This window comes from Primulina huaijiensis, chromosome 8, assembly GCF_012295235.1.
Source record: "Primulina huaijiensis isolate GDHJ02 chromosome 8, ASM1229523v2, whole genome shotgun sequence".
Classification (NCBI taxonomy): domain Eukaryota; kingdom Viridiplantae; phylum Streptophyta; class Magnoliopsida; order Lamiales; family Gesneriaceae; genus Primulina; species Primulina huaijiensis.
The window spans coordinates 3,995,188-4,065,854 of record NC_133313.1 but is presented as its reverse complement, the minus strand read 5'-3'; the positions used below and the strand labels follow the sequence as shown (position 1 = coordinate 4,065,854).

The following is a 70,667-nucleotide window of genomic DNA, read 5'->3' as shown; positions in this document are numbered from 1 at the left end:
TATATATATATATTACATATTTAGCTACATTTATATTTTTAAATATTTTTGACACGTGAACCCAACTTTAATTTTTCATTGAAAATTTGGGACCGACTTGGTTAAAACATATATATATATATTCACAAGTTTGGGGATATATCGGAGTAATTATATTTCTTAAAAAAATTATAGAAAATTAGAAATTTATTTACATGAAGTTTTATGCTCGATTTTTAAAAAACATGTGAGTTTAACTAATATTGGGATGATATTTGTTTTCGTTTTCCATCCCTAGTGTGTGTGTGTGTATACACGAAAGCTTAACTATATATATATATATTTTTTAAAATCAAAAGTAATTTGTAAATTTTACATCCAAATGCAATCCACAAGATATTATAAATGGATTAAATTGTATAAAAGCAAGTATGTGATACACAAAAATTTGTAACTCAGAAGGCAAAAGTTAAACTAAAGGGAAATTATATATTACGTATAATAATTTTAAATTATAGTGGGAACAACCGATGCATATATGATATTGTAGAAATTTGCTACTAAGAAAATGAAATTCACTCTTATTCCCGCGCTAATGTCTCCCGTATACAATTGTAGGATTTATATACAAATAGGAAGAAAGGAAAACGTATTATTCTAAGTGACACTTTTACACTATATAGAATAGACTATTACTAAACCAACTAACACTCCTCCTCAAGATTGGTGTAGATTTAAAACACCAATCTTGGAGAGCAAATAAGTGTCCTGATCCTTGCCCAAGCTCTTGGTAAAAATATCAGCAAGCTGATGACCGGTAGGGATATAAGACGTCTTGAGCAACTTATCTTGAATCTTTTCCCGTATCAAATGGCAATCAATTTCGATATGTTTTGTGCGCTCATGATAAAGTGGATTGGCTGCAATGTGCGTAGCTGCCATGTTATCACAATATAAGGTAGCTGGTTCTGTAATGAGCACTCCCATATCTCGGAGCAAACCCGTAATCCATACAATCTCACAGGACGTGAGTGCCATGGCTCTGTACTTGGCTTCAGCAGATGAACGGGAGACGGTACTTTGTTTCTTTGTTTTCCAAGACACCAACGAGTCTCCTAGCTTTACACAATACCCTGTAAGAGTTCTCCTAGACATTGGACAGGCTGCCCAATCTGAGTCACAATATGCGGTTAAGGAAAAATCACTATGAGCTGATAACAAAATACCCAAACCAGGTGTAGATTTTAGATATCACACAACTCGAACAGCAGCATTCATATGTGACTTCTTAGGAGAATGTAAAAATTGACTGAGATTCTGCACCACATAGCAGAGGTCGGGCCTAGTGATAGTGAGATATATCAACTTTCCCACAAGCCTTTTGTAGGCATTGGAATCTGGCAGCTTGCAGTCAGCAACATCGAGGGAAGCTTCTTGTTGAACAACTGAGTCAAATTCATGACTTGTAAGCCTAAGATTTTGCTCCATGGGTGTAGCACATGGCTTTGCACCACTTAATCTCATTTCAGAGATTAATTCCAGCGTGTGTTTTCTTTGGCATAACAATATCCCTGCACGAGATCGGGCAATTTCAATGCCTAAAAAATAACGCAACGGCCCCAAGTCCTTGAGATGTATTCTGGAATGGAGAAAGGTCTTCAACTCCTTGATGGCAAGGTCATTATCACCAGTTATGATGATATCATCCACATACACTAGTAGCAAAACTAGACAGCCGGTAGTTTGTTTAATGAACAAAGAATGATCATGTTGCGATTGAATATAACCTGCATCTTTCAAAATACTGGAAAACTTGTGGTTCCATTGTCTTGACGCCTGTTTTAGCCCATATAATGACTTCCTCAATAAACAAACTTTGGACTCCCCCTTTCTGCTATAGCCCAATGGCATCTCCATATAGATTTCTTCATCTAAATCTTCTTGAAGAAAAGCATTCGTGACGTCCATTTGATGCAAATTCCAGCCTCTAATGGCTGCCAAGCTTAACATACATCGGACAGTCACGATCTTGGCTGTGGGCGAAAATGTGTCGTGATAATCAATTCCTTGTTGTTGTGTGTAACCCTTTGCTACAAGTCTTGCCTTGAATCTGTCCACGGTTCCATCAGGATTGCGTTTGATTTTGTATACCCACTTACACCCTATCGACTTCTTATTGGGTGGAAGATCAACAATGTCCCATGTACAATTAGATTCAAGGGCAACAAGTTCCAAATCCATAGCCTTTCTCCACCTATGATCAGTTACTGCTTCATGGCAGTATTGGGGCTCTTTTTCAGAAGAGATAGAAGTCAAAAAACTCTGATAAGTTGGGCTAAATCTCGAATATGTAAGAGAATCTGAAATAAGATACTTTGATTTACCTAAATGACTATGTGGCAACGTTGGACAGGTGTAATCTTTTGTCCAAATCGGTGGAGTTGTGTGCCTAAATGATCTTCGAACAGGCAAAGGTCCTGGCTCGGGTACATGAGGTTGACACGGTGAGATAAGATCGTGTTCGACAACAGGATTAGAAGGAAAAACTTGGGATTGCTGTTTAGTTTCAGAAAATGGAAACATTTCCTCATGGAACATCACATCTCTAGAGTAAAGTATTCTGTTAATACCAAGATTGACTAACTTATATCCCTTTTGTGTATTTGAATATCCCAAAAACACACATGCCGATGCTCTAGAGGACTATTTATGTTCAGTGGTCAAATTGGTAGCATAACATAAGCAACCAAAAACACGGAGGTGATTGAACGGGGGAACTTTGTGAAACAATACCTCATGAGGTGTTTTGTTTCCTAAAAGAGGAGTATGAGTGCGATTAATCAAATAAACAGCTGTCAAAACACAGTCACCCCAAAATCTTAGTGGAACAGATGATTGAAATCTTAAGGCTCGAGCTATGTTCAAGATGTGTCTATGCTTCCGTTCCACAACACCATTTTGTTGTGGTGTATAGGGACAAGAACTTTGGTGTATGATGCCCAGAGATTGAAACAAAGTTGTGCACTCCAGCTTAAAGAAATCAGATGCATTATTAGTGCGAATAACTTTGACTGACATGCTGAATTGGTTTTGGATGAGCAAGAAAAAATTTCTTAGGATTCTTAGTACATCAAGTTTGGAATGCATCAAAAATGCCCAAGTCCCTTTAGAAAAATCATCAACTATAGTGAGAAAATATCTTTCTCCATTGTATGTTTCTGTTTTGAAAGGCCTCCAAATGTCCATGTGTAACAACTCAAAGGGACACGAGGTTTTAAAAGTGCTTGCACGTGGAAAGCGAAGCCGGGTTTGTTTTGATTGTGGACATATTGAGCAATGAGGCATGGAATCACATGCAGATATGAAAGGTAAAAGTTTCATTCGATCAACCGATATATGACCTAAACGTTGATGCCAAAGTGAGTTACTTACAGATGAACAAACCAGTGTACTATCAAGTGTCAATGTATTACACTGTGGATTAAAACTAGAAGTATGAAAATGAGATGATAGACAAAACCCGGAGTGTGAGCTGTTTGTGTTTTCCAAGTGATAAAGGCCATTCCGCTCTCTACCAATCCCCATTATCTGTCCAGTCTTGAGGTCCTGAAACAAACAAAAGTTATGGTAAAATGTAACATAGCATTGATGTTCTTTGGTGAGTCTAGAGACAGAGAGTAGGTTGAATCTAAAATCAGGAATTTGTAACACTTTGCTCAGCATGATTGAATCTGTAAAGGCTATGAAACCTGTTTTACTGATAGGAATTTTACTACCATTTGGCAAACCCACTGTCCCAGATGAGTTAGCTATGGATTCAGAATTCATCAACGTCAAAGAATCTCCTACCATATGTTCATTGGCACCGGTGTCTATTATCCAAGGAACCTTTGTGAAATTAGATAGCAAAGATGATCCTTTCTGCCTTGTACCTGCCATATTCACCATAGGTTCAGTAGGAGCTTCAACTTTACATTTTTCCAGTAGCTTCAAAATCTCAGCATATTGAGCTTGGCTGAAAATTGGAGTATCATGCGCTGCCTCTGATGTCCCACCAGATGGTTCACGTTCAACCGCATTAACATCAAATTGTTGCTTTCTATTCTTCATGAAGGACTTTTGAGGAATACCCCTACCCTGAGGCTTAAACATTTTATGTCAGGAGGATATCCATTAAGTCGAAAACAAGTAGCTCGCGTGTGACCATTCCAATTGCAGTAGTCACATTTAAGGACCTCTTTCTGCTGTTGATCTCTGCGACCTTGACTAGAGAAAAACACTGCAGGAGCTGGGGCTTCTATAGAAATCATGGCTCGATGAGATTCTTCTTGTGATATTATTGAGAATGCTTGTCCCACAGTTGGCAGAGGAGTCATCATGAGAATTTGGCTGCGAATTTGAATATAGCTCTCATTCAATCCCATCAAAAACTGAAGTAGTCGCTGTTGTTGGTCATGCTCAAGATATTTTCGAGCTGTTGCACATTCACAAGAAGGCAGAGTTACCAAGGATGAATATTCATCTCATAATTGTTTCAGCTTATAAAAATAGGCTGAAATTGTGCTGTCTCCTTGTGTAAGCCTCCCAATTTCTCTATGCAACGCAAAAATCCGTGATCCATTAACCTTGTCGAATTGCTCTTTTAGGTCAGACCAAACCACATACGCTTCAGTGGCGTACACAATGCCTCGAAATATATCCTTCGAAACTGTGTTGATGATCCATGATAGAACTAGAGCATTACACCTCTCCCATTGTTGTATTGTAGGAGAACCAGTGTTAGGGCATTTGCAAGTCCCGTCGATAAATCCAATCTTATTCTTTGCGCGCAACGCAATCAACATCGCACGACTCCATACGCCACAATTTTCAGTACCAATTAACTGATCATTGACGAGATTCGTACCTGGAGTGTCCGAGGGATGTAGAAATAATGGATCATTGAAATTGGGATTCACAGCCATTCCAGATTGAAAATCTTCAGCTCTATTTGATCGTGAAGCCAGTGACGAACAATATTTCTGAACTCAATCTCAAGTGAACTCAGACGTGCGCTGATGATTCATCGATTCCTGAAGCTCTGATACCATGTAGAAATTTGCTACTAAGAAAATGAAATTCACTCTTATTCCCGCGCTAATGTCTCCCGTATACAATTGTAGGATTTATATACAAATAGGAAGAAAGGAAAACGTATTATTTTAAGTGACACTTTTACACTATATAGAATAGACTATTACTAAGCCAACTAACAGATATATATATTTTTAAATTATATCCATGCATAAATATACACAATTTCTTCCTGTAATTAATTATTACATATATACTTAAATATAAAATACAAACTCAAATCATAATAATGTAAGGAGTATAATTGATTAATATTTAAATTAAAGGGCAGGGGAAAGAGTATGCACACATGATGCGCATTTGTAAATACGCACGCATGGTAACGAGTTACGAAACCCTAAAACTAGGAACAAGAAAATATAGAGTTCGTAACCCTAAAACTAGGAACCAGAAAATATGGAGTTGGTATACGGAAATACAAGTGGCGTGAGACATGATTATGTATGGCACACCAATACACACACACACATATTAACACTTCTCCTTACATGATTATTGACAGATCAACTAGTTTGTTGAATATTTTATTTGATAAGATGATTGCTTGAAACTTCATGGAGAGTCAGATGATGTATCGTTAAAACATTGACAATAAAACCCAGTGAGAAAAAATTGAGCAAAAAAAAAGGAGTACAACAATAGATACTTTTCCTTGAAAGTTCTCTTGACGATGGATGCGGCTAATAAAAATCTTACTAGGAAAAAACCAAAGGGGACAAAAACCCAGTGAAAAAAAAATAGTATGACATCTCTTACTTCTTGCTAACAACCTCATTAAAATTTATTATGAAAACCGTTTGGAAAATTTCATAAACAAGTTATAAAGACTATAGTCAGAACTGCTCCCCTATTACAAGCATTACTCGAAATCTTCAATTTGTTGCCCAATCTTGAGTGCTACTTTCTCAAAATTTAGTATCGATAATGCTCTTATGAAAATATCAGTCACATTTTTTTCAATTAATACTTAAATATGGTACTTCAGAATCAAAGATCTTTTGAGAATTATCAAACAACCATTAATAAATATAATATATCCATATAAAAATATTTTCTTTATTGTCTACTATGACCAATTAATATATATTCTTTCTAGAAATATCGAATTCATAGTTCAAAATAAAATTTCATATTTTCCAAGTCTTTCATCTTACATTTGTATTTTAATTCTTGGCAGTTTTAGTAAACTTTTCAGGAGTATCTACTAATATGAATGAATCACATGTGTATGGATTATCTTTATCCTCGTAATAACTTTTGTCATTTTATTGAAAAGATAATCTGGGAGGGAGAATCTAATTTCATTTTATACTGCAAATCATTCATGGATTTTTTTTGGTATATCAATGTTTAGTCAACACATCCATGATAAGTTAAAACATTTTCTCATAATCGACTTCGGGTCTTTTTGAGAAATTTTGGGTTGAGATTAACCCATATTGTTCATATGTCAATATCCAATATCTACAAACTGTAGTTTTATATATACATTATTTTTCATAATGACAAAAGATTCATCGAGATCAAAATAATTATCAATAATCATATTACTTTGATCTCATAGTTTTAAGGAAACAAATAATTTATTGAAATATCATTTCTTACATATTTTGTTATTCTTCATGAATAACATTATTTTGATTTATCAAACCCTTTTATTGTATCATCTAAAATTGTTTTTTCTGGAGTTTTTATATTTTCACGGTACAAAGTATTTTGAATTTATGGTGGACCACACTTCTAATGTATTTTAGATTTACTTGCAAGTAAAATATGATTTGGTCTTGTATGACATCAATTCATTTCAGATGTTTCGGACACTTAACCTCTTCTAGGGTTTTACTATTATTTATATCACGATTTCTTTAGGACTGGAACAATTATAAGAGTTAAATCATATATTTTATCTATTAATACATTATATCAGAGAAAGTATTTGAAAACTAAAATTTGAACTTCTAGTTCACTTTATATTTCATAAGAACTGCTAGAAAAAGACAATACATTCTCTTTGATATACATTTAGCTTCCACGTTCATCCTCTCAATGTTGGAAAACATTGCTTCACAAAATAACAATTGATATTACGTCAAAAAAATATAATTGTTATTGATTCAAGATATTTCCAATCTCTCCTAGAGATTCAATATTGTGCTTTTTTGTTTTTACAAAATCAGCAATTTTAATAATAAACTAGCATAAATTCCAACATATTTTCAATCTCTCCTAGAGATTCAATATAGTGTATTTTTCGCAAAATCAGTCATTTTAATATTAAACTTTGGCTCAAGCCAGTGTCAACAATAATTAATTGACATAATTCTACAATATTTGCTGCAGGCAACAAATCGCATCCCCAATATGACGCATTATTTTCAGAACCAATGGTTTAATAATTGATTGGAAGCATCTGATAATTAATCAACCAAACCATTTTTACTAATTGTATATACTGGAAATTATTATTCTTTTAAATATCTTCGCAAACATCAAGTTGCGAGTCTTGGATCGACATTTATATTTACCTTTTCATTTAAAAAAAAAATATAGGTATTCAATCCCAATTCGAATAACTGATAGTGATACCAAATTCAACAATTAAATATATAATAATTCTTAAAATCTTATAATCTTATCGTTAATTGATTCAAGAATCTTCTTATTAATCTATTCAAGAACTTCTAGTTCCTTGATCAATATATTCATGCACTATCAGTAATTTGTTATATTAAATACGACTGAGATGATCAAATCAACCAATCATGACAAACTATAGAAGTATTTGTTTCAATGAACTTTTTGCTGGTATAAAAACTTCTAGTTTGTAATACTAAAACAATTAACTCTATAACATCCTTAAACTTTTGTATACGATATTTTTAAGCTTCAGGTTTACAATATTAGCAAATTTCAATATCAATAAACTCTTGGTTGATCGTGACATTTATTTTATCATATTGACATTGATACATACCATTTTTGAAAAATTAGTTTTGTGTACCATCCAATTTTATTTTGATATCTGCTGGACCAGTTGTCTCGAAATTATGTTTATCTATGAAACACAAAAACGACATTCATTCTTAACAATAAATTTGTTTTTTTTTAATTCAGGAAAATGCATATTAACTCTTCTGGAGTACTAGGACTCTTATAAAACGATTTATTTGTAATAACATAATATATTGAATGAATATTTTCATTGGATTCAAAAATCAAAATATTGTCAAACACATCATTTTTCATCGGCAATAAGTGATCTGTTGGTTCCTTAATACACGTATGTTAAGTTACAATGAAAATATAATTTGGGTGGTAATCAATTTCCTCCGAAAATCATGTATCATGCTTGATAGAAATCATTTAACATACTTCAGATACGATATATTGATTCGAGAGATCAATGCATATCTGGTACAATATTCAATTAAATATCTAATATTTTTATCGTACTACAGGTACAAATATTTGTTTATCACACTTGAAATATATAATTTTCACATATCAATGCCAATATTTTAAAATCTTTATTCAACTTCAAGTGAATTAAACATTCTTTCTTCTTTGAAAAATTGATCTACACATGACACGATGTATCAAATGTGTTCATCCAGTTCAAGGAATGAATCATGTCAATTAGGCGACTTCAATGTTATTCCCTCATTATTTACTCATGTTTTTGAAAGAACTGAAATTGAAAAATTAGACATACATGTCTTTCAATATCTTCTACTTGAAATATAAGTTTTAGCGAATGAATAAATTAGGATAAGTAATGATATTTACTAGAAACAAAAAATTCGGGTTAGAATTCTCTACCCCAATCTCGCATTTGGACAAAGAAAATAAGACTAAAAAACGTCAAAAAATTTGAAATCAATACAAGAGAGAACTTTTTGTTCTTAAGATGAATTTGCCTCGCACTTGGTGCTCACGAGATACGACAACCTTCTCCTATGATACAACGACATTCAATTTGTGATATTAACAACTACAAATCACAAAGTTCCATAACCTAAAAACGATGTAAACTATCTTTCCTTTTGTATGATCTTGTATGTTTATATATGTTTTATGAAAGAACATGCTGATTCAATCATATGAGTGTCTTTTGGTCCATAAAACTGATTTGAACCATCAAAGGACACTAATTGGATGAAAATATATCAAGAAAACTCGAGATTTACCTCACAATGATTTTTGTTATATTTATATAAATAATTAGGTTAAAATATCAAATTATATTTTTTTAATTTATTCACAAGAGTTAGGAAAAATATATTTTGATAGTTTTATCATAAACTTACAGAAAAATCTTATTATATTAAAATTTTAGCACTCAAGCAAATTTTATGTCATTAAATTTTTGTAACGTGATTTATATTTGTAAAACATGATATTACTTCAAAATTATAAAATAATAAGCATATTACATTTTTATGTAGTTATGCAATCTGCAAGTTTTTCTGACACAAAATATGACATTCTCGAACTAAAAGAAGATAACTATAAAATATTGAAAAGAAAGAATTCTTCTTCAACTGATGTGGACGCATATTGATTATGCTATACGGAAAGACAAACTATCAGCTATTACTGAAAACAACATTTCATATGATGTTGATCTTTATGAAAAATAGAAACAATCTAATCGAACCTGTGTAATGTTCATAAAGACCAAAATCTCTGCTGGTATGCGTTGTTTCGTGGGTCAGCATAATAATGTTAAAGAATTGTTGAAGGCTATTGATGAACAATTTCAGTCTTCAAATAAAGTACTTGACAGCACTCCGATTATGAAATTCTCTTCATTAAGGTTCACCAGTGTGAGAGGTATACGAGAGAATATCATGAAAATGCGGGACATAGCGGCTCGATTCAAGACACTTGAATTGGAAATGTCTTAAACTTTTCTTGTCTACTACATTTTATGCACTCTTCCAAAACAATATGTACCCTTCCAATTTTCTGAAAATACACATAAGGATAAGTGATCAATAAACGAATTAGTGATCATGTGTGTTCAAGAGGAAGAAATGTTGTTAATGGAAATAAGTGATAATTTTTTTTGACTACATAAAGAAAGTATGAGAAGCAAGCCAAAGTAAATAGAAAAAGGAAAGGACTAATTTTACCTCAACTTTACATCAAGAAAAAAATCCAAGTGTTTCTTCTGCTAAAAGACGGGACAAATGAAGAAGTTTTGCACTAAATTTAATGATTGACTTGAAAAAAAAGATATTCATATCTCATTTGTCTGTTATAAATCTATTTTGATTGATATGATTTATAACACATGGTAGATTGATTCTGGTTAGACAATTGATGTTACAAATACCTTGCAGGATATATAAAGCCTAAGGAAATCTCTAGGAAATGAGCGGAACATCTATTCAAAAAACAATATATTTTCGCATGTTGAGACTATTGGGTCTTGCTGCCTTACGTTGGATAGTGATTTTATTTTAAAGCTGGAAAAGACATTTTATATTTTTAGTTTTTCTAGGAATTTAATTTAAGTTTTAAATCTTGTACTCTTTATTCATTTCTTTCAGTTTTTGGATAAATAAATAAATTTTTTTATAAATCAAATATTGTTGGAAATGGTAAAATAATTGATGATCTTTTCTCTATTTTCTTACAAAATAATAACACCACCGTGCATATTCAAGGATGTATAAAAATATGTGTTATAAATGAAGATTTCTCTATATTGTGGTACCGGAGATTGAGATACATCTCCATAGAGAGGATTAAAAGATTAGTGAATGATAAAGTAGTTAATTATTACTGTAGATTTTACTAATTTTAAGGCTTATGTGGACTGCATTAAGGGAAAGCATACTAATAATTCAAAAAAAAAGGTGCCTATCCAACATAAGACATCCATGTTTAGTGAAAGGAGTTGACATAGTCATTCAACCTATAAATGATCTTGGTCTCGATGATGCTTTAATCTTGGAAATTCGGGAACTTATTAGAGCTTCCGGTTTGTTTATTTGTTTGTTTTTTTTTTTTTATCTCTTATGAATATGCGGAGAACGACTAATAAAACTGCAATCAATTATCTCGAAAAGTGTGTTATTTTTTACTAACATAGAATAATATCATAATGGGTTTTTCTATTTGGGTTGCTTATATTGTAACTAATAACTTGTCTGTTTTAAGACTTATCTGTTTTCTTCTTAAAAAAAATGTACACTTCGGCCGGTGTCATGGCATTTTCAAGGTTTGATGAAAATTATTGTTTTTCTTAATTTTATATAAATTATTAAAATGATTCTATTATTGTAGATTTTCTAAGATTTAACTGTAAGGAAATTTGTTCCGTTTCTATATAATTTAAATGCGCATCTTACCCACAGTAAAAATAATTATTATAAAAATCATGAATTTAAAAATAGCTAAAGTTTATCATAATTAAATAATTATCACAACGAATTATTAAAAATATTATACAAAATTATAAATTTATTATTAAAAAATTTACAAAATTTATCTGTAAAATGATTTAATTTTAATATTATCTATATACTTTTTATATAAAAAAATTAATAATCCAAAATATTTTGATTTGTATGTACATATGGCATACCGAGTTATACTAATCTATTAAGTTATGGAGTGATACTCACGGGAAATTTCGGGTCCGATTCCAACGAGCGTCACTAGTTCAGACGTGGGCTTTAAGATTACCCTGAGCCTGAAATCAAGAATAAGACCGTTAGAAGGGGGCCAGGAGGGTGTCCTGGTGTAGCCCCTCCGACGCTCAAGTCAGAGACTGAGGATATATGGGGGGAGCAACTAAGGGTGCTGCTGAAAATAATATAGTGAATGCTAAATCATACGCTTAAACCTGGTATTTATAGGAGAATACCTGGACTGCTTTTAGGCCCTTCACCTGTGGGCTCTAGAGATGGGCCGGGAGTTTGGGCCTGATCTTGATGGGTTCATCGCTGGGGTATCACCAGTCTCCCCCTCCCGAGTCGAACTGAATCGTAGGTTCAAAGTTCGATTAATTTTGCTGTTCTCGGGTTATCGGGTGCGAGTTGTGCATTTTCTTCCCACCATCTGTCAGTCTCCAAAAATTTGGAAACAAATCAAGTCGCGATTTTGCAGCTCTCTCCCGCCTACGCTCAACGCGCTTGCTTCATCACCATGCCCACACCTCGCCCGAGCGCGCACCTCCTTTGCTCGGCCGCCCACGCATCCTACGCCCTCGCCTGCCAGCCGACAGTATCGAAGCCTAGCCTGCTTGCCCACGCCGAGCCCTCACCGTGCGCACCTGCTCTCCCGCTCGAGACCTTGCTTGCTCGCCCGCGCCATGTGCCGCGCTCTACCCTCGCCATGTGCTGCGCTCGCCCTTCGCCCGAGTGCTCGCCCCACGCCGCGTGCTCGCCCACGCTGTGACACGCTCGCCCCTCGCCCTGTGCCGCGCTCGCCCCTCGCTTGCTCGCTCACGCCGTGCCGCGCTCGCCCGTGCCGTGCCTCGCCCGAGCGCTCCCCCACGCCGTGCCACGCTCGCACGTGCCGTGCCGTGCCGCGCTCGTCCCACGCCGTGCCACGCTCGCCCAAGCGCCCCGAGCGCCACGCTCGCCCCTCGCCGTGAGCCGCGCTTGCCCCTTGCTTGCTCGCCCGTCGCTTGCTCGCCCACGCCATGCAACGCTAGCCCCTCGCCTGTGCCGCGCTCGCGCCCGAGTGCTGGCATCGCCCATCCTCGTCCAGTACGTTGAGAATTTTGATATATTCCCTTGCGAAGGGTTGTGTGATTTCTGAATAGCTTTTGGGGGCGTTGCCCCCAAACCCCCACGACCTGATCGGTCAGGTCGATCCCCGTAATTTTCGCAGCGGCAAACATTATTCGTTAACGACAAACTAAATAAAATTTTCTAACACAGTATGTCCTCGTCGCCCCCATCTTCCACGTCCTCTACTAAGCTTTCGAAGGGAAATAGTTTCCACTTCCCCGTGCCCTTGACTACTCTGCTAAAATAGTTCTTAGCAGGAAAAATAAAATTTCAATATCCTCACCATCTAACTCCTCTGCTAGGCTATGCCTTAGCAGGAAAATAAAACTCTCACATCATCATCTCGTAACTCCTCTGCTAAGCAGGGGCTTAGCAGGAAAATAAAGATTCTCTATCATCACCCATTAACTCCTCTGCTAGGCGACGCCTTAGCAGGAAAATAATGATTCTCCACCATCACCCTCTAACTCCTCTGCTAGGCGACGCCTTAGTAGAAAAATAAAGATTCTCCTCCCAAACTCTGCTCCTCTGATAGGCGATGCCTTAGCAGGAAAATTTAACTTTTCTCCACCCCAACTCTGCTCCTCTGCTAGGCGATGCCTTAGCATGAAAATTTATTTCTCCTCCCCCACTCTGTTCCTCTGCTAGGCGATGCCTTAGCAGGAAAATAAAATTCTTCTCATCCACTCTGCTCCTCTGCTAGGCGATGTCTTACCAGGAAAAATTTAACTTTTCTCCACCCCAACTCTGATCCTCTGCTAGGCGATGCCTTAGCAGGAAAATAAAATTTTTCCTTCTCCACTCTGCTCCTCTGCTAGGCGAGGCCTTAGCAAGAAAAGTTTAATTTTTCTCCTGCACTCTGCTCCTCTACTAGGCGATGTCTTAGTAGGAAAAGTTAATTTTTCTCCTGCACTCTGCTCCTCTACTAGGCGATGCCTTAGTAGGAAAAGTTAATTTTTCTCCTGCTCTATGCTCCTCTACTAGGCGATGCCTTGGCAGGATAACGAAATCTTTCTCATCCCCCACTCTGGTCCTTTGCTAGGCGATGCCTTAGCAGGAAAAATTTAACTTTTCTCCACCCCAACTCCGATCTTCTGCTAGGCGATGCCTTAGCAGGAAAATAAAATTTTTCCTTCTCCACTCTGCTCCTCTGCTAGGCGAGGCCTTAGCATGAAAAGGTTAATTCTTCTCCTGCACTCTGCTCCTCTACGCGGCGATGCCTTAGTAGGAAAAGTTATTTTTTCTCCTATCCTCTGCTCCTCTACTAAGCGGAGCCTAAGCAGGATACTGAGAATTCTTCTCTATCCTCACCCTCTAACTCCTCTGCTCGGCGATGCCTTAGCAGGAAAATAAAATTTTTCCTCCTCCACTCTGCACCTCTGCTAGGCGAGGCCTTAGCAAGAAAAGTTTAATTTTTCTCCTGCACTCTGCTCCTCTACTAGGCGCAGCCTAAGCAGGAAAATAAAATCTTTCTCCTCTCCCACTCTCCTCCTCTACTAGGCGATGCCTTAGTAGGAAAAGTTAATTCATATCATCCCCATAATACAAGAACATCCACGAACTTAATATAAGAACTTGGCTTTATTAAATTTCAACTGATAACGTAAGACAAATTCAGAAACGAAATACACCAAAAATAAAGTCAAGATTAATATTCTCTAAGGTTGTAAGCGTTTGCGGGCCTCTTTAGAGCCTTACCCAGCGCATTCTCCAACTTTTCTCTCTGCTCCTCTTGTACCTCCACAGGACAAAGTTACCCACTTAGAAGCTTTTCTGAATGACTCTACAACTGTAAGACTAAGCTTAAGCTTCCATGCAAATGCTTGCGACCTCTCCTTTCTTCTTCCTTCACGATTCTTTCATAATACCAACGCGCGACTTTCTGGTCCCCGCACAAGACTCCAACCCCCTTCCCCATAGGAAACTTCAGCTTCTGATGATATGTGGACGCTACTGCTCTGAAATCCTTTAGGGCTGGTCGTCCCAGAATTCCATTGTAAGCGGATGGGGTGTCCACCAAGGTAAATGTTGTCATCTTTGTTATACGCCAAGGTTCGTGTCCCAAAGATAGAGGGAAGAACATCTGACCCAAAGGCAGGATGGCGTGTTCTGCAAACCCATACAGCGGGGTGGAGACCGGCTCAAACTCAAATCCTTCCACCTTCATTTGATCCAACGTGCTTTTGAACAAGACGTTCACGGAACTTCCATTATCAATAAATATCCTCGCCACATCATAATTGGCAATGGTGGCCGTTACCACCAAGGCATCGTTATGTGGAGTCACAATGCCTCGGAGGTCTTCCGGCCCAAAGCTGATGACGGGGTCTTGTGGTAAGTCTGCACCCCTAGATATCTCAAAGTTTTCCAACCTTCTCCCATGTGCTTTTCGAGCTCGCCCAGAGTCTCCATCAGTAGCACCCCCCGAGATCATATGAATCATTCATCTCGTAGGGTGGCTATCCTCATTCGTTCTCTTCCTCGGTTCGACGGGTTCCTGAGGGACATCTTGACATCGACCTTCCCCTCTCTGCTCCCCGATCCTCTGATTTATCCATGGAGGGCCTTGACCACGCCTAGGGGATGAGCGAGACCTCTGTCGACTCCTGGATGAGGATCCTTCTCGTCTATCCCGCGAAGGCAATCTAGCACTACACTCAACCCTTTGCGACTTCTCCCACCTCCCCTCGGACTCCCTCACTTCCATCACCTTGTCCCGACTCCCATCCAGAGGAACATGGGATGAGAATTGTCCTCTGCCCCTAGCCTTATCATCCTCTCTCTCGCCCGCGCCTCTCTTCCTACTTCCTCTTTCCGCTCCCTCAACTCTACTTCTCCCAGATCGCTGCTCCATCCTCTTATGCCGCTGGGCATCTTCGAGATTTACATATTTTTCCGTCCGAGATAATAGATCATCATAACTTGATGGAGATTTCTTCACTAACGATTTAAAGAACTCTCCTCCTCTAAGTCCCTGGGTAAAGACACTTATCATGATGTCAGGAGTGGCCGCTGGTATCTCCAACGCTGCGTTGTTGAAACGCTGGACAAACTCTCGCGAAGTTTCAGCTTCTTGTTGTTTCATCACGAACAGGCTCAAATAATTTTTCTGGTGCCTTTTGCTGCTAGCGACTCGGTGCAAGAAGGCAGCTGAGAAGTCCTCAAAAGAACGTATGGAGTTGGGCTGCAAGGTGTTAAACCACTGCTGGGCTGACCTCACCAACGTGCCCAAAAACACCCTGCACTTCACTCCATCTGTATATTGATGCAACAGAGCCACGTTCTCAAATCTCCCCCAATGTTCTTCTGGGTCGGTATGTCCATCGTACTCTCCCACATTCGACTGTCGAAAATTTGGAGGAAGCCCTTCTTCTAAAATGGCTAGTGAAAAAGGAATTCATCTCTTGGGTGCCGGCGCTCTGCTTCCCAACTGCTGCCTCAACATCTGTATTTCCTTCCATATTTCTCCCATCTCACTAATCTCCCCACTTTGGTGGGGCTGTGTCTCCTCCACCCTACTCTGGTGAACTTCAACATTTTCCTCACGCTCCTGACGGGCGGCCTGTTCCTCTACAAACACAGACTCTTGATTTCTTTTCATGGCCTCATCCACTGTCCGGATGATAAATTGGCCCCACTGTTCCAGATTCAAGTTCCCCACATTCTCATTGGGACGGGTTTGCTCGACCCTTGCCTCGTGAAGGGGCTGCTCGGTTCTTGTCTCTTGACGAGGTTGTTCATGTCTCGTCTCAAGACGCGGTTGTTCATGTCTTTCTCAACATGAGATTGTTCGGGTCTCCTTTGAGGACGCGATGATTCTGAGGTAGCTCTTCTACTTCCTTTCCTGCCTACCATCTCTACGTCTCAACTCAAGTCTTCCCACAGACGGCGCCAAGTGATACTCACGAGAAATTTCGGGTCCGATTCCAACGAGCGTTACTAATTCAGACGTGGGCTTTAAGATTACCCTGAGCCTGAAATCAAGAATAAGACCGTTAGAAGGGGGCCAGGAGGGTGTCCTGACGTAGCCCCTCCGACGCTCAAGTCAGAGACCGATGATATATGGGGGGAGCAGCTAAGGGTGCTGCTGAAAATAATATAGTGAATGCTAAATCATACGCTCAAACCTGGTATTTATAGGAGAATACCTGGACTGCTCATGGGCCCTTCACCTGTGGGCTCTAGAGATGGGCCAGGAGTTTGGGCCTGATCTTGATGGGTTCATCCTTGGGGTATCATGGAGGATCAAATTAATTATTTTGAAAAATACATTGCAACTCCATATAAAAAAATTATAACATTATATATATATATATATATATATATATATNTATATATATATATGGGTTGTATTGTATAATTACTTTTAAGAACTAGTATTATCTAAATAATAATAATAATAATCGGTTGTTGTATCTTCCGGTTTAAGTAGGTGTTGGCTGAGACCCCCCAGGAACATTAGTTCACGATACAGGCGCATTTTAGCAAGACTTACCTGTCAGAAGTTCAAACACGTGGGTCGACTGCTAAAAGGCGCCATACAGATCTTATATTCAAACGACCCCCCCCCCCTTCTCGGATTTCGTGAGACTTTTCCTTTTTGACAATAATAACACACTATAATATATTATTAACAAACAAATAATATAATTATTTATGTCAAAAATATTATAACTTTTTCACTAAATTACACCACCATCCAAGCACAAAAGTCCCAATATATTATATTTCATATAAAAACTGTTTTAATTTTATATAAAATCATATTTGCATCAAAATTTAATACATGTATACTTTATTTAATATACAAAATAACAGGTAATAATAATATTTGCGTCGAATTTCCTTTCCGTGCTGAAACTAAAAATTACCTGACGCGAACCTGCTTATGTATATTTATATGTATATGTATGTAATGTATATATATATAATGTGTATATATATAGCTCGAGTATACCAATTGAGTGGGGAGTGAAACTGCAGGGTTATTTTCTTATAATCGATGAAATAAAGCTGTCTTGAGATTTCTTGATTCGCTTGTATCATATTGATGGAAACTATATATATATATATATATATATATATATAAGATAGATGCATCAAGATTTGAAATTTTTCTTCCGACAGTGTTTATTTCAATATCGTTTTTGCCTTAACAAGTCAAGAAAATCTCGGTAAACCAGACAAAGAATTTCAAAGGGTTTGTTCCATCTTTACTTCTTTTTTTTGCTTCTTCATTTGCTGATTAATTTGGCACATCAAAAGTTTCAGTTTTGTTTATCATATTGTGTGGGGTTGTTTTGTTTTTGTTTGGGTTGGAGTTGTTTCTAATTTCCCAGTTAAGCGTGACTACTTTAATTTATTCGAATATTTCACTGTTCTCGACGCGTTCTGTTTTTTGAGTTTTGTTGTATGTGTATATGTGTTTTCGGGCTGGTCGAACTGTGTTGTCTTTGATTGTTTTCACACCTCCAAGTGTGTGTACTGTGTGTTTTTATTTCTTGGTATGCTGTCTGAGAGTTTACTCTTAAGGTTCACTTTGTTCCAGTCAAATGTTTGATAGTCTTAATTTGCTTCTGCAAAAGCCAAAGAGTCTGTTGCCCCCACCAGATCAGCAATAGGGGCAAAGAAGCCTAGTAGTTATGGTCGATCAATTTCAAATTTTATGTCTAATTTTTTCTGACCCCGGCTAGTTTTTTAGATTCCTCAGAATCATTCTATGATTTAGTATATGTTTACAATCAGTCGTGTATTTCTAAGTCCACGAGTTCTTGAAAAAGATGCAAATTTTTTGTTTCTGTTTCAATCCTTTTCCTCAGTGGCACCAGTTAGTTTTCCACGAAACATGGATGATGAATATGAGAAGTTTATTAGGAGAATGAACCCCCCAAGGTATATATATATATATCCTAATTCATATATCTATATATGCATATATATGTTATTGCAATGCAAGTAAGTTACTTGATTCGAACCATTACTTGTCGCCAGAGTTGTCATTGATAACAATTCGTGCAAAAACGCCACGGTTATTCAGGTACGTGTAGATTCGAACTTTTTTTGATTGTCTTGATGTCTGTGGAGTACTCTGCACTAGTGATTTTTTTTTTTGTTTTCCAAATTTTTATTTTTCGGTTAGGTGTTTTGATGCAGGTGGACAGTGCTAACAAATGTGGTATTCTTCTTGAAGTAGTGCAAGTTCTTACTGATCTTAATCTCATTATAACCAAAGCTTATATAACGTCTGATGGCGGGTGGTTCATGGATGGTAAAGCCATTTTCGTATCGATTTCACGAAAGCTTAAATTTTCTATGTTTTATGGAGTTAAAATAGAATCTTGAAGCTTTTTCTTCAACCAGTTTTCAATGTCACTGATCATGATGGAAACAAGATAACAGATGCAGAGATTCTGAGTTATATTCAAAAGGTGGTGGTATATTCTTTTGGTGCTAATGATGGTGATTTTGACGATTTTGTGGATGTATATGAGTGAGGATTGTGATATTTTGCCTTTCATTTTCAGTCACTCGGTCCTGATTCTTGCTTTGCAACCTCAATGAGAAGATCCGTGGGGCTAACATCCGAAATGGACCACACCTCAATCGAGTTAGTAGGGAGTGATAGACCGGGGTTACTTTCTGAAGTTAGCGCGGTTCTAACCCACCTCAAGTGTAATGTGGTGAATGCTGAGGTCTGGACCCATAACATGCGTGCAGCAGCCGTAATGCAAGTAACTGATGAGTTAACAGGAGGGGCGATTACTGATCCCGAGAAACTAACCTTGGTTAAGCACCTTTTATGCAATGTTCTCAAGGGCAGTAACAAATCTAGAGAAGCTAAAACCGTGGTATCTCATGGGGGGACTCATACCGAAAGAAGGCTTCACCAGATGATGCTTGCTGACAGAGATTATGAGCGAATGGGGGACGATTCTTTCGATGATAAAGAGAGGCCAAGTGTTAATGTTGTCAATTGGAATGATAAGGACTACTCGGTGGTCACGATCCGGTGCAAGGATAGGCCGAAGCTTTTGTTTGATGTTTTGTGTACTTTGACGGATATGCAGTACTTCGTTTTCCACGGAAGCGTCGACGCCGAGGGACCCGAAGCTTATCAGGTACACGATTTGTCCTTATAGATAGATGTTCGAGGTCATATAACATGATCTGAAAAATATTTTCGGGTTCGTGTTTTTAAGGAGTATTGTGTAAGGCATGTCGATGGATCACCTTTGAAATCAGATGCCGAGAGACAAAGGGTGATTCAATGTCTTGAAGCAGCAATACAGAGGAGAGTGTCCGAGGTAAGAATTAACTTTGTATCTTATGTCTATTTTCTTGTATGAATTTTTATCATTAATTTGTTTCAATTTTATCCCAAGGGCTTGAAGCTAGAACTCTGCACAACCGACAGAGTGGGGCTGTTATCCTATGTGACACGCATTTTTCGCGAAAATAGCTTAACCGTGACCCGAGCCGAAGTGACGACACGAGCCGGCAAGGCCGTTAACACATTCTACATACGCGATGCGTCGGGGTACACAGTGGACCCTAAGATCATAGATTCAATACGACAAACGATCGGGCGGACGATCCTTCGAGTAAAAGGCTGTCCGGAAGAGATGAATCAAGTCCCTCAAGAATCTCCGACTAGGTTTCTGTTTGGAGGGCTCTTCAAATCCAGATCATTTTGTAATTTTGGTTCGATCAGGTCTGATTCTTGAAGCCTTCAAGATAAGAGTAACGTAACACAGGGGCTGAAACCCCGTTGGACCTCACGGATACATGTTTCATTTAGCTTCTCATTTGTTTAGTGAAACATTCAACACTCGGGAAAGAGTCCTTAGCATATTTTCAACTACGAGAATAAAATATCTCCAGCATTTTTCGATGTCATACAATATTTTTTGACATCGCGTCAATATTTTTTAACGCCTCTTCTGCACTCCAACAATGAATAAGAAATTCAATACATTCATAGAAAGTCAAAAGTTCAAGAGATGCAATTTGAATTTTTGTGTGTATTTTAAAAAAGGACACAAACCGAATCACTTCTAGTTATTAATTTTTAATAACTTTTGCAAACGGAACTTGTTTGACTAAAGTATAACATGATTTGGATCGTGCTTTAGATACAATTTATTATCGATTTCCTTAAAAAAATAGCTGTTTGGAGCAGCAAGTGTTGCAGAGGATTTCGGCCCACCAAAGAGTGTTTGTAAAAGATTAATTTATAAATAAATGATTAAATTTATAGATTATGAAGAAATGAGAAAATCAAAAGTGGGTAATGTTCGAAAATAAAAGTGAAAAACCGAAGATTTTTAAACTAAAGTGTTTGATTTTTTTTTTTGGAAGCAACTAAAGTGTTTGATAAATAAGTGATTTTAAGACTAATTTTTTTAATGAAATATAAAAAATTATCTTTAATTGGATAACACATATCTCTCTTCAAAATAATTCGGGGTAAAAGTGTTCAAAACGATTTTCATTTATTTGCCAAAATATTGTAATCACTTTTGAAGTATCAAAATTACTCTAAGACTAGCTTTGACATTTTGATTGAATTAAGCCTAAGCTAACACAAAACTACGAGGTTAAAAAATAAAAAAATTGATTTTTTGTGATTATTGAAAAATAAATTTTTTTTTTGCACATTCCCTTATTTATACGAACTAGTATTTTACCCGTATGAAAAACTTAATGTTATTTATTTAATTAATGACTAAAATTAATAAATATTAATGTTTGAATAATTATTAAAATTATTGATATAATATAATTAACATATTTAGATTTTAAATATTATTATAAAAATTTATTATATAAAAAACATTTATATCACTTGACTGAGTGAAACTGTTACAAATAAAAAAAAAAGAATAAAATATCTAAAAAAATCATATATTATTTTGTCTATCCAAATTTTAAACAATAAATAAATATTTTTGAAAATGTCAAAAGTTTTATCATTTATTAGATTAATAAATTTTGATTAAAAATTTTAATTATTACTTTCTACTAAAGTATAGCCTGGGATTTCTAATTTTTTGGAGACGGCCTTGGCAGCATTTATTGTTACATGTAGAGTCTATATTTTTTTCCTTGACCTTATACGTGAGGATATATTTTGACCTTACATTTTTGAGGCACTCGAAAGTATAATACTTTTCGGAGAACTCATGCAAGATCACAATAAATTCACGCAGAGCCGTACCTGTGGTTTACAGGGCCTGAGACGATATGTTAAAAAAAATCTTGTTGTGATAAATAACCGTAAAGCTTGCAAATTAAAAATAATCAAACAATAGATATAAGGAAAACATAATTTACGAGTTATATATTTATCTCTTTGTGATTTTTTTCTTCGTGCGCCACAACATCAACATGACTCTAACGTAATGCAGTGTCATATGAACAATTATATTAGACAAAGATTGAAATTGGAAAAAATTATAATATATGTTGCTAAAATTGAAATTTATCAATATAAACTATCAAAATAACAAAATGATCAATATAATGAATCAATGTTATAAAAATATATGATTTGTTTTAAATAATAAATATAATATTTTATTCAAGAAAATAGAAAATAAAGATATGTAAAATAGGTAAGTATCACAATTTTTTGTGTTTTATCTTTTGAAATGGGTCCAACTACGTAAATTCAAGAAAAGAGACCAAATAATCGAAAAGTAAAGTATAAAAGTTTAACACATGAGTTGACAAAAGATAAAATAATAAATATATTGGACAAACATTACCATTTTATGCATATAAAATTTTTAAAAATTTAATTAATGAGCCGTGTAGCTTTATTGTTTGGGCTTTACATTATTTGATTAAATCCCCAATGAACACAATCATCATATTTAATCATGTTTTCAATGGGTCAATGTCCAAATTTTTTTTTAAATGTCCAATTCACATACTATTTAAATGCAAGTCCCAACCAATTATTTTTTTTTGGGCCCCTGTGAGGGTCGGGCCCTGAGACGATGGCCTCTCTCACCTCACAGGAGGTACGGCTCTGAATTCACGCATACATGGTTATGTACGAATATTAACGTTACAGATCGCGCAGAGATATAAAATATTACATTACCATTTCCCACGATCGAGTTGTTCCTCTGTTACTAGAATAGTTCAAGACTCCATAATTACAATCATATGAGTAACTCATGCTTGGAATGACTAAATATTTTTCGAGATTATACGCTTTGGACTAGAAGATCATGAACACTTAGAACATCGCGCTCTTGCACTCAGAGACGAAGCATTATCTACTAGATGTAATAGACAGTGATTTTCAGGAAGCAAAGCATCCAAGATGACACGAATAGAGCGAATCGAGAGTGAGGTCTAGCTCATTCCTTCTAGCTTCTGCAGCTTCTCCTTCGAACGCATCTCTGTGACCAAATAAGCAACGTGAAGTAGGTTACACTTACCATTTCCATAAATTTGGTCTTTGTATGTTATCTCACAAATTGGTGTCATGCCAACGCAATGGATCATTTGGAATCATGTAATCTAAGTAGGGATTCGAGAACATTTTCTATTATTTTGTTTGTTAAACATATAATATACGAGAGAAGAGAAAGTACTCACCCGATGTTTAAACAAGGAAGTTGTGGAGCCATTAAAAATGGTGGTGGTGGTGGTGGTGGTGCAGTAGGGCCGTATTGCCGCTCCGGCCATTGCAGCGGTTGTACCATTTCCTTCCCCTTGTCCTTGATCTTTTTGAAATTCATGGAACAATACATGTTTCAGTCTAGGTGAAAGAGGGGGGGGGGGGCCGGGGGAGGGGGGGGGGGCTGTTATGAAATATGTGATGTTGCAAACATATGCATTTTTCGATCAAGACTGATTTTTGCATATACATTGAGGGTGCAATTATACGATGGATTTGAAATTCATGAATTTCGATTATAGTTTTATTATAAATAATGAAACAATATATCAAATCTTAAATTCATTTCTTACATATTTGCACCTTAGTCACACAAAGTAAGATAGATTTTCAATTACACTAAGTGAGCCAACTTGTGGCTTGGACTTTGTTGACCATTATGTAAAAATAATCTTTATCTTAATAATATTTTATAGTTTTATCCAATTATGACATTTACTTTATCTCTATAGACTTACAAGCTGCATAGATAAAGACCTTGAATATACAATATGTACCATGAGGTATGCCCTCAATGTAAGATCATGAAACTCATTAGAAAGCGTACTGTATATTATAAACCGGTTTTTATTTTATTCAGTCACGTAAAATAAGGATAAAGATCGCTCGAGCTTGAGACCAGCATCTGTGATGTAAACGTCAAGTTTCATTAGTAAGGGCATGAACATGTTCATTCATAGAGATGAGAGATCATTTGATGATGTACTGAACAACATTTCCTCAGTCTTTCCAAGTGGTTATCACTTATGGAGTGAAATAGTCTGCGGTTAAAGTTGTACAATATTAGACATTTGACCAGGGACAACTTGGAGGCTCTACGTACTAGCATGTATTTTAATCATTTTACAGACTCTATTGAGGGTCATCAAGTGGCGAGATTGGGTGTAATTTCAAATTATATAGGAGTCAATGCAATGTACTCAGGGATTCACCGCTCACCTGAAGGTGAAGATATCCTATGTGATATGATGAGTTAATAATATAAGGAATATCTCTGACCGAAGTAAGACATGTGCATTTTTTGAAAGATGCTTCCTCAGTTGCACATATATATGTTCTTGATGAAGAATAAAATATGATTTGGCAATTTTTAGATTGAAAAAATCTAAAGCTTTTCGGCAAATTTGGATGAAAGAAAATCAAATATATTCTAGGCAATTTTGATTTAGCAATCAAATCTACTTCTCGGCCAAATTTTTTGAAAAATATCAAAATATGTTTCGGCCATTCTTGATGAAGAATCAAAAGGCAAGACTTGGTCAGTTTTGATTGGGAATCAAAACAAGAATTGGCCATGGACATTGTTGATATCGACGCAAATTTCTCCTAGTTTTTTAGTGCAATCTAGGAGAGGAACAAAGTCTCTGAACGTTAATCTGATTAAAAAGTTGAAGAAAGTCCATAGATATTTTACAAGTAGAGCAATTACCGCTTAGATATCGGGATAGTCGAGGCCAGGGTTAAATATGAAAAAATAAATTAAACTAAATACTCTACAAATGTTTAATTAAATCAGATGACGTCCAAGAATGTTTTGAACGTAAAAAAAAATTTTAAAACTTCTATTGCATCTTTTTTCGAGAAAATGGTACGCCAACATTGGTATCAGAGCATAGATTTCTCAATCCTGTGATTTTCTATTCTTTATTCTTTAAATTATGTTGAATATAATTATTTATAACCACATAAGAATTTTCAAAAAATCATAGCGCCATAAAAATCATTTTGAGGAATTAAAAAAAAATTAATTTTACACGCTCTGCTCGGAATAGTTTGGGCAACATGCATGGGGCAATGGTTGCTCGGTGGGCAACGCTACCCCTTTTGCGGGTAGAGGGCAATGCAAATTTAAAAAAAAAAATTATTTGCACGAGCAAGGTATGCACAGACAGCCTGTGTTGTTGTCCGACGAGTTCGAGCACTGGGTGACGTGAGGGTTAGGGTTGCACGAGTTGAACTCAGCAATCCCTAGCCCAAGGGATCGATATGGTATTGGGTCCAAGTGTGATTTTCTAATTTTTGAAAAATTATTGGTCAAATTAATCTTTTATGAAATTTTGATGAAATTTACCATTAAAATAATTGTTGATATTATCATGGATTTTTCTTATAAATTAAATAATTATAATTGTATTTTATTTATTATTGTTAAAAGGTGTTTTTACAAGAAATTATTAATAAACTAATAAAAACCAAATTAAAGTGTTCTTTAATTTGTTAGTTTTTTTTTAATTATGGCAGTTGTGATAAATTTACAAGATACATGATTTGTTGATAATATGTGATATTATGTCTTTTAAATAATATATGTTATTATATGATAAAAGTGTGATCGAGAGCCGTGTATGATAAAAGTGTGATCGAGAGCCGTGAGCGATTTGCTAGCTGTGTGTTATGATATTTTTACATGTTGTATTTGTTCTTATATGATATTTATTTAAAGTGGAAATGATTTATGGCATGTTTCCATCCTTTAAATTTATATCTCAATGTGGTATAGAAATTTAATATAAATATTAGATTTAAAAAGAGATCGAGATTTGAAGATGATAGACCATATCCTCAAGAGTTTTTAAGATTGATGACATGTAAAATATTGAAAGCTAATATAATATTATATTTGCATCCTTGTATTTACCTAGATTTTGGACTTGAATTGATATTTGGCTCATATGCATCAATTAGATCTCAGTTATCAATCATCATTTATTATTTGTAATACATGTGATATATTATAAATAATTAATGTGTCCGTTATTATTAATATAATAACAAGCTTTGCATGAATCCGGCAAATATACAAACAAACAGGGCACAAGATTTTAAAATTTATGATGAGAAATTTTCAAAATTAAAATCTCTCATTTTGGATAAGATTCAAAATGTATGTCAAGCCGATAAAAGAAAAATTAAACATAGTTTAAATTTTCTTACCTTCCATTAGGGATAGCAACTTTTCCCACGGGTTTGGGGCCCCGTGGGGAAAACCCGAAATTGGGATGGGGATCCCCGAGTTTTTCGGGTTTGGGTTCGGGTTCGGTGATTTTTTTAAATCCCCGATGTAGTTCGGGGCGGGTATGAGATTACTATCTCCATCCCCGAACCCGCCCCGAAAATAATATCAATACTAAAATAATAGTATTATTAGTATTAATAATATAATAATAATATTATTTTTTAAAATATTAATAATTATATTATTATTAAGATTGATATTGATATTAATATTAATATTAATATTATCTATAATAATAATAGATAATAATAAGTTTTGGTTTGAGAAAATCTCCGAATCCGTCATCGTCTTGCCATTTTAATATTTTTTAAATGGAGATGTGGGCGGGGATGGGAAGTTGATCCCCGAAGTTTCAGGTTTGGGGATTCCCCGAACCCGAAAAAGCGGGGATGTGGGTGGGGATGGAATTCGGGGATGGGGATGGGAATGACAAACCCGCCCCCGCCCCGGCCCATTGCAATCCCTACTTTCCATCAAAGGTGGTTGCATGATAAACACTAATCGCGGTCAGTGCGTGACTCATATTATTGGAGAGCCATTGGTGCTGGAACGTTGTGACTTCCACTGACATACTTGATGTAAACTACGTGGAACTCTCATGACTTAAGATCATATTATTTGGTTTTTATCAAACGTGAGGCAAAATACGAGATGATTGCAAATGTTGCAATTGGACTCTACCTTTTGGAAATTAAGATTGACTGATTTTATTCGAGATCAAAATTTAGCAACTAGATCTTGCGTACTCACTAGAAAAATTGGATTTTCCATTTTCATTAGAGGGTGGTGAAAATATCAAAATAGTGGGAGAAAATTCTAAAAATAGTAGTTCATATTTCATGCCTTATAAAATATTTAAAATATTCGACAATGATTATCTATTTCATATTCAGTATATTTACGATTTCGTCACATAATCTATTTATGTTATTCTCGATTAAAAACAAGCTAACCGAACCCTAATTTTCAAGATTGGTTAAGAAAAATTATTCTGAATTTAGATAAAAATGACATACATACTAATGTCAGTCTTCCTGAATTGGCGAATCATGCATGATGGTGAGACCATAGTATGCAAGCTAACATATAATATGTTTGCTTTTATATCAAATGAACTGTAGAGACAATTTGAGGAAATAATGAATGTTGCTAACATTCGAATGCACACACAAGAGTTGTACGGTGCTGAAACTCGTACTATTATGCACACTAATTTCAAGAAGCTCATGACTACATGTGTGCAAGACAAGACATCAGCTCATGAGCACCGTGTACACATGATTGGGTTCATTAAGATGGTAGTGGGCTCGGAATCGATGATTCTCAATGAGTTCCATGACGACGTCATCTTTTTATCACTCATTCTTTTTTTGACAGTTTCTTTTTTTGGAACGAAAAAGACGTTTCAAAATAAGGGAAATAAAAGTTATGCACCTTTAAAGAAAAAAAGTGCAGTAAGAAGCGTGATCTCAAAACTACTTAAAAGAACCACAAAGTTCGATAAGTCGAAACATGTTTATTTCACTTCAAGAAGTACAGACATAAGAAAGTATCAAGGCCATCAAAGTTTTGGAAATGATAATTTAATGTCCAACGATTTTGACAACAAACCAAAAAAAACAAGATAATCTAAATCAAGCACATTTATAGTACGCTAGGCTATGACATATTTCTCAAATAAGATTGCACAAACTAGTGGGAAATGACATGTTTGACTTATCAGACATACATGTGAACCTTGTTTGAAATTAAAGATGACCAAAGTCTCTTTCCTAGGGAAAGTGGAACGTGAACATGATCAATTGGATTTGATCCATACTGATTTGTGTGGTCTACTGAGTGTTGGCGCAAAACATGGGCATTCTTACTTCATTACCTTTATTGATGACTTCTTGAGGTGTAAGTATGTGTACTTGATGAAATACAATTCTGGAGCATTTGAAAAGTTTAAATAATTCAGAGCTGAAGTAGAGAAGCAATTAGGAAAGAGTATTAAAAAGCTTCAATCTAATCAAGTTGGAGAATACTTAAGTACTGAATATCAAGACCATCTTAAGAAGAATGAGATTCTCTCACAGTGGACTCTACCTACCAAACCCCAATTGAATGGTGTGTCAAAATGTTTTAATCAGAAATTGATTGACATGGTTCGATCTATGATGAGATTCACTGAATTACCGCGCCATTTTTTTGGGGATTTGCGCTTGAGACTGCGTCAATATTGTTGAACCAAGTCCATAAAAAATAAATTGATAAAACTCCATATGAGATATGGACGGGAAAGCCTCCCAAATTTTCTTTTTTAAGAATATGGATATGTCCTGCTTATGTGAAGCAGGCAGTGCGAGACAAATTGGATAAGAGAGCCAATTTGTGATACTTTGTGAGATATCCAAAGAATCATGTTGGATATCATTTCTATATTCTCAATCAAACAAATATGTTTGTTTTTTAGAATACCATCTTCTTAGAAAAAGAATTTCTCTTAGATAGAAAATGTGGGATGATGGAACTCGAGCAGATGAATGTGAAGACAACGTTCCTTAATGGTGAAATTAAGGAAGAGATTTTTATGTTTAAACCTGAAGGATTCACATCAATAGGAAGTGAACAAAAACTATGCAAACTTCAGAGATCCATCTATGGACTCAAACATGAATCGAGGAGTTGGAAACTCATATTCGATAACACTATCAAATAGTTTGATTTTGTTAAGAATCTTGATTAACCTTGTGTATACATGAAACTTATTGAGAGTCCAGTTACATTCTTAATATTTTATGTTGATGCCATACTACTTATTGGGAATGATGTAGGATGTTACAATCAACTAAAGTGTGTTTAGCGAGTAAATTCTCCATGAATGAAATGAGTGAAATATTTTATGTATAAGGAATAAAGATCTTCAGTAATAGATAAAAAAAAAAGATGATAAGGCTCACCCAATCCACTTATATCGATAATATACTGAGGAGATTCTCTATAGAGAAGTAAAAGAAAAAATATCTCCCAATGTGTCATGGTGTGATTCTATCTAAATCTATGTGCCCTAAGACTGAGATAGAAACTATGAGACGCATCCCATATGTGTCTGTCATTGCCAGTATTATGTATGGTATGGTATCTACTCGATCAGATATTGTCTTTGTACTGAGTGTTGCAAGCAGATATCAGTCGAATCCTGGTCCACTGCGTTGGAAATCGGTTAAGGATATTCTTAAGTATTTAAGAATAACGAAGAATTTTTTCATGGTTTACGAGAGTAGATAATAAAATTAGAAAGTTATATTGATTATAAATTCTAATCAGATGTGGATAATTTGGAATCAACATTTGGATTTGTATTCAAGCTCAGTGGAAGTTTTGTCTCTTGGACGAGTTCCAATCAAGACACCAGAAAGGATTCAACCACTGAGGCCGAATACATAGCTGCATCAGTTTCAGCAAATGAGGCTGTTTGGATGAGGAATTTCGTCAAGAGTTGGGTGTCATTTCTCAAGGATTTGATCCAGTCCCGGTCTACTGAGACAAAATCGGTGCCATTGCGCAAGGAAAGGAAACGATGTTTCATCAGCGATCCAAACATATACTGAGCAAGTTCCATTTAATTTTGGAGATTTAAGGAAGAGGAGACATATCAGCAGAGAGAATTTTCTCTATAGATAATGTTGATGATCCACTTACAAAACTTTTGCCAAGACCATTGTTTGATAAGCATTGTGAAACAATGAATTTGAGATCTATGGGTAGTTGGTTATATGGCAAATGAGATTATATTGTTAGAGTATGTGCTCGGCGAGCTAACTTGTGGTTTGGTTTTATTGATTCTTTTTTTAAAAAAATCTTTATTTTAATAATATTTGATGATTTTATCCAATTATAACATTTACTTTATCTGTATACTCATGTAAGTTGCATAGATAAAGTTCTTGAATATATAATATGTACCATGATGTCTGTCTCTCAACGCGAGATCATGAAAATCATTAGGAAGTGCATTGTATATTCCAATCTGGTTCCTACTTGATTCAGCCACCTAAAATAAAAATAAAGTTCTCTCGAACTTGAAACTAACATATGTGATGTAAGACCATGTTTTAAGGCATGAAGATATCCATTCATACTGAGAGAACATTTGATGTTCCGTTTTTTCAAGTCGTTATCACTTATCGAGCGGAATATTTCACGATTTTGGTTATACACCATTAATCCTTTGACTAGGGACAACGTGGAGGTTCTACGTACTAGCATGCATTTTGATCTGTTTACCGACTCCATTGAGGGTCATCAGGTGACAAGGTTGGGTGTAATTTCAAATTACATGGGATTCAATTCATTGTAATCGAGGATTCACCTCACATGTGGGTGAAGGTATCATATTTGATGTGATGTGTTCACAGCGTAAGGAATCTCTGGCCAGAGTAAGATATGTGCATTTTGGAAAGGTATTTCCTCAGTTGCAAATAACATGTCACTATTATTACTCAAATATACATCACATAGTTATAAAATTCATTTGAAACGCTCGAAATACCAGTGTTTGCAAATTCAATTAGAATATACGAGTTGAAGGGACCGTACTATATGCTAAATATAACTTAAGGTTATTGGAAATATTATCAGTGATACCTAGGGGATCATGAGCTGATACTACTAGATGCTCTTACCACAATCTAATGGTACAATCAAACTTGAGTTCTGACGTTCTTGATCAAGAAATTGATGAAAAGAATAAAGTTAATTAGGGTGAGCCAGGATAAGAACAAATGTTTCTCTGAATCACATGAAGTCGTGAACCCATTGGCTACTAGCTACATCAATGAACCATTGATGGTCACACAAATATTGGATTTTGTATTTCCGTTGAGATAGTCGGATTCAATGAGTTAAATTTGGCGACTTTAGATTTATAAAGATCAAACAAATTGATTATAAATGAGTTCATAAGTGGATTTCATATATTGGAATTTGTGGAACTTAGCTTAACTGTAAATTAAGTGAGGAGTGAGGAAATGTCTGTTTTAGTGAAGGTGTTCACAACACAAGAAAAACAAACCTTGGATTTTCTTCTTCTCTCTTCCTGCTCACTTTAATTTTCCACCCCTTCGTCCATGCAAATGCTCGTCCGTTCTTGTAACGCCTCATATTTGACGACTATCCACGTTGTACCAATACGAGTCTTTCCAGCGTACTTATGTCCTTACTTACATGCACCCTTAGAAATTTCTCAGTGGATCACTCATCCCAAAATTACCCCAAGTCAAGCATGCTTAACTTTGAAGTTCTTATGTGATGAGTTTCAGAAAAGAAGATGCATATTCTTGATATGAATAGTACATATCAAATTTTTTAAGCACTTCTCAACTGCACAGTCTCATTCCTGAACACTTTTGAAATCCTCTCATTCCAATGTGGCATCTGTTTATTCATGTTCTCTTCGTCTAGAATAATGCCAAGATTCGCTCATTGTCCATGGAACCTCATGGCACAGGCGATCACCCCACCTTCTTCGGCCCCGAGCGTCTCACATACGATGTCCAATAACGTTTTGAACGTCAAAACAAAAATTTTAAAACTTCTACTGCGTTTTTTTATGCAAGAAAACGGCACACCAACAAAACAATATAAACATGCAAAGGTGGATTTAATGTTCATAGTCTTGCTTCTCTAAAACAACAAAAATACATTTGAATAGATTTGACATCTATCAATCCAAATGCAACATGAGTCTAGACTAATTCGAATCAAACCCAAGCTGGAAGAAATTTATAAGACCCGAAATCAACTATTTTTTGTTTGTTTAGTCCATTGTGTTGTTAATGTCTGTTAGAATCGGTTAATAAGGGTAAAGTTTTTAGAAAAGAGGGTTGAATAAACACTTCTACTTTTGAAATCTTTTCAAAAATGAATCAGTTCTTTGAGAAACTGATACTGAAATCTTGTATGTCTATATCGATCATTTAACTAATAAAGGTAATCTGGAAACAAATTGAATGATAGATTGAATATTGTGGCTATGATATCATGATAATAGAATAAATAAAATGATGAACATAGAGAGTTTTATGGATGTTCAGATCCTTCAACAGCTCCTACATCAATCATTCTATCTCAAAGATAGGAATTCACTAAAAGACTTTGATTGATTACAATGAACTGTAATAACAAATTTCAGTTGGACTTAAACAATGTCAAACTGAAGCTCTTAACTTTTCTTATCAGTTGATAACTGAATAAGTCAAATGAGTAGCCTGAATGCTACAAATAAATCAATGAAGTAAGAGTTAGGTTTTGCGATTTGTAAACTGAATAAAATTGAAAGTGAATCGCAACTGACTGATTTGTTCTCGTTGTAGTTGTTCGTGAATGGTTAACCTTTTTCTCAACTGAACTCATCAGCTATACATAGTTTTGGATTCCAACGGTCACATTGAATTCATTAAATGATTAATATTCGTTGAATAATCTTTTAGTCCATGTAGATGACTTTTTCTGACAGAGGTACGAAGTATCAGACTGTTATCCTTCATTTGTTCTACTTTTGTATGGACTGTCAGTTTGTCTGCTGAGATTTAAATTGCAACTGATGAAATGACTAACTGATCAGAAATCAAACTTTTCGACTGATCAGTTCAGCTATATATACTGCATCAGTGACAACTGATGTCTTTTCAGTTTGAACGTTCCAATTCAGTTATCTGGTAACAATCAGTTTGTCATTCTTCAAATTATCAGTTTGAGATTTATGTGTTCCTTTTAGAATTTTAATTGGTTTACTTCATAACCACTTTCATTAAATTGATAAGTCTCCTTCAATTTAGCAACGCTTTTCCAGTTCAGTTATTGTTTCAGTTCAAGTTTTCTGATCGGTTACTGGTCAGTTTGTCAAACTTTGAAACTTATAAATTTCAACAATTTCCTCCTTTTCGGTATTTGACAAAATTTAGATTTCTGAACTGTTTCACTTCTAAAACTAATTGTAGATAAAATAAATCTTCAGAAATGTACATAATCATACAAAATAAGAAATATCTTTTTATTAATTTTGAAAGAGGTAAGTACAGATTTGTACAGACATTTCAAAATATACAAACGCTCTTTACACTGTATAACTGATGCCGGAAATTATTTCTTGACTTTCTTGTCAGTTGTTCCTTTGTTAGTTGGTCTTTCTGGTTCACTGTGCTTCTTAATTGTCTCTATTGTCTTCTGTTCTTCCTCTTTTTTTTTCGACACCCGCCAATTTTGAAAATTGGAGAAATGTTGAGCTAACATGTGCAAATACTTCAACCAGCTGATCTTCCACATGTCAATCTTCTTAGATTGGCTTGAATGTACAAAATGGATCCACTGACTGAGTATTTCCTGGGAAGCGATTTTTTAGGAGTTGTGACTGCCTCTCTTTTCATTTTTTCAATAGTCTAGATTGAGGCAGAAACCTCCTTAGTCATTTTGTTCAAGTCCTTCATCTTATGTTCCTTGAGAGTATCCAGACTTATAGTGTGCAGCAGTTGATTTGACTTTACTTGAGAGATGTTTGAACCAAGATCTGTTAGATTCGACAATATGCTGTCCAGCATCACCTCAGTTGCAAGTGGTAGTTCAAGGGAGAGATCTTCAATAATAGCCTTGGTTTTCCCTTTACTGAAATTCACCACTGATAACTGTCCAAGGCCAACATCTTGGTCAACATCTTCTGCTACTTCATTGACTGCCTCTTCTTGTACACATAAACTCAGAAGAAGTTTGTGAGCAGCTTGGTGCTTCAGCTGTCTTCTTTGAATTGATCAGTTTGTGAGAAGCTTCTGAAATAAAGAAATTCTCAGGAACCACCAAGCTAGTGGAGATCATTTTTGGTAAAACTGATGGTTCCTGGACTATTGGCTTTGCTTCAACAGTAGTATGTTCAGTTCCAAACTGAACTTCTTCAGTTTGTATCTCAGCTGCAGGTACCGGTGCATGGACTTCCTCAGCCGCTGGCTCGACAATAGCTTCATCAGCAGCTTGGTCTTCTCTATGCTCCTACTTTATTTCTTCAGCAACTGATAACAGCAGCTCATCTACATTGGCTAAAGATAGCTCTTCTTCTGTGTATGTGGTCAGTTGAGCTGCTGGTTCAGAAACTGGTAGAGTGATTAAAGCTGTGGATGAGGATGGTTGAGCTGTTTAAGAAACTGATGGAAGAGCAGTCTCCGTTGTTTCTTTGAAAAATGGTTACCGAATTGATTCCACATCAGCTGGTTTAGCGGCAGACTCAACAACAGTTGTGATAAACTCCTCAGTTGGACTGCATGCGTCAACTGGAATGTGCAGTTTCTGTCCCATCTCCCAATTATTGACCTTGACTTGGAGGGTGACGAGATCAGAGTCCAGTTGTTGAAATACTGCCATGTCGGCATACGCAGTTGGTCCAACTAGATCATAGTTTTTCTTCAGTTCAATAGTTATTTCAGTCAGCCTCTTGATTCTCATTAAATTGAAGAAGTAGGCCCTTCTTTCCATAGCCAGGGTGACAGAAGTAGTCTTTAATGCCTTCATTACTACAGACTCCAGTTACATGAAGCTCTTGAGAACTGATTTCTTCTTCACCTTCTTGGAAAGGGTTACAGTTCTAAATTGTAGCCATTCATCAAAGTGTTTCATCTTCAACTTAGCATATTCATTGATTTATTCTATTATAAGATCAATCTGAGTCTGAATGGAATTGTGCGGCCTTGGCTCCTCAATCAGTTTTCCCTTACCCTTCGAATCAATTAGGGCGTGAGAAAGATCTAATCCAGAACTAGTTGTGTCCACTATTTTTCAAATTAACACGCCTTTTGGCCGTTTCTGAGGGAGAATAGTTGGGCGAACGACTAAGGGAGAATAGTTGGGCGAACGACTATGGTGAGAGTAGCTGGAATCCCGGTTAGCTTCAGAGTTTCCCCCGATTCAGTTACTATCTTCTGAGGAAAGTTTTATCGGTTCTTGGTTCGGAACTCTGCAATTGGTTGGACTCATTGGATGGGCATTGCAGAGATTGGTGCCTTATAGCTCCAGATGGAAGTAATCTAAGCTCATGTATAACTCTTGGAGCGGCATCTAGCTTGGTCTTCTGAGACTGTGGCTTCTTCATCAGCTTTGGACAGAGAGTCTTTTCAGAATCACTGGTTGTCATAACCAGTTTTTGCTTTGACTTAGGAGGAGCAACTACCTTGGACTTAGTACCTTTCTTGGGTTTTACAGCTGCCTCCTCGTCTCCAGCCTTCTTTGACTGAACATTTGTGTCATTGTAGGTCTTGAATTTTGTAATTGTTGAGGTTGATTCCAGAGGGAGTCAAGATTCCTCAATCAGTTTTCTCAACTGTGGCGCAAATCCCTTCGACTTCTTTGTCGATTGCACCATGTTCTTAAAGATGTTGAACATAATTGATAACCAGTTCATCTTGATTCTTTTGACTATTGCGGTCATCACTTGAAACTTTTTCAATATCAATGTGGCAAAAGAATCAGCCTTGGCCAAGATGTCCTTGGCAGCAATATCCGCCAGCAACTGATATTCTGGCTTCAGTTCTCTCTTAGCATATGAAACTTTGATCATTTGCCCTCTGGCTGAGAGTAGGGATTGCATCTCCTCGATATCATAAGCAGTTATTTCTGAAAAGTTTGAGAGTCCTTCAGTTAGTAATTGGAACATAACTCTTCATCAACAATCATAGAGTGATTGTTGACCTTCATCTGAATCTTCCCATCATCAGATACCAAGCTGGACTCGTAGATAGATAGGAGCTCTTATGAATATATCTCTTGAGTAGCCAGACCCAAGAAATTTAGAAGCCCAGACGCTTCAATCTTCTGAAATACTCCGATAACTGCTTCATCCTTGACAGTGAAAATGGAGTCGAAATCGATTGAAACAACATTCAAGAGAAATGCGGGAGTTTGGGCTGCCATTTGAATTTTGATTTATCCGTGAAGGAGGAGAAGAAATGCAAGTAATTTCTTCTGGAGATTTGAGAGCTGAGAAATTTTAGAAACTGTAGAGTGAAATCTGAGAAAGGTAGTTTCTAAATATGTTTCGTGATTTTTCATATTTCGGACACGTGTCAATCAAGCGTTCGGTCCTACAACGTCAAAATCAAAATATAAACACGAAAATTGCTGACAATATAATGCATTTATAAGTAATCACCTTTTTCGTCAGGATGCTGTTTTGTTCTCGTATTTCCTTCTCCTGTCCACAAATATATAATTTAGTAAAAAAAGAAAGCAAACTTTTAGGTTAATTAAAAGACCTAACCTTCCGTTGCAGCTCAGAAATAGAATCATACAAGAGCTGGTTCTGTTAGAAAAGAGAATACGCACATGTGCGCATGCACGAAACAGGCTTAGAGATTGTTTGTACAAAAATAGAGAGATCGAAAACGTAAAAAGAAATCGAAATATGATGAAATGGATAGATTTTACTTTTCTGTTTCGAATGCTCTTAAGGGAAGTATCAAGCTGTTGCTCCAGATTCTGAAGATCTTTCTGGCTCATTGAATCAAGATCTTCTCCAACATAGTGTCTGGCTCAATAAATTAATTAACACAAATATTCAACCAAGAAGCATGAACCAAAAATAAATAAAGTAAAATAAGTATGTCATGCATGCATTTATATNTAATTTTACCTGTGATTTCTTTCCAAGAGCTCGATCCTAGCCTTCAGTTTGCTGTATTCGAGGCTCCAATTCGCCTGTGCATTTAAAAAATAATTCAGGAAAACCATTATATACCATGGATTACGTGCATTAGCAATATTTTTTAATATACGCACGGTAATATATTTTAATATTTTGTTTTTCATTTGTTTAAATCAGTTTCCGTGTTTCTGGTTGTTTAATTGTTCTTTAATTGTTTTAGTGAAGGACTAGTATTCAACAAATAAGAATAGATTGATACTTTTTAAAAGAGGTTATACAAAAAATTCCTAGGGTGATTTAGTAATAAAAATCATAATATTTTAAAAGGTAATATATGAAGTGTTTAAAAAAAATAGAACAGCTATTCTTCCACGTCTATGTTCATTCCTAAGAATAAATAAATTAAATGAATAAATAATTNCTTTCCGCAAATGAGTATCTTTCATACCTCTCCAGGATCCTGTCCATGCTGCCATCCAAGAAACTAATCAGCTAATTACATGAGTTAAATTCCGTTGTCTCTAAATTTGAGTATCAAATATTATATTTATATTTCCGAAGAAAACTTATAATTTAGTTCTAGGTAACAAAATGAAAACACTATATAACAAATCAATCAGATATCTGTTTTTTGTATGTTCAAAATCCATCAGATTTCTTGTGAGGCACAAGGTGCTGACACAACAAAGTACATGCCATGTTCCCTATTCTGTGGCATGCGTGACTAAAGCAAGATTCTTGGACGAGTATTTGAATCCATACGTTGTCATGCATGCCACAGAATATGGAACATGGCATGCATATCAACTGATGCACTTGAAGCCAAATATGACAATGAAATTAAAGAGTAATTAATCTTCGTATCAACTTGAACTCAGTACTACCTGGAATAAACGTCAATTAGATTATTTTCAATATACGCAATGTGGCAAATATGTACTGCACAGTTTCGAGCTCACATGCATTTATCTAGTCAATCTTGTTGGAGAATATTGAAGAATGAAGAATGAGTCAAACTATATTGAATTTATGTGTCATTGCTTAGTCAATTTGGTTAAGATTCAGTGGGCTTTGTGGTAGGATCATGGGATTAGTGGCTTAGTGGAAAAAATGTTTGTCTTTATTTGCTTTATGCTCTTTTTCTATAAATGACATGTATATCAATTGTCATTTGAAAAGTAATTGATATTCACGAGAATTCCAGTATGCAATTTTCCTCATTTTACTGCCTTCGTTTTTTGCCTAATATATACTTTTTCACCAACATTTGTGGCATCAGAGCCAGGTTTGAGAGAAAGTAAAGTGAAACACCTGAGTTGAGAGATACACTTTGAGAGAAAATTTCTTTGCCAACGGTAATTCTGTTATGGATGCTGCAGAAGTAGGTTGAGGGAGAACATGAAGAAAGATTCAAAGGCATTGGTGATTATTCAGCAGGCTGTTCATGACTGCATCTTCTCAAGAATCGCATCTGCGACCACATCAAAGCAAGCTTGTCAATTCTGCAGAAGGAATTTCAAGGAGATTCAAAAGTCATCGTGGTGCGGCTGCAATCACTTCGACGCGATTTTGAAACCTTGATCTTGAACAATGGAGAATGAATTGTTGTTTTTTTGTCAAGAGCAATGGCAATAGTTAGTCAAATGCGATCTTATGGTGAAGAGATTACTGATCATACCATCGTTGAAAAGGTACTGAGAAGTTTTACTCCAAAATTTGATCATGTTGACGTTGCAATATTAGGAATCTAAGGATGTTTCAATTTTTTTCATTTGATGAACTAAAGGGTCTTTGTGAGCCCATGAATCAAGAACTAATAGGTCATTTGAAAAAAAAATGAAGAAAAGACATTTCAAGTGAAGGTCTGAGTCTCAAAATTTTGAGAAATTGAAATCTCAACAACAAGAGGTCGTGGAAGAGGAGGATTCAGTGGTCGTGGTCGTGGTCGTGGTCGTGGTCGAGGTTTTGGTAGAGGTAGAGGCTGAGATAGATCTGATGGGCAACATAGGTACACAGGTGAGCAAAGAAACAACAAGAATGGTGTTCAATGCTATCAATGCAAGGGATATAGGCATGTAAAAGTTTATTGCCCAAACAAAGACCAGCAAATGAATTACGCAGCAGAAAATGAAGAGGAAAATAAGCTTTTTATGGCTCAGTCTAATACTGATAATGATTCAAAAGGTGTGTAATTTGTAGATAGCAGTTGCTCAAACCATATGGCAGGCACAAAATCTATGTTTAAAGACTTGATGATACATAAAAAGTGAAGGTGCAGCTTGCGAATGGCAAAGATGTGCAAGTTGAAGGGAAAAGTACAATAAGTATTGAAACCGCCCATGGTAAACTAAAGTTACTACACTATGTTCAATTTGTACCTGATTTGGGATATAATTTTGCTTAGGAAAAGAATTCCAGAAATACTTTGATTACCATTAACATGACGCCGAACAAAATGTTCTCATTGGAAGTCTCACACATCGATTGTTCTTGCTGCCAGTGAAAAAAGTGACTTGATCCTATACCATTTATTAAATGGGCATCTCAATGTCAAAGGTATGAGATTATTAAGAGATAGAGGTATGGTTCTCAGATTGCCTAAAATTGGTTTTATAAATTTATGATAAGGTGCATATATGGAAAACAAACCAGAAAGTCATTTCCTCTTGGAAAGGCTTGGAGAGCTTCAAAATGTCTTGAATTAATTCATGTTGATTTATTTGGACCTATGCAGACCAAATATTTTGGTAGGAGTCGTTATTTCTTTTTTTTACTGATGATTATAGTCGCATGAGTCGGGTTATTTTTTGAAAAACAAGTCAGAAAGATTTGAGAAATTCAAGCACTTTAAAGCTAAAGTTGAGAAATAGATGAGTATTGCATCAAAGTTCTTCGCACGGATAGAGATAGAGAATTTTTGTCCAAAGAATTTGATTTTTCCTGTGAAGAAAATGGTATTCACAAGCAGTTGACCACTCTTTACACTCCGGAGCAAAATGGAATTGCCGAACAAAAAAATCGAACTATTGTAGATATGGCAGAAGTTTGTTGCAGGCAAAAAGGCTTTCAAATGATTTTTGGATTGAATTCGTGGAAACATCAATATATTTATTGAATATCTCTTCCACAAAGGATGTCATGAATCGAACTCCATTGAAGCTTTGTGTGGCACAAAACCATATTCGTCATTTAAGAGTTTTCGGTTGTATAGCTTATGCTTTGGTGAATTCTCAAGTTTGTCAAAAACTTGATAAAAAATCTGAAAAATGTATTTTTATTTTTTATTGTACTCAATCTGAAGCATATAGATTATATAACCCTTTTAATGGAAAGTTTTTGGTGAGAAGAGATGTATTATTGGATGAAAATGCAAGTTGGGGTTGGAATGAGAAAGTGAAGGAACTGCATGTTCCTTGCCACGCCCCGAGACCGAGACGTCGGTGACATCCGGCATTGTTAATCAAATAACAATAAGACTCGCAGCAAATAGCCAAATACCAATCTATTTCATAAAATTCCATTGTCTTTACATGAAAGGAAAAATATAGAGGTTGCGGAAGCGAAATGTACAAACATTATTAAGAAAGACAAAGGAACACTAATGGGCTTGAACATCCAGAACTTGAATTCCTTCATTCTAATTCTTTACCAGTCCCAGAACTGCTCATGCTCCTTTTGTTCTACATGTTCTTCATTCTCATCTGGAGAGGGACGTAAGGGGCGTGGGCGTTTTGGGAAACACTCAGCAAGTGGGTCCGATTGAATACCAGAAAACATTTGATACATAATACTTTTAAAACCTTCTTCTTTTTACATAGCATAGTATGTCAGAGTTGAATGAACAGAAGTCAAACATTGAACGAATCAGAGCTTCAGAGTTGGATGAACATAAATCAGACTTAGAACAAATCAGAACTTCGAATCTGAACTTTCAGAACAGAACTTAACAGATTATAATGATCATGGGCTATCCTTGATCTTCGGCTCCCTCTGGGGCTTTTTCCCGCATCCGGGCTCTCTCTGGGGCCTTTTCCCATAGACAGACTCCCTCTGGGGCCTTTTCCGTCACAGGCTTTCCCGATGCATCATTATCAGATTCAAACATATAACTTATCGTTCGGAGACAAATTGGTTCGAACAGAATGACACCAACATAGAACGAAACGGAGAAGCATAAACGAACAAACAGACGGAACGAAACGATTTGAAACAACTTAGTGATTTTCGAAATCCACACTTATTCACATCATGCAGTAGACGATCGAATTTTAAAACATACAATAGCTTTAAACATATAAACACACTTACCCGAAAGATTGTTCCAAAAATCTTGGAATGAACAAGTTGGAGCTTGACAATGAAAAACCAGTCACCTTGCAAAAATGTTTGCGCTTAATTGAACCGTTGGATCGATCAGAATTTTGGATATGTTGCTCCGAACACGTGAAGGTGTATTCTGAACGGTAAAGATCGGATTTGTATCTGTAAAACAATGAGCAAAACTTTCTGAAATTGGGCAGAATTTTTGGTACTCGAAAATTGTAATTTTTGGAGAAAACTTTTGATGTTATTTTGGTGTGATTTCACTCATTCTTTTGCCACTATTTATAGGCACCAATATGACTTTAGTATTCTCCTTCATACCAAAAGTTGCACGGTTAATGGCATTAATCACCAAATTGACTTTAGGCATTCCCCCTCTATACCAAAGGTTGCATGGTTAATGACATTAATCACCAATGTGACTTTAGGTCTTCTCCCTCCATGCCAAAGGTTGCATGTAATTTATTCTCCTCTATGCCATAATTCATATTCAATACAAAACAAAAATCAACTTTGTACTTTGTCTCTTTGTATAGTAAAATTTTGGGTCTTCACATTCCTTATCAATGGATTATCTTCAAATGAAATTCAAGAGCCAACTTCAACAAATTCATCAGCTAGTTCTTCTATGACTTCACCAATTCTTTATCTTCAACATCATCAAATTCTACCAGCACATCACAAAGTCGAAGCTCTTCGGATGAGTTACCACCAAAAAGGTTTAGATCTTTAAATGATATATATGAATCTTGTCACTTCGCTCTTCCTGTTTCAGATCCTATTTTCTATGAAGATGCAGCTGGAAAAATAAAAAAAAATAAAAATAAAAAGAATGGCAGAGAGCAATGATGGAAGAACTGGGTCATTAAAAAGAATGAAACATAAGAGGCGGTGGATTTACCAGAAGTACAATTTGCAATTGGTCTAAGATGGGTATTCAAGACAAAATTTGGTGCAGATGGCAGCATACAAAAGCGTAAAACCCAGCTAGTGGCAAAAGGATATGCATAACAAAATGACATTGATTTCGAAGAAACATTTTCTCTTGTAACTCGTTTTGAAACGATGAGAATTATCTTGGCATTAGCTGCTCAATTACAATGGCATGTGTATCATTTTGATATTAAGCCCGCATTTTTCAATGGAAATTTTCAAGAGAGTTTATGTAATACAACCAGAAGTTTCATTGTTGAAGGCAAAGAAACCAAAGTGTATATGTTGAGAAAGGCACTTTATGGATTCAAGCAGGCTCATAAGGCATGGTATAGAAAAATTAGTGCACATTTCCAAAAAAAAATGGTTTTACAAGAAATGAAAATGAGCTCATTTTGTATGTGAAGAAAGAAGGTAAAAACGATTTTATCATTGTTTGCATGTACGTTGATGATATCATTTACACAAGCTTCTCTAACTCTCTTTTGGATGAATTTAAAGCACTTTTGATGAATGAGTTCGAAACATCATACATGGATTTACTACATTATTTTCTCGGACTTGAAGTTCAACAAACAGAAAATGGGATTTTTATTTCTCAACAAAAATATGTCGATGATCTTCTTATAAAATTTGGCATGATGAATTGTAAACCTATTGTCACACCAATTAATATCAATGAAAAATTGAGCAAAAAGAAAGGATAGAGATAGATGATGCAAAAAGGTTTAGGAGCTCGGTTGGAGGTTTGCTTTATATAACACACACTCGACCTGATATTGCATTTTCTGTTATTATGATTTCCTGGTTTATGCATCATCCTTCAAAGATTCATTTTGGAGAAGCAAAGTGGGTCTTACGTAGCATCGCTGGAACCATGGATTATTGAATTTGCAAATCAAAATTTCCCAAATTCTAATTATGTGGATTCACTTACAGTGACGAAGCAAATTCATTGGATGATTGAACAAGTGTTTCAACAAGTATTTTTACTCTTGGGTATGGAGCAATTACTTGGAGCTCAAAAGAAGCAAGTCACGGTAGCATTATCTTCTTCAGAGACTGAATATATTACAACCACTACAGTAGCATGTCTAGTCATTTGGTTGAGAATAATGTTAGCTGAACTTCAACAAGAACGTGACGGACCACTGAGATTTTTTGTGTCAACATAGGAACAATCTTTATAACAAAAAATCCAGAATTTCATTCTCGAATGAAGTATATCGATATTCGTTTCCATTTTATTCGTGATTTGATTGCAAATGGGGAGATAATGTTGAAGTATTTTAACACTCATGAGCAACCGACAGATATATTGACAAAGTCATTGCCAAAAGATAAGTTTGTCTACTTTAGATCTCTCCTTGGTGTTTGCAACTTTGAATTAAGAGAGAATATTGAAGAATGGGTCAAAGTTTGTTGAATTTACGTGTCATTGCTTAGTAAATTTGGTTAAAAAAAATTTTTTAGTGGGCTTCATAGTGGGATCATGGGATTAGTGCTTAGTGGTTAAATTTTTTTTTTTTTTTTTTTTTTTTTTTTTTTTTTTTTTTTTNTTTTGTATAAATCACATATGTATATCGGATTGTCATTTGAGAAGTAATTGATATTAACATGAATTCCAGGGTGCAATTTCCTCATTTCATTGTCTTCGTTTTCTGCCTCATATATACTTCTTGCCCAACAGAGGAGAGTAAAATTTCTGATATGATGCAGATTAAGTCAAATGAAGAAATAAATCAAGTGAAACTGTAACGTGGGTGGATTCCTGAGGATTGGCGCAGACTTTACAATAAATTTTAATAAAATTCCTAATTAAAAACAAATTACTCACATTTAGCTCAGGATCTGGATCCCTTACAGTGCACCAACCAAATCATTTGGTGCCGTGGATATTTAATGGGCTGTGTTGATTTGGGCTTATTTTAAATTAGTTTTTTAGGTTTGATTTTGTTTTCTTCTCGGCTATTTCATCTCGTCTTCTTTTGTCCATTTTCTTCTTTTTCTCGTTTTTTCTCTCTCATTCAATTTTATTATTATTTTTATTTTTACAGCAAATAGTATAACATAGAAGGTTCGATTTTCTTGTTCCTTTGAATGTCTAATTCTTTTTCTATTATTTGGCTATCAAATTTTTTATTTGGTTTTGTTTGTTTGTATTTTTATTGTGCTATTGAGCTGAATCTCTTATTAATTAAAATGTTTATATTATTTCATATAAAAATGTCCGTTAATTTTTGTGGAAGAGAAAAAAAATCAAGGGAAAATAAAAGAGGAAAAAAGAGGGGAAAAAAGTGGAAAAAAATAGAAGAATTAAAAAACATTAAAAGAAAAACAACATTGAAAAAAATTGTCAAACATTGAAAATTGCCATGTAGGCACAAAACACCATTTACTGGTTTACTCAACACCTTAGGAGATCCGTATTCAAATTTTCAACTGCTTTATGATATTGTTGTATAATACCCTATGTACTTTTGTTTCATGAGTTGGAAACTCATTATTTGTTATCATCGTTTTGTACGAAAGATAAGACATTAAATGTTTACACATCCTTGTTCCATCCAAGTATTTTTCAAGTTTTAGAAATGATAAGTTACATATATATTATATATATCAATTTATCATCAATATATTACCCATCATTTATTATCTCATCCCACGAACCACCAATGCATAAATCCTTGTTACAAAAAGTGTGTAGGCACAAGTCAGAAGAAGTTGGATAAGCTTTAGAAAAATGTTATATTTTGCATTTATGAGGTTTTAAGACAATTTGTTATATTATTAAAATTAACAGAAGGCTGTCCTCACTTTTTATTTCTCTTTAATAGAAGCATATGACATTAAATGACATAAAAACTAGTACGCTTCTATAATCATTCGAACAAACTTCTCCTTCACAATCTTTCAATAACAAAGCTAATTATTATTATTTTTTCTCTGCAAATTAGCTTCTCTTTCAATCAATGATATATCAATATTATTGGAAAGTCCCAAGATCCAAAAATTATAAAAACAATCTAGAAAAACTCGTGTCAATTACTGAATAATCTATTCATATANGAATAGATTATGTACATATACACTGGATAAAACGTCAGCGGGATAAGATGATCTGTCAAGAGCTCATTAAGCTATCTGTCGGGAAAGCTTTTCTGAAAATTAAAATCTTGCTTTTTACTGTGTAATAATTGAAAAGAAGTGGAAAAAAGATTGTATAGAAACCAAACTGGCTGAGATTATTCACCTAATCTTGCATATATATTTACACAAACGAGTACCTATATGCTATGTAAAAGGAAATCTAGGTCTTTTCTTGGCCAAAAGTTGAGAAAAAAACAAGAAATGACTGTTTTTGGAAAGAATGAAGACTCGGAGTCTATTTCTATGAAAACACATATTTGTGATGATCTGTTAAGGACTTTACCCGAATCTTAAAATTTGAGTTGGAAGAAGCCTATAAACCCATTGAAAGAACACAAAACAAAAATAATAAATATAGAAGAAGAAAGAAGCCCTAGTTTTAAAGCTGATCATTTCCACAAAAACCCACAGATCCCATGTCCAAAATAAAATCAATTTCACAAAATCAGTTCAGGGACAAGATTTAAGTGATCAAAAGGGTATGTAGAACTCTTACCAAGAATCGGTGGCATACTCAACAAGCTTCCCCTTATGGGAAAAAACAATCAAAGCAACTTCTGCGTCACACAGAACAGAGATCTCATGAGCTTTCTTCAGCAAACCCCCTCTCCTCTTTGAGAACGTAACCTGTCTGTTGATCTTGTTCTCGATTCTCTTCAGCTGTACCTTTCCTCTCCCCATTGATTATTTTTTTTCCTTAAATTTTCTCTCTTTCTTGAAACCAAGCGAACCCAATAATTTGGGAGAAACAAGGCCTACAAATGGAAACCCTGAAATATAACGTGTATTTTTTTCACCTCGACGGATAAAGAATGAGATTAAGTTGTATCAATCGTGGTTAAAAAAGAAACAAGAAACAGCTCGTTTTTTCATTACTTCTTTCTCAATATTTTTTGTTTCCCTTTGGTGAAAAAAAGAATGAGGGGTTTGTTCATAGATGGGGTAATTCAACAATGTTGTCTCGTAAAGCAAGTACAGTTGTGGATTGATGGGATGTGAAACCGGAAACCGCTTCTTGTTTCAGGGAGGGGAAACCAGGTGGTTTTTAAGGATGTGCTGTCGAGTTGTCATTGGGCGATGGGTGTGGATCGTTTCTTGTCTGGTGGATTATGGGGTTCACAGTTCTTGAGAGGGATGACCGTACGATAAGGCATGCGATGGGGATCGATATATACGGATTTGGATTTATGTGTTCAATTTCGTTTATGTCCAAACCGATCGATCCACTTGGTTTGTTCAATGTTCATAATAAAGATAGATTTTTTTTTAATTTCAGTCGTTTCTATAATTTGTTAAAGACAAAAATTTGTGTAAGACGATCTCACGGATCGTATTTTGTGAGACAGATCTCTTATTTGGGTCATCCATTAAAAAATATTACTTATTATACTAAGAATATTATTTTTTATTGTGAATATCGGTAGAATTGACATGTCTCACATATAAATATTCACTCTTTGTCAAAAGTTTGGCCTGAGATCTTTGATGTAGATAATTAACATGTGATTTTGATAATTTTGTAGGATTAATAATTTGAGAAGATAAAACAAACATTGAAGATTAGTACATGGGAGAGTCGTGATCGATATATATGAGATATTTTGATACTGTTTACAAGATATATTTTAAAAAATTACATCTGATCGGTGACTTGAATGCAATACCATTGAGTGTCACTTTTTAAAGGGAACTTGCACTTTTCATCTGGTAACATGATTTTCACTTTTTGTTTTGTTTTTTAAAAGGGAAATTAAACTTTTGATTTGGTAACGTGATTTTCATTTTTGGTCTTGATATTGGTAAATTCATAATGTTAGTCAATTAACTTTTTTTTAAAAATTTTAGTCATTTTTCAGATAGAAAAATTCGGCGTCACATCATTATTTTTCAACACTACATCAACACTTCGGTAAAAAAGAATTATACTAAAAAAAATTACAAAATAGTTTATTAATATTATGAATTGATCGACAATGTGAACAAAAATATAGTTTTTATTTTTAAAAAAGTATCTATATGGAGGGAATGAGATATAAATTTAACCCAAAAATTCTTATGAGATCGTCTCATGAGTTATTTTGTGATATGTATCTCCGATCCAATCTAACTCATGCAAAAAATATTACTTTTTCATTATTTGAGTGAGGTTGGGTCGGATTTCCATCTCACTGATATAAACTTGTGAGAAGGTCTCACAAGATAACAACTAAAATGGTTTTAGTAACAAGGGATTTTAAATGGGAAATTTTACATATTGAACAAAGAATATTTTTGTCATTTAACAAATCTATAAATTTAATGTGTCAATTTTATTTTTTTTTTCAAATTCATTGAGGAAAAGAGTAAATTGACAAAGGTTGTCATTTCACTAGTATCCAAAATACTTATCTCACTCATGTTATATTTTCCTTGTCCGATTCCATAAGAATTTTCTTCATATTTATTTATTAGCAGCCTGAGATCTCCATCTTTAGTATTTTTATATATTTCGTAAAAATTTTATACATATTCTTACAAAAACATGATTTCACCTTGTTCAAATTTTCAAGTTTATTAATTTTGGAGCCTTGTGCACCAAACAATCCACTAATCATGTATTAGCAAAAAAATAATTATCATAGTTGAAAAATTAAACTTTCATATATTAAGATTTTGATTATTTACGAATTAATTAGGCTATAAATTTTACAATATTTTTTTCGTCAGACTAACTTCCCAATTAATTTACATTTAAGTGCATTTGTGATATAAATTTATTACATTTTGTACTAGCTTTTCCGACCCCCCCCCCCCTTCATTCAATATACTAATATTGCCATTGTTTGCCAGTCTTTTTTTGGCTCCGCAAAATCATTTTAGCAGTACATAGTTAATTAATGAAATTAAATTTTTGTAAATAATATAATTCATAGGTTGACACGATTCCCACCAAGAAAATTTTGAAAAATCTAGCTAAAATTAAAAATGGCTGGAAAGACAAAAAAAAAAATGGCATTAAATTTAAATAATGAAAGACAACATTATTGGCAGCCAAAAAGAGAATCCATTAATAGTATGGATTAATTTCATTATTAATTTTTTCATTGTGTACAATATAATCTATGTCTCAAGCAATAAAACATATACAATAATTACATTGCCCAATTTAAATTTCCCAATTATTTCACACACATACTTACATCCATTTAGACATGTATTTTTGGTAAACTTTGAAAAATAATTTTGTAAATTTATAAGCAACATGGAGTTTTGGTTGTCGAATTGGTCTAAATTTTATTTCACTGCAATAAGTTGGTTTTATTAAATTTTTTGTACATTTATCTTGATTTAATTATCAGCTTAATTTTTCATTAATTGTCCTTTTTTTGTATGTAGTAACACTTTAAAATTTGAAATACTAATTTGTAGACGTGACAATTGTTTTTGATTGGTTTATTAGGTTACACTTTATAAAGTTTAATTGAAATACAACGATACGTCTTTCATTTAAGTTTGTAGATATTCCCATGGTAAAATTTTTTAAAAAAAAATGTAAATTAAATTTCATTCTATTATCAATTTTAAACTATATTTTGCTACCAACTCATGAAGAATAAATGTGGGCAATATTTTGACATTTTCCCTATAATATGTGTAAACCAAAATGACTTCTCCCTATTTAGTGTCATATANGATTTAATTTTACTATCTAAACTCATAAATGCATGATAATTAATTGTTTTCACAATCGATTAAATACTGTTCTACCCATCAGAAGATATCCTACGCTAATGATAGAGAGTTCAGTTCTAAGTACTTATTATTTGATTAACAATAAATGTCATACATAGGGTGGTTGCATATTTAGGCTTCATTCGGGACTGTTACCAAGTTGAATTAGAGTCTAAACAATTATACAACTTAGAGGGAATATATTTTTTTATTTCATAACTTGCACAATTTTCAATTTGGCTTTATTTTCGATCAATTTATGATCTTAGCTTGTTAATTTGCACGTTTTTTAAATTTTAATTTTTTCATCGAAATGTTGACGTGACGTCGAAAAATGATTATGTCATCGAAAATTGATGATATGACTTCAGACATTGCTTGAGCAATGTCTGATGTCACGTCATCACTCTGTTAAAAAAATGACTAAAATTGAAAAAAATAATGTACAAACTAGTAGACTATATATAGCCTTGAGCTCGATTCCTCTTATCTACGATATCACATTTTAGTCTAGAGAATTGAGAAATAAAGTATTGTGAGAGCACCCCGGACACCAGTATAATAGTCTGACCTATAATGGCTTCGAATTAGTTTTATCGAATTTGGCTTAAAGATCTGGGAAGTTTGAGTGATGATTTAATGTATTGGGAATCATTTAAGATAGCTATTTTATTTTATCAAACCTTAATCTTCGAAGAAACGATTTTTTGGTGAGAAATTTGTATACACAAAATATTGAGATACAATAATCATCTCTACCAAATATTCCTTGTTTTGCATATTTCATTTGTTATGGTTATGCGACAACTCTATCCACATTTATACATTTATTGAGCGGCGTATAATCAAAGTGTCTTAAATAATTTTATCATTATTTTGAAACCTATGAAATTAAATTTACATTTTAATTATTTGTGAGGTCTTATAAAAAAAATTGAGTACACATAGTGAATGCAATTAATGGAATGGACCACTTGTGTTGTAACTATTTTTTTGGTATTTGAAGTACCGCTTGTGATGTAACTAATTTGCTACGAGACAATTATTGTGTCGCAGTCCCGGACTTGTAATATAAAATTTGAGGAAAGCGTTTCGAGCCCCCAAATCTAAAAAAATTTACTAGTATAATATAATATAGTTAACTCATAATCTCGTCTCATAAATAATTATTAATAGACACTGATCTATGATGAAAACTTGAAGTCTCACTATCCATTTATCTATTTTAATCGTGCTCATAAATATTCAACAAGAATCGATAATCAATCCAGTATACATATCTCGTGAGTTTCCATCAAAAAATAAATCATTCATTATTCTACGACAACCAAGCTCACTACCACTCAGTTTATCGGTCTATCTATCTGTTTCAAAATTGCGAGACAAACATTATTCAAATGATTATGTACTGGTTCGAAACATGAATTTCATATTTTATTTCGATGGTCATGATTATTAATATTTGCTTATGATATATTGTTTTTGGTTCTGTTTATTTTTTATTTTTACAGTTTATGTTATTTATATTATTATGCTTATTGATGAAAAAATATATGAATATTAAACTTTTAAGGGAACCATTCTAGCCTCGTGCATAAAAAAATCTAAGGTCCGACATTGTTGTTTAGCAAATATTTATATCTTTCAAATAAATAAATTCCTTTGATCGTGTGTTATTTCATTTATTTTAAGTATGCAAAATTTATACCTAATTAAACACCTGCCGGAAACAAAATAATATATTATAGATGGCAATATAATTAAATCATTTGAAACTAATTAAACTCTATGTGGGACATGGTGATATTGTTGGGGCACCGTTTTCTCGCACTCAATGCGCAGCGTAAGTTTTATAAAATTTGTTTTGACTTAATGTGTTCCACTCTTGAATCGCACTAGAGAAGTCAAATGATTTGTGCATTGAGACTGGATCGTCCGAATTTCCAAAATTCGGAGTCGGTGCAGCAGCGTGTGGCGCGGCGGCAGTGGAAGAAGTTGACCGAAAATTTTTCCACCAGATGGCCGAAAATTTGTTGGATGAGGAGGAATGATTTTGGGTTATTTTTGTTTGCAAAAACTCGGGATATGTTTTTGCCCCCCTTATGGGTATATTTATAGAGTATGATTCATGATCTCATCAGGAATCACTCTCCCATCAGAATTCTAATCATTGTCTCACCAGAACTCTTAATATTCATTAAATAAAATTCTCAAATTATTATTATATCATGTATTTATCAATTTTTGGTAATACACAATATATTAATAATATATATACACATCTTTATATCTCTATATAAAATGTATACATATAAACATTAATACATGCACATTTAATACATGCATAGACATATTAATTAAATTAAATAATCAGCTAATTAATTCTAGACTCTTCTAGATCATTTTATGAGAATTTGTACATATTTTTAGTCATCACTACTAGTATCATCATTTAATCAGTAAATTTTAAATTCACCAAATAAATGATTTTGAACTCATTATAACCATGATCGACTATCCGACAGCGCCGATGTATCAAGAATACAAGTCTTGTTCATATAATAAAAATCGAAAAATTCGAATATCAAAATTTTCACTTACCGTATTGGGCAGCTACCAGTTTAATGAACTCTTTCACCAAAATAGGCAGTTTCACTCTCCTTCCTCAATTAGCAATTAAGCTAATTTTCATTTCTTTCAGCTTATGTAACCAACTTATAAACTCTTTTATAAGTATTTTGTTTTATTTCCATCAAATTATAGTCGTCAAATTCAACTCCTTGAACTTTGACTTTCTCAATGGGAACACAGAATTCGATACTTTCTGACTCTCAATGGTTCAAGGATACAGCTAGCCGTGGGTTTACATCTTCATTTGATTCATAATAACATTTATTCTTATTTGAGCTTATCCTAATTAGCCTCATTCTTTTAATCAACTCCTTGATCAAGAATATCATAACTCATTTCTGATTGTACCCATCGGATCATAGTAGGAGTGTAGTAACATCGCCCCTTGATCTCCTAGATATTGCTTATAGTGCCTGCAAGAACTTTAAGCTATGGTTAGCGTACAGTACGATCTCTTCAATACATATATCTAAATCTAATCTACAACCATTAGTATATCGAGAGTTGTATATGAATTCAATAACGATATGATTTATCTTTGAGTACTAATAGTGACATGATATGTGCAACTAAGAAAACACATTTTTCTAAAGCACATTTCTTGCTCTGACCAAATAATCCTTGCACTATTAATTCATCAGATCACATAGAATATCTTCACCCGTAAGCAAACGGTAAATCCCCGACTACAATGCATTTGCTCCTATGTATTTCGAAACTACACCCAACTTTGTCACCTAATGACCCTCAATGGAGTCAGTAAACGAATCAAAGTGCATGCTAGTACGTATAGCCCCTACATTATCTCGAGTCAAAGGACTAATGATGTACAACCATAACCGTGAACTATTCCACTCGATAACTGAGAACCACTTGAATAGTCCGATGGAGGGTTGTTTAATGCATCATCCTATGATTACTCATCTATATGAATGCACATATTCATTCCCTTATCAATGAAACATGATGTTCACATCACATAAGCTAGTTTCGAGCTCAAACGAACTTTATCCTTATTTTAAGAAACTGATTCGACTAGAAACTTATTTAAAATATACGGTATATTTCCTAATGAGTTTCATGATCCTACGTTGAGAGGCAGACCTTATGATACCTATTGTATATTCAAAGACTTTATCTATGTAGCTTGCATGAATATACAGATAAAGCATAATATCATAATTGGATAAAACCGTAACATATTATTAAAATAAAGATCGTTTTACATTAGAATCAATGAAAGCTCAAGCCATGGGCACCTACTCTAACATATACAAGATCATATACATATCTTGAATATGTAGAACGAAATCGGTTTCCCAGTAGAAATCGTGCGGGTCGAAGGATCCGGATTTTTCAGTTAAAACCGTAGCTTGTGGTTCTAGATCCATGCCCGATTTGGGTTTCATTTTCAAATTAATTCTAAATTTATATTGTATTGTAAAGAATTTAACCGATTTTAAGAGATTTGGACTCGGACATGAAAGTTGTTTGGAAACTTAATTTTGTAAAAAATAATCATTAACTAAACTTTTCAAACTATACAAACTTAAATTTAAAAAGAAAGAAGAGAAAGAACTGAGAGTTTGAGAACAAAAATATCAGAGCTTAATTAAATCAAATTCAAATTGATTGTGCAACTTTTTAAGTTTCAATCATTTCTATATCCAGTTTAAAATATTCGAACTATCGACCACCTCCAACCTAACACTAGTTATGGGACGACTTCCTTGTCCCAATGCAACATCATATACCTAGGGACTGAGCCAATAGAGGTAGATGGGTGCGATCGTCCTCCCTAAATTTTTAAATTTTATTGACTAGGTGTCAAAAAAATTATATTTTTTCACTTTTTTCCTTAATATTTGCTCTCGCCTCCCCTAAAATTACAAAAAAAATAAAAAAAAATCCCTCAATCTCTTTTTCTGACTCCGTCCCTGCATATAACGTAGAAAAATCTTGCAAGAAATTAGAATGACATACAATCAAGTTATCTAGTAGTTGGAGTCAATACTGTTATACATGATGAATGTAAAGTAATTATTATAAAACATTTTAAATTAAAAAAAAAAAAAAAAAAAAAAAAAAAAANGGTGCTTTGTACCCATACCACCCCGCGTGATATTTGGGGACGTAAATGGCAATTCACCCGCATGCACATGCTTGTACCTAAAAGTGGATGGAGACTATTCATGACATAATATTTACAGATTTCTAATAATACTTACTGATTTTCAATAATTATTAAATCGAAATAGTATACATTGTCTTAAATGCATCGATATAATTTCCAATCTTATTACATTATATTAAAATAGACTTAATCGCAAAAGCTTTCATTTTCCGGGATAATGGTTTATAGTATCAAATCGAGTTTCATTTTACAAACTTTTCCGTGTAGAGGAATTAATTTCAGTTCCACTTTTTGAATATCGATGGGTACTTCGATCTAATTTCGAACGAAAGCCAAGTGAAAGATATGGCCGCCGACATGAAACCCATAAAATCAAAGGGGTAGAGGTACAAATCTGACAATTAGTTATATATATATATAAACTTTTAATTTTTTATTATTTTGGTCTAACTGTCACGTAACATTAGACTATTCAATAATTTTCGATGTCATATTAGCCAACATTTTCTGATTTCACGTCAGTATTTTCAGGTGTTACATCAACAATCAAGCCAAAAAAATTCAAAGTTAGTGTATCAAAATTAAATTTTGAAAACTAAGTGAACCAAAATCCAAAATAAACAAATTTAGTAAACCAAAAAAGTAATTATTTTCTCGTGTTTTGAAACTATTATTTTCCAAGTAGTTTTAGTCAATTAAGAGGAGGTCCCTCTATATTAACTTAAATCGAGCATGTATGAGGTGTCTCATTAATTTTTAATAATGAAGATAGCTGCTTATGTGACATCCATCCAGTGTGTGTTGTGGTACAATAATTGTGTCACCTATAACCGCTTGAGTTGTTGTATAATTTAAAATATTATAATTTCATACATAGTATCAACTATAACTTTAATATATACAATGAAAAATATTCGGTCCTATAATATAATATATATGTGTGTGTTTTGGATTCATAAAGCGATACATGCAATTAAATTACCAAAAAAAATCTTACATATAGATGACTGAATATTATGATTTACTTTCGAATTCGAGAGTTGATTTCGAAACTCAGATATCCAAAACCGTAATTTTTCTGTTTTCATTTCGGAGCATAAGTCATCCAATCAAATATATGTGTGTACGTTGTGTATATATATATTTATAGAGAATTTTTATGTTTGGTCCAAATTCTTATTAATTAAAATTATAAGAAGTTAATTATTGGTACAAGAACTAAAATAAAAGTTATATATGTTACTCATATCTCACTAAAATTAAACTTCAGACAGTAATCAATAATAAAAATAAAACAAAGTCAAATGAAGAAACGTGGTTCCGCAATGAAACTATTTTTCCCGATCTTAGATATATATATCTTAGGTTTCTTGATCTGTGTTGGTAAAAAAAAAAAAAAATTTCCCGATCTTATTTATNATTCTGATCATTTATATTGTCAAATTTCAGTTTTAAAATCTTTTTTTTTTGTGTAATTTTATTCATTTTTTCTGCCTAAGGTTAATGTGGATCTAACACTGATACATGCAATACCACATCACTATTACTAATGAAAAATGTCAATTTACCATAAAAATGAAAGATAAAAGACTGAAATTGAGCGTTGAACAAATTTACATGATTAATGTTGCAATTTTTTCTATATTTAAATTATTAATTTTTTCAATATTTTAAATATCAGGTTCTTACTACATGTATGGTTGCATATATAATAAATGCATTAACGCATAAGTTATGGATGCAACCGAATAAATTTTGTGTTTTTAAATGATATTAGGATTTTATATTATTATGTACATTAATATATGCATTAATAAGTTTTTATTTAAAATAAGTTATTTGTGTTGGATTAATTTTTATTGTGGTCATCTAATTGGCCAAATATTGGTATTACGCCTTCTTTTGTGTGATATTTTAGTTGTTCATCCTTTCAGGTACACTTTTAAGTTTTAACACTAGCTAGGTATTTTATGTTTCTCAACTATTTTTCGAATGATTTCCATTTTAACGTTTCGATTTTTATAGGCGATGTTGTGAGCGGTTAACACGCGCGAAAAGTGATTGATGAAATGATTGAAAGGAAAATAATGCCTTGGACTAATATAATTTGTGGGACATATGATTTGTTTAAAAGAACTGCTATTTCAGTGATTTCTCCATGGTTTTGGTTTATAGATTTTGTCTGTTCCATCTTGGGCGATATTCTAACAAATAAATATGCTTGTACGATTAAATATAACACAAACTAGCAATGTGTTCATAACTTTTCTCAAATATCAATGAATCAAAAGTTAAACGCTAGAAACATGGCTACTGAAATCGATAGTGCTTAAATCTTGAGTATTGAAAAACAGTAGACCTTAAACTGAAGCAAAGTCCAAACCAATAGATATGGGTAATGAAAAATAGTATCCGTTGTAACCAGTAGACAACCAGTAGTTGTTGCATCTAGTAGATCCTAAAATCAGCAGAAGATGAGAAAAGTGGCCACAAGTGCGAATATGATTGTTTAAATATCAGAAACTACACATAAACTTTACTAACAATCATATTCTTGTATCTAATGTTTATATCATTCTTGGACACCATAAATACAACAATTTGAAGATCAAATATAAGTTTTGGAAGGGGATTCAAAGCATGGTCAGCCTACATTAAAAATTAGCTAGAATGAGAACAAACCCAAGTGTAAAACCCAAGATTTTGTGATCGTGATAATATTTTTTTGTAATTTAAGTGTGCTAGGATTATTCAATATTTGAGTATCTATCTCATTATTTTTTTTGAGATGTAAGATTTGCAGTTTATCTAAAGTTGGGTGGATAATTATATCGTGTACAATATTTTTTGAAGCTCAAGATTTAAGATAATATTGTGCATATATTTTGAACTTGAGATAATAAATAAGTCTATCACAATCCAAGAATTAAATAAGGAATTTGGATATATGCAGATAAAGTTGGAGATAAAAATTCAAAGTTGGAAAGATTTTTACCAGATAAAGATCTAAGATTTGATATACCTGGATAGAGATTAAACAGAGGATAATATGATCTCTAAATTTCGAAATATCCAAGGGATGGATATTTAGATTTCGAAAAATTATCCAAGATAACGGATAAAGAATGATAATTATCCTAGATTTAAAGTTTGATTCAAAGTTCAAACGCGAAGATAATACACGATCAAGATAGCAGCCACCTTCCTATAAATAGGAGAAGCTCCCATTCAGAATTTACACCTCATTTATACATCAAATTTTCGAAATTTATCTCATTAATTTCGAAATTCTCTCCGAAAATTCTGCACGAGTCAGCAAAATTATGTCCAAGTTCAAAAATTCGTTTCTCTCTCTCGNGTGTCGGTTGCATGATCCTTCTATGATTTTCGAATTCTTCGTATTTTTCTTCAAGGATTAAGGTAAGTGGGCAAATTTTAAATTTTAAATTTTTGGGTTATGTGTTTTTCTTTAAGAAAAAAAAATGCGGTCGAACACCGTCTACGTTTTTTTATCTTGTTACGTTCTGTGAGAACACTGTGAGGATTCCCTGAAAATGGGTGGAATTCCAACATATGGCCCTTAACAGTGGGATAGAACTGTTTTACGGCCTCTCCCCCTTAGAGGATTAAAACTTAGGGACTGACGTCAGTAAACCATAAAGGTGAAAAATTGCAGTGTTAAAATTATGAAAAGCATGCTGTAAATATATGTTATTTTCGAAAATATGAAAAATTTTATGTGGTGTTCGATATTTCTCCCATTTACTAAGTATTCCCAAAATACTCACCCCTTACTCTACCCTCCCAGATAAATCAGAAGAAGAAATAGAGAAAGAAGAATCAGACATCAGTTTTTGGGCTGATAGTGGACGCATGAAGAATTTTAATTAAGAATATGTTCTTGTGAGTTTTTAATTCTAGTTGTGAACGCTTCCGCAGATTTTTACCGTTTTCAGAGTTACTATTGTAAAGACGATTCCATATTTAGGGTATATTTATGATATAAACTGATTTTGGTTTATACTGTACTACGAGGCTTGTTGTTTAGCAATTATGTGATTGTTGAATAACGCCGGAGTCGACTAACCCCGGTCTCGGGGCGTGACATTTTAGTGGTATCAGAGCCGCCAGGTTCATAATCCGAGTGGGAAAGAAATCGATTTTTCGAAAAAAAAAAAAAAAAAAAATTCGGAAATTTTCTGCCAAACAGCGCCTTATCGCGCCACCGCGTTCTTCGCCGATTCCGGCATATTTTCTCCTATCGGTGACCTGATCTAGAACCGCCTAGACGAGACGAACGAAAGCCCTCAAACAATTTCATATTTCGTGTTCAGGTGCAACCGGAATTTCAGATCTACGAATTTGGCGTATGAACCTTAACCCAAAAATTATTCTGTCCAATTATCATACCAATCCTACTCCGATTTTAAATTAATTTTACCCAAACGATATACGATCCATGGGTAACATTTCCCAACCATCAATTTTGAGTTCGGATGAGCCAATCGGAAACGCCCAATTTCAAATGAGTCCACCGATTTTGAGCGAGTTCCGGCCAAATTAAGTAGTTTTCCGACCGATTCTGGCCGTGCCACCACCGGTTCCGTGACCTTGACCCCTTCGCCGACACACGCCTCTGCTCCGACCATACTCCGTCGAGTCAACCGGCGAGTCAACTCGGCCGAGTCAGCGAGTCAACCCGCCAGCATACATCCTTCGATTTTTTTCGTAGGAAACTCCGAATTCGATTCCGTCAACTGATCTGAAATCCTCTCGACATACTCTTCGAATCCATATGTCCATCTCAAAATTTTTCATTTTTGGAAAATTTCTCGAAAAATCTCGTTTAACGCGTTTCTTGTAGTGCTTATCGGATTTTTATAAAATTGGATTAAGGAAACAATTAGTATTGGCCTATATTGTTGGGATTATATCTATCTGAGATGAGTTGACTTAAGCTTCTGAATTAAGATGAAATATTTGATTTGGGGACAATAAATTATTTATGGAAAAAAAAAAAATTGTATGTGAAAATCTAAGATAAGAGTTATAATAAGTTTTGAATATTCCAATATAGAAGTTGATTTTGGGCAATAGTTAAATGTGTGAACATTAATTTGGGTTCTTAAGAATGCTGAGCATTAACTTTAAATATGTATGATTTTGGGTTATCTTGTATAAATGAGTTGGGAGACAATATCTTCAGGTTTAGTAATTTATAATATTTTTGGGATAACTAGTAGGATACGACCTTATGTGAATAAAATAAGTTATGAGATATTGCTGGATATTGAGGAAAATATTGCATAATAAGTTTTGACTTTTGTTACAATACTAAGAATGATTCAAGGAGAAATACATTCAATAAAAATAGTTTGTGTTGGAGCTCTCTAAGATCATTGTTTCGTTGAAAGTAAGATGTAGAACAAGAATTAATTGAGGATTAATTTCATTTTTACAAGGTTGAATAAGATTTTATTTTATGAAGACTGAGTTATAATTTTTGGGATTTAAATCAATAGGCTATAGATTGATATTGAGTTAAGTTCCAAGATTTTATATGGGTTTTAAGTTTTGAGATAGTAATCGTGATAATTTCAAGATAGAATAAAATCAGTATCAGTTCGCATATATTCAGTGCCGACTTGATTCAAAGCACTTCGGTAGATTTCGATGTCATCATGTAGATGGATTGGTTATCTAATAGCAGTGCAATAGCAGATTGCCAGAGTAAGAATTTCAAACTCCGAACCGCGAACCAAGAAGAAATAAGGTATCATGGCAATGCCAAGAGACAGAAATACATTCTTTCTGCTTCCAAGACTTGGAAAGCCATAAAACCAGAAAAAAAAAAAATTTATCTAGCAATGGTGAACGAAGTGCAGGAAGAAATTGAGCCCAAGCTGAAAGACAACCTAATAATGCGGGGATTCTCGAACGTTTTTCTGGAAGAATTCTCGGGATATTCTCGGACCGCGAGGTTGAGTTCAAATCAATGTGGTTCTCAGTGCTGCACCAATTTCAATAACACCATACTGAATGACGCCAACTGAATTCCAGGAGCTAAAAGAACAGCTCCAAGAATTTCTAGACAAGAAGCAATTTCAACCGAGTATGTCTCCATAAGAAACTCCAGTACTGGTTGGGAATAAGGAGGACAGAAGTAGGAGATTGTGTATAGATTATAGAGAACTCAATAAGATCACAATCGAGAATAATTATCTTCTTCCAATCATAGACGATCTTTTCGATCAACCTAAAGAAGCTACAACTTCTCCAAACTCGGCCTGAGAACAGGCTACTACCAATTGAAGATCAGGGCTGAAGATTTTCCCAAAACAGCCTTCCGAAAAAGGTACATGCATTATGAGTTCAGAGTAATGCATTTTTTTTTTCTTGACGAACGTGTCGACAGTCTTCATTGATCTAATGAACAGGAGTTCAAGTCATTCCTTGACAAAATTTATGTGGTGTCCATCGGGGAGATCCTCATTCACTCACCAAGTTAAGAAGACCAAATAGATCTTCCTCTCTCTCTTCATAGGCTAAGGGAGAGAGAATTATATGACAAGTTCAAGAAAGGTGAGAACATCACTTTCTTATGTCACATAATATGTGAGGCATGAGTATTTGTGGATCCTAAGAAAATAGGGGCAATCACTGACTGACCAAGACCAAGGACAATGACAGAAATTCAGAGCTTCTTAGGATTGACGAGCTAGTACCGGGAATTTGTCCAAGATTTTCCATCAATAACAATACCGCATACAAAAATCACACAAAAGAACGCAAAATTAAATTGGAGCAAAGAATGTGAGAAAAATTTTGAAACCTTAAAGATGAAACTTGCAACCATAATAGTGGTAGTGCTGCCTGATGAGGGAAATGATTTTTTCAATTATAGAGATCCGTTAAAGAAAGGTCTAAGATATGTGCTCATGCAAGAAGGAAGAGTAATTTCTTTTGCATCAAGGCAATTGAAACCGTATAAGCAAACTACCCAGCCCGCGACCTTCAGTTAGCCGCAATAGTTTTCGACTTTTCGCATTCATGAATATGAGACATTACCTTTACGACGCCAAGTGTGAGATCTTCATTAACCATCAAAGCGTCGAGTATTTGTTCACGCGGAAAGAACTGAACATGAGAAAAAGATGATGGATTGAATAATTTTGACGTAACGATAAGCTACATTCCAGACAAGGTGAACGAGGTAGCTGACGCTTTAAGTCGGAAAAACATGGGTAAGATGATTCTGGCCTCACTATCAGGGAAATCGTGCTTTGATAAATCGTTAAGCAAAACCAGTTTCATGGTCTTGATGGGAAATTAAGATTTAGTATGAGAAAAAGGGAATAAAATTTGATATTAGAGTTTATGTGAAATGATCGATTGGAATTTTAATTTTTATCTTTTAAGATAATATTTTGAGGTTTACTTTAGGTTGATCATATTGGGCTATAGTTTAACTTTTGGGAATTTACATTACTACAAGTATTTGGATATAAAACAATAATAATTGGGAATCAGTATCTGCATTACATAGTCGACATTAAATTTAAGACATGATTTTTTTGGATCTATTTTGGATTGAATAAGAGACTAGTCTTGATCTTAAATGTTCAATGGAAACGTTGATATTGATTTTTTGGATTTCAGTCAGAGTTACATTATTGGGCTACATTTGGATTCAAAAAGTTGTTATTTGGGTTTTCCTCTCTCATAAGAAACTAGTTCATCAAATTATGATTATGAGATATGCGACTATTGGGTTATAGTAAGTTGTTGTAGAATCAACGATTTTAATAATTCTGGTTCAATAGAAGTGATATCATTGGATGCAGTAATAGAAGTAATATTAAGAAAATATGGTGTTGTAAGTATAATTGAAGGTATGAGTAAGTCAACACTTTGGTTATAAGACGTCTGACAAGAATCGATGGGATATGATTTAGGAATTTTAGATGATTTTCTAATCATATTGAAAGAGAAGTCACTTGGGAACTAGAATGGAAACTGCGCGAGCAATACCCGTACCTCTTTTTAGACCAAGCCAACCCAAGTTTCGAGGACGAAACTTCCCATAAGGAGGGAGGGATGTAAAACCCAAGATTTTGTGATCGTGATAATATTTTTGTAATTTAAGTGTGCTAGGATTAGTCAATATTTGAGTATCTATCTCATTATTTTATTTGAGATGTAAGATTTGCAGTTTATCTAAAGTTGGGGGGATAATTATATCGTGTACAATATTTTTGAAGCTCAAGATTTAAGATAATATTGTGCATATATTTTGAACTTGAGATAATAAATAAGTCTATCACAATCCAATAATTAAATAAGGAATTTGGATATATGCAGATAAAGTTGGAGATAAAAATTCAAAGTTGGAAAGATTTTTACCAGATAAAGATCTAAGATTTGATATACCTGGATAGAGATTAAACAGAGGATAATATGATCTCTAAATTTCGAAATATCCAAGGGATGGATATTTAGATTTCGAAAAATTATCCAAGATAACGGATAAAGAATGATAATTATCCTAGATTTAAAGTTTGATTCAAAGTTCAAACGCGAAGATAATACACGATCAAGATAGCAGCCACCTTCCTATAAATAGGAGAAGCTCCCATTCAGAATTTACACCTCATTTATACATCAAATTTTCGAAATTTATCTCATTAATTTCGAAATTCTCTCCGAAAATTCTGCACGAGTCAGCAAAATTATGTCCAAGTTCAAAAATTTGTTTCTCTCTCTCGGGTACTCGGAATCCGATCTCCACCGTTCAGAATGTGCTTCCATATGTTTCGAATAACATATCCAAAATTCGGCCAAATCCAACGGTTAGTTTTTTGTTTATAGCCTTTGCAAGAAAACTGCTCAGATTCTACGCGGGAAACAGCATACCTACGGTTTTTCATCCATAAACAGGTTAAAAAGACTTCCAAACCCGATCTCCACCGTTCATAATTTATTTGATATAATTTGGGCGTACTGTAAAAGTTTGAGCCCGATCCAACGGTTCAATAAGGCACAATGAATTTTTCAAGATTGCTGATTTTCCGGGCGATGTGCTGTTGCGTTTTCGAAGTGTCGGTTGCATGATCCTTCTATGATTTTCGAATTCTTCGTATTTTTCTTCAAGGATTAAGGTAAGTGGGCAAATTTTAAATTTTAAATTTTTGGGTTATGTGTTTTTCTTTAAGAAAAAAAAATGCGGTCGAACACCGTCTACGTTTTTTTATCTTGTTACGTTTTGTGAGAACACTGTGAGGATTCCCTGAAAATGGGTGAAATTCCAACATATGGCCCTTAACAGTGGGATAGAACTGTTTTACGGCCTCGCCCCCTTAGAGGATTAAAACTTAGGGACTGATAGTGGACGCATGAAGAATTTTAATTAAGAATATGTTCTTGTGAGTTTTTAATTCTAGTTGTGAATGCTTCCGCAGATTTTTACCGTTTTCAGAGTTACTATTGTAAAGACGATTCCATTTTTAGGGTATATTTATGATATAAACTGATTTTTGTTTATACTGTACTACGAGGCTTGTTGTTTAGCAATTATGTGATTGTTGAATAACGCCGGTGTCGACTAACCCCGGTCTCGGGGCGTGACACCAAGTGTCAGGATAAATTTGAGATATACATATATTGTAAATGATTAAATCCTCATACACAATCACTCACACATATACATGAGAGTTGAGCTTCAAAGTTAAGATGAATGAGTCTTCAAATGAAGACATTAAATATAGTGTTTGTAGTTTTGGCATAAGAGACGTTAAACATTATCTAGATTGTGAGGTTGTGGCTTACAATCGAGTGTATTGAGAGTTTCAATTAGGTAAGAGATAGGTCATAAGTTGAAATGAGTTTGTACAAGAGTTGTATAAATCAAAGTCTTGTAGTGATACCTTCTAAGTAGAAAAAGTGGTGACGTATGAATTGTTATTCTCCGAACATCTATAAACAAATTTGTACATCTTTATTTTATTACATTTGCTTATTGGTATCATTTTTAAGATCCAGTATTGAATCATTTTATGTGTTCTTCAAACATTAAAGTATTACATACCAAGTGTTTGATAAAATGTTTCAACCAAAATGTTTGTAAGAATTCAACTTGCATATCTTGTCCTCTAATCGATCATATCATTATATTTTATGCAAATGATTGAATTATTGAACTTTGTCGTATTGTTAATGTTAAATTTATCTATGCACTTTATTTATTTAATTTTAAGCTCAAATTAGTATTTTGTTTATATTATGTTATTTTAATGTCAAATCAAGAGAGAAAGAACAGAAACAGTATTCTATTTAAGCCAAGAATTAATAATCCTTCACCATCCGAGATGACCGAGACTTATGAATCAATTCCTATTGAGGAGCCCGAACGTCCTTCTAAATCTCAAAGAGTTGAGTTTGATGAAACTTCTCTTGAACGAGATCCTGGATTGTGTATTTTGATGTGACGACGTCTTGTTAATCACCGTGATGAAATTAGACGAGCTTATATAAAAATGAGGTCATATCAACCTAAATTTCTTGAATACCCACGTTCTGAATCAGGAAAGCAACATTGTCGATTTCAATATGCATGGTTTAAAAAGTTTTCATGATTAGAGTCCTCTTCTTCGGAGGACAGAGTATTTTGTTTTTCATGCTATTTTTTTTAATTATGTGAAGTACAACCGTCTATCTTTATAGTTCAATGGTTTAGAAATTGAAAACACGTTAATGATGGAGCCAAGTATGTCTTTTTGTCTCACATGGGAAGTGATAACTCAACGCACAATAAATCTTCAAATATGTTTTTGATTTGATGAATGTAGTTCGGCATATAAATAAAGTTATGCATCGAGAATCATCTGAACAGATCAAGAAAAATCTATTAATGCTTGCAACAACAATTGAGACCGTTCATTGGCTTAGTTTGCAAGTATGTGGATTGAGACGTAAGGATGAATCTTCATATTCCCAAAATCATGATATTCATTGAGAAGTTGAAACATTTGAGAAAATGGAATGTAAGTATCGGTCCATAAGTTAAAAAAGAATTCTTTCATATTAATGGTAACAGAGTCAGAAATAAAATCCATAATGAAATTGGAGATTTTAAGTTTTGTATTTTAGTGGATGAAGCGAAGGATGTGTCTAACAAATAACAGATGACTATAATTTTGAAATTTTTTATGTCCATTGTTTTTTGCGAGAGCTTTTTTTTTCCAAATTGTACATGTTCATGACAGCATAGCTGCAATATTTAAGAAAGAAATATATGATGTCCTAACTAGATATAACCTAGAAATTCATAATATGTGAGGTCAAGTGTATGACATTGCTAACAACATGTGCGGTGCTTTTAATGGATTTCAACATTTATTTCTTAAAGATTGCCCATATGCATATTATGAGCATTGTTTTGCCATCGATTCTAGTTAGCATTAGTTGCAGCGTCTGAAAAAGAGATCTCTATATGTCTTCAATTTTCAAATATGATGACTATTGTCAATCTTGTTACAACTTCTTCCTAGCGTAATGTCGAGTTACAATTTGCTCAAATTGATGAAATTGCACGTTCTGTTTTTGCTGGTGAGCACGAGACTGGGCAAGGAGCTACTTTGATTAGTGCTTTTCATTGAGAAGGTTCTACTCGTTGGAGCTTCCATTTTGATTATATTTACAACTTGATAGATATGTATGATGCAACTCTTATTGTGCTTGAAAACATTAAAATTGATGGTACCTCTAGTTCAATGCGTGGGGAAGCGGCTGGTTCCTTAATAATAATGAACTCTCCTGATTTCATTTTTATTTTGTATTTGATGTATAAAATTATGAGGTTCACAAATTTTCTTTGTCGTGCCTTGTAATAAAAATCTTTTGATATCATAAGTACAATGGATTTGGTATCTACGACTAAAACACTTATCCTGACATTGAGAAATGATGTTTTGATATTCTTCTTTCGTATGTCAAACCATTTTGCACAAGATTGGATGTTGATAAACCAGATATGAGTTCGCATTATAAGCATTCTAGTAGTTCATGCCGACAAAAAGATACCATCACAATTGTGCATCACTTTCATTATTATATATTTAATGTTGTAATAGATTTTCAATTGGAAGAATTAAACTCTATATTCAATGATGAGACAATAAAACTTCTAATGCTCAGCTCTGCTTTAAACCCAAAATATAATTTTAAGTAATTCAACATTTACAAGATTTTTACTATCGCTAAAAAGTTTTATCCAAAGGACTTCTTTGAACATGAAATGCATCATTTGAGGTGTCCAGTTACAATATTATGAGCTCGATGTAGTTTGTTATGAAAATTTTTAGAAAATGTCCACTATCTCAGAATTGTGTTGAGGGTTATTTGGAAAAAAAAAAAAAAAAAAAGCTCGCAACACTATAATTTGATTGACAAGTTGATCCGTCTAGTTTTAACTTTTTATGTTTCCATAGCAACTATAGAGCATGCATCAAAAAATCGTAACTCACTATTTCAATAGGAAGATTATGTCTATACAAATCATCTTTGTATCTTTTAGTGAAGAAATATTTAATTTAATCATCGACATTGAATGAATGGTTAGATATTCATTTTTTTTAAAATTCATTAATTTTTTCTATGATGATGGAGATATAAGATTACAATGTCAATGTTTTTTCGGTTTTCAAATCTCACTAGTTCAATAACAAAAATATTGAAGATCTTGTTAATGCGCGATGAACATGTATCTTAACTATGATTTTAATTGTTATGTATTATTTTATTTTTCGTTAAAAAATTCTAACCTAGGCAGATTTCAAATTATGGCTCGTCGCTGCACACTAGGGATCATGTCCGATATTTATTTCACCATCGCATCCAAAATAAATATAATCAATCAATTTGATTTTTATATTTAAAAAAAAAAAAACTAATTGAATGGATCTTAGTTAACCATATCAATCTCTATAAATCGAAAACTTCTAACTATAAAGTGAATATACGAAGTTGGTTTAATTTAATCAAATTTCTAAAACATTATAAATATATTAAATTCGAGGCATGCTGTTCGTAATTTGTTAAAAAAAATCGACTTAAATTACTTTCAAACATATTTAAATTTAAATCTATTAAATTTAAATATAAAAAAATGTTTTTGGAATTTGACTCGATCATATAATTGTTTTACTTCATACGCTTTCCATTAGTACGTATGGAATTTGATAATTTGATCATCACAATATATAACTTCCAGTGCTTTCCATATTTNAAGTAAGATCATGGTTTACTTAAACATGGTTTAACAAAATTGACATTATCTTTTGCAAGAATTTACAACCAATTAAGACTCCAAAATTACAACCAATTAAGACTCCAAATATTAATTCGGTTAAAATCCTAGAATGATCGTATGCCTGTAGAGTATGTATCTTTTGAGACGGTCTAACGAATCTTTATTTGTGAGACGAGGTCAACCCTACTGATATTCACAATAAAAAGTAATACTCTTAGCATAAAAAAGTAATACTTTTTCATGGATGACCCAAATAAGAGAATACTCTTAGTATAAAAAGTAATAATTTTTCATGGATGACACAAATAAGATATCTGTCTCACAAAATACGACCTGTGATACTGTCTCACACACGTTTTTGTCATGCATGTATTAATTAAAAGAATTTAATTAACTTACCAAGCTTCCTTCTAATTATACGTGCTATCTCATATTCTCCTTTAAGATTTAAACAAGTAAATAGTTACTTTAAAGAGTTGTTCTCAAATAAGTTTTTAAAAAATATATTGAATACAAATAAATATAAATAAAGTAATGAATTATGTTCCTTGCCACGTGATATCTACTATGTTTTTTTTTTTTAAATATTTATGAAAGAGGTAGGATTTTTTTCATTATCACCAGAGTTCGAATTCATGTTTCTCCCCTACTAAGAGATTTTATGAGGCTCACAACAAAGATGGTGGTTAGGGATGACAATTTCTTCCGAATTCGATGGAGAATCCGATACCCGACTCAAATGGAGGAGGATATGAAGGTGATTTTTTACTCGAATAAATAAATGGACAATCAGGTATGGGGATGGAAGCGTGTCTTAAAGAATCCTATTCATACTCATACTTAAATAAACTTATGTGTGTCTTGAAGGATCCTATTCATACTCATACTTAAATAATCCTACTCACACTCGATTCGAATATATNGATATTAGTTGGATGAAATAAAAAAAATTATTAGTATAGACAATATGTTATTTTTGTAGAATAATGATGTTATGATAAATTATTTCTAATATTTGGTTATCTCTTCTATAATGTTTAATTTGCTAATTTTTATATTTGATTTCTTTTTCCTTATTGTTCTCAACAATTTAATAAATACTCATAGTTTACTCAAAATAAGTCAAATTGAGAAAATGTAATCATATGTGGTAATATGATAATTGGGTAGTGTATGAATATTCAATCCTCCGACAAGTATGTGGATGTTGATGAAATTGAATACACGATGGAGACGGAGACGTGAACGAGAATGAATAAAATAAATGAGGATGGAGACGAAAGATATGAAATCTTACCCAAATCCGACTCCTTATCATCCCTAATGATGGCGAGATATCTACTATTTTTTTTGATGGTAGATATCTTCTATTTTGAATGATAGCATTTACATTCTAATTTAATCTACACGTCTTTGTGTGTGTAAGCATTACATATCTTGTACCATGAAAAAATCAAGGTAACAATTCAATTGTAATATTTGCCTATTGATTTATTTGAAACAACCAAAATTAATTTCTTTAGTATGATATAATGAACCTAAGGAATTACATATTTACACAAAAAACAAAATAATAATAATAATAATAATTACTATTTTGCCACTATCGACAGGAAGAATAAAATGAGAGGGAGTCTACGATGATATAACTTTTTTATCATTAGTTTTCCATCATCATGTGAGTTAATTTATATGTTCTTGATGACACATAATATATTGGCAAAAACTTGTGTGATACGGTCTCACGGATCGTATTTTGTGCGACGGATCTCTTATTTGTGTCATCTATGAAAAAATATTACTTTTTATTCTAAGAGTATTACTTTATTGTGAATATTGGTATGGTTGACCCGTCTCACAGATAAAGATTCGTGAGACCGTCTCACAAGAGACCTACTCTAATATATTATCTAAAAAAATTTGAAAAGAATCAAAAGAGATAAGTAAATTTTTATGCTGATATATATTTTTTCTTTTCTTTGAAAAAAAAAAAGAAAAAAAAAGCACAAATTCTGTCGGAAAAAAATAAAGACATAATTCATTATCGGACAAGTGCCCAAGAAAGTTGGACACACTGTCGTTGATTACTTTTGAAATCGACGTCAGACATAAAGTATCACCAACGTGTCGAGTTCTCCTTGGCTTTCTACTCCTTCGGGGAATATAACATTTTTTTTTTTGTATTAAGGAATTTTTATATTAAAATTTTAATGATTATATTAGAATTAACGACTATATAAACTATTTTTTTTAAAAAAAAGTTGAATTTGTTTTATAATTTTTTGGATGAGTAGTGACATGATCATTCAAACTTTGCCATGATTTGAATAACATTGAGATAATTTTGTGTGTTATATGATTCCTTTGAAATAAAACATATACGACATAGATTGGAGATCAACAATTGTTTTTGTTAAAATATCGATCAAAATGAGTAGTTTGAGTTTATATATATATATATATATATAAATATATATATATATAGCTGGTAATCAAATTATGGTACTTGGACTGTAATACAATTTAAAATATTTAAGTTGCATAACTACCACAAGTTATAATTTTTGGTAAAGCAGTAAATACTTGGTCCTACAATTGGTATCAGAGCAAAGGTCACGAGTTCATTTCTCATTGGTTGCAAGGAGTGCAATTATTGAGTGATAGATTGTTGAGGTGCAATATTTGTCATTTCTTGTTAGAGAAATCGAAACGTGACGTTTGAGCTGATCATGTACAGTTTAAAAAATTTGAGTTTCATCATTATTATCAGCTATAACTTTTGATAAAACGACAAGTGTTCGATCATTAAAAAAAATTTGGGATCTTTGAGCTCATTTTCTGAGATAATTGTATGGCCACTTTCTGTGTAGAATGTAATGCCACGTCTCATAGGAATTAAAGCTGCATGAGAGTAGTTCACATTTGCTATATATATTATGGAAAAATAAGAATATAATGCACTGGTGTAGCGCACGAGGACGTAGCCAGAAAATATTTTGATTATGGGCTGAATGAATCGATAAACAACATTAAATAATATAATCAAATATTTAAAAGTACTTAACTATTAATATTACGGAGTGATACAAACCAGATATAAACTACTGAAAATGTGCCCTGCGTTTTTTCATTGAGTAGAACCCATCAATTATTGAATCAATGTCTATCCTTGCAAACAAAGGCAACGAATGCTTTCAATTGTGGCTGTAAGCCTCAAACGGTTTTTTTTTCACTTCTTCTAATGTTT

At 33.9% G+C, this 70,667-nt stretch overlaps 3 protein-coding genes across 4 annotated transcripts; 1 reads left to right on the top strand and 2 right to left on the bottom strand.

Annotated features, from left to right (window-relative positions):
* Positions 1–14,643: 14,643 nt before the first annotated feature.
* Positions 14,644–15,303, bottom strand: LOC140982954 (uncharacterized). Its single transcript, XM_073449748.1, has 2 exons — positions 15,121–15,303; positions 14,644–15,021 (listed from the first exon to the last, which is right to left on the bottom strand). The coding sequence occupies exons 1-2, from the start codon at positions 15,301–15,303 to the stop codon at positions 14,644–14,646; spliced, it is 561 nt and encodes a 186-aa protein (XP_073305849.1).
* A 2,528-nt stretch (positions 15,304–17,831) lies between these two features.
* LOC140982292 (ACT domain-containing protein ACR4-like) lies at positions 17,832–20,805 on the top strand. Of its 2 annotated transcripts, XM_073448759.1 has the most exons (8): positions 17,832–18,060; positions 18,680–18,752; positions 18,852–18,897; positions 19,014–19,128; positions 19,221–19,288; positions 19,385–19,978; positions 20,060–20,164; positions 20,243–20,805. In XM_073448759.1, exons 2-8 carry the CDS (start codon positions 18,706–18,708, stop codon positions 20,582–20,584), a joined length of 1,317 nt encoding a protein of 438 aa, XP_073304860.1. In that variant the 5' UTR covers positions 17,832–18,060; positions 18,680–18,705; the 3' UTR covers positions 20,585–20,805. The 2 variants fall into 2 exon arrangements, with proteins under 2 accessions (XP_073304860.1, XP_073304859.1); XM_073448758.1 differs by having other exon boundaries at positions 17,832–18,752.
* Positions 20,806–22,906: 2,101 nt separating this feature from the next.
* Positions 22,907–46,534, bottom strand: LOC140982525 (agamous-like MADS-box protein AP1). The gene is made up of 8 exons (XM_073449068.1): positions 46,135–46,534; positions 37,640–37,701; positions 37,221–37,302; positions 37,016–37,115; positions 36,849–36,890; positions 36,741–36,782; positions 23,472–23,599; positions 22,907–23,272 (listed from the first exon to the last, which is right to left on the bottom strand). Exons 1-8 carry the CDS (start codon positions 46,317–46,319, stop codon positions 23,173–23,175), a joined length of 741 nt encoding a protein of 246 aa, XP_073305169.1. The 5' UTR covers positions 46,320–46,534; the 3' UTR covers positions 22,907–23,172.
* Positions 46,535–70,667: the final 24,133 nt, after the last annotated feature.

What these genes read in the sequence shown, in the direction of transcription:
- LOC140982954 (XM_073449748.1), bottom strand. Translation starts at nt 15,303, where the DNA reads ATGATTCATATGATCTCGGGGGGTGCTACTGATGGAGACTCTGGGCGA. An exon ending in CACATAACGATGCCTTGGTG is followed by an intron (nt 15,022 to 15,120) that starts GTAACGGCCACC and finishes GATCAAATGAAG; the next exon opens with GTGGAAGGATTTGAGTTTGA.
- LOC140982292 (XM_073448758.1), top strand. Translation starts at nt 18,592, where the DNA reads ATGTTTACAATCAGTCGTGTATTTCTAAGTCCACGAGTTCTTGAAAAA. An exon ending in TTCTGAGTTATATTCAAAAG is followed by an intron (nt 19,289 to 19,384) that starts GTGGTGGTATAT and finishes TTTCATTTTCAG; the next exon opens with TCACTCGGTCCTGATTCTTG. An exon ending in TACAGAGGAGAGTGTCCGAG is followed by an intron (nt 20,165 to 20,242) that starts GTAAGAATTAAC and finishes TTTTATCCCAAG; the next exon opens with GGCTTGAAGCTAGAACTCTG.